This window comes from Suncus etruscus, chromosome 2, assembly GCF_024139225.1.
Source record: "Suncus etruscus isolate mSunEtr1 chromosome 2, mSunEtr1.pri.cur, whole genome shotgun sequence".
Lineage (NCBI taxonomy): Eukaryota > Metazoa > Chordata > Mammalia > Eulipotyphla > Soricidae > Suncus > Suncus etruscus.
In genome coordinates, this window is record NC_064849.1 from 106,310,766 (window position 1) to 106,382,646 (window position 71,881).

Genomic DNA, 71,881 nt, shown 5'->3' on the forward strand with positions numbered 1-71,881 from the left:
GCCAGAAGGCCTGAATCCAGAGCAGGTCTGGGCGTGGGCCATGGACAACTTCCCTGCGCTGTGCCACCACTCTTGCCAGAAGACTGAGCCCTGGACTGCCTGTGTTCCTCACACTGGCTGAGGGGACCTATTGGCGACATTAGTCCCTGACTGGAGCACAGTGGTACCAGAAGTCAAAGTTTGAGCCCTCAGTGGAAGTTCAGTGACTTCTGGAAGAGACCAAGCTTAAACACGAGTCCTGATACAGAGCCCAGAGTGTCCTGAACATTCAGGAAAGGCCAGAGGAGCTGGATAGTCTCACAGCCCATTCTCCCAGACCTCTGGAGAATCCTAGCCCAGAAAGGCAGGGAATTGGGAGAGAAAAGGTGTCTCCTGCAGCAGCCCCACAGCAGGCCCCACCAGTCCACTGTCTTGTCTACTGCCTCCCACTAGTTCAATAGCTCAGAGGCTGGTCTTTGACTAAGTGCTCTGAAGTGTGGGGGTTCTTGAAGCTACCAATGGAATAAAGTATGTTTATTCCACTAAGACTAAGCTCTATCACTGCACTCTATCTCTGCCTCAGAGCAGGCTGAGGATTGGCCCCAGGGAGAGAGGAAAAGGGACACAGCTGCCCTGCTCACTGCTGCCTTGCCCCAGACCCAGCCTGCACACACGCTAGGAATGATAAAGTTCCTATTTGTGCTAATCCATTCCCTGTGGTTGACTCCTTTGAGAAATTGGTTGGGATCGACTGGGCTGGAGTGAGGGTTGGGGTAGTATAGGTGGGGCAGGAGGTAAGAAGAGGGACCGACCCATAGCATAGGGAATCACAACAGGGACACTTGTTTGCTGGCTTCAAGCTCTGCTCATGCTCTCTCTGGAAACCTGGAGTTCTGTTTCCTGTGACCCTGGCCAGGACTGTACCTCCTCAAAGAAAGTGCACTGGGAACTGCCTTCGTAGTCCATGGGAAAGATGCAGGGGTGAGATATTCTGCATAAATGAAAAATCATTTAAAGGAGTATTCTGAGGGTTCTTATGACGATTAAGATGCTTCAAATGACTGGGCTCTCTGTGATTCACATGGCCCAAGGCTCTCATTTGAGTGGCTTCACAGCTAGGTGCCATCTCAGGTCAGAGTAAACCCGCAGCATTGCTGGTTGTGGTGCTAAAACCAAAAAGATTTATCCAGTCAAGAACACCTGAAAGGAAGAAGCGCCCTGTGCCTTTCGCTATCTACAAGACCCAAGTCCAGGCCTGCACACACACATTTGAGACGTGGCTAATTCTGATCCCAGGTCTCGTAGGCATCTCTGTGTTGGTTCTCAGAGGTGACACCAGCCAGAGTATTGCCCTAGCCACTCACCCACACCCAAACCTCTGGGCTGCAGGGGTTCAAAGGAGAGTTATGAAGATTCCCTCTCAACCCCTTCTTGCCCCACACTGGCACAGGCCCACAAATTCAGCAGACCCAAGGATGTGCTGTGACTTTCCCAATTCCCTGTCCTGGTCCATTCCCAACCATCAAAGCAGAACACAGAAACGTTTGCCTTCTTTATTTGTTTGGAGCACTACCTGCTATGCGAAAGCTCAGGCTCCAGAAATTTGCTTGAAAGTTGTGTCATGTCCTGGGCAATAGGAAAGAGTTCACTTCAGCCAGCGCACTGTCCCAGATGCTACATCCTGGAGGTGCCTTGGAGGTCTGGCCAAAAGTGTTAAGTGAGGAAAAGATCACTGCTAAGCCCTGGAAAAGCATGTCATCAGCTGGGACCACACTGGAAGCTTCAGACTGTTTCATGGCTGGACTTGCGAGTGCACTGACTCATAGTGCTCATCAGAGCTGCTGTAGGCTGCCGACAGAGGCACTGGGTGCAGGCTGTCTGAACTGGGGTCTCCCCTGATGTCCTGAGTACAAGGGAAGTACGATGGTAGAGGATCCTGACTAGAGCTGGAGACTCTGTGCCCCGCTTCTTGGTGTCCAAAACTTGCATCCCTGTTGCCTGATGCCCACAGGGGCTGGAAAGCAGTAGCAGGTGAACATCCTGCTTGTCTTTGGTGGCAGGACACAGAGGCTGTGGCAAAGACCCAGACTCTGCTGAGCTAGGCTTAAAAAAGCCTTCCAGGGCCCTTTGGGTTCTGAGGCTCTGGATATAGGTAGCATGGCGCATGAGCAGGCAGTGGATTACTCCATCCATAGAAGCCAGAGGCCGGGTTGGCTGGGATTGTTGGTGGAGTGTTTGTCGGGAATTCTAAAGCCTCACATTTTTAGCTACTTAACCAGAATTTATTGGGTGGGCGGGAATCTCTCTAGGGAGCAAATTGCTGAGAGCACAATGAGAGATTTAGGAGAACACTCACCCTGAACTGTATACAGTTGAGAGAATTGACAAGATCCAAATTTTCCTTGTTGGGGACCTGGGTTGGCCACAGGCAGGGCAAGTCCCCTCCCTACAGTATCTACTATCACTACAATAAACCTCCCCTCATGCCTTTCTAAGTAAATCATGTTCAATAAAAACTCTCTGGTTAAGGCTGGGGCCAGAGATCAGTGGCTAGGGCATTTGCTTTACTCATGGCTGAACTGGATGAGCATCCTCCAGGAGTGATTCCTGAGCATAGTGCCAAGAGTAAACCCTGAGCACCACCTGATGTGGTCCCAATTAAAAAAAAAAAAAAAAACCACGAAGAAACTGCAAACAAAATCCTTCAACCCTTTCTTGCTCCATTGAAAATTAATTAGTTTCCTTGCATGCAAGTCAGGTTCAATCCCCAGCACCACATAGGATCGCCCTGAACACAGCTGTGTGTGACCCAAAAACAGAGGCCATTAAAATGCAGTTAATGAATGTATCAAACATTAAATTCAAAATGTGCCTGTTTTGCATGTGTGCCACGCACATACATGCACCATACACATGCCACATGCATGACCACACACGTGCCATAGGTTTGCCATCGCTGCTAGTATATAATACATCAATACTAATTAATGTCAACATGTAACAATACATATGACAATCATATAACACAGATATAATATATACTCTACTATATAATTACACTGGTCCCAGCACCATGTATTGTTTTGTTTTGTTTTAGGGTCATAATCAGTGGTGCTCATGGGTTACTCCTGGCTCTGTGCATAGAAACTACTCCAAGTAGTCTTGGGATACCATATGGGATGCTGGCTACAGAAGCCAGCCATGTGCAAGGCTCTGTGCTTAAGGATCACTTCTGGCAGAACTTGAGGGACTCTATAAAGTGCTGGATTGAAGCTGGGTTGGGCTGTGTTCAAGTCCTTATCACTGTATTCTCTGGTCCAACATCTCACTCCATTCTGCATTTGTTCAAATTTCACCATCCACTGGCTGTGCAAAAACATTATAAACTAACTCCCCTTTAAGATCTTTTTGCAAGGAGCCGGAGTCAGTACAGCTGATTAAGAGCTTTACCTTGCATGTGGCAGACTTGGGTTCAATCAACAGCACCTCATTTAGTCCCCAGAGCTCACCAGGAATCATTCTTTGTTATTTTGGGGTTTTTGTTTGTTTTTTTGTTTGCTTGTTTTTGGGACACACCTGGTGGCGCTCAGGGGTTACTCCTGGCTCTATGCTCAGAAATCGATCCTGGCAGGCTTGGGGACCATACGGGATGCCAGGATTTGAATCATCGTCCTTCTGCAGGCAAGGCAAACACCCAGCCTCATGCTATGTCTCCGGCCCCCCAGGAATCATTCCTTAACAGAGGCAGAAGTAAGCTCGGAGTTCAGTTGGGTGTGGTCCTAAAACAAACAAAAAATCTTGTAAATCGGCTTCTGCTTGGTACCTTTTAATCCTAACTCTTCATTTACAAAGTCGTTTTCTTTGAATCACTTAATATGATTCCCCCAAATAAATGAGTCTTTATTTATTTATTTGGTTTTTGGGCCAGACCCAGTGACGTTCAGGGGTTACTCCTGGCTATATGCTCAGAAATTACTCCTGGCTTGGGGGGACCAAATGGGACAATGGGGGAATCAAAGCAAAGTTCGTCCTAGGTCAGCCGTGTGAAAGGCAAATGCCCTACGCAGCGCCACTGCTCCGGCTCCTAAAAATAAGTCTTGCATACAGAAGGATGGTGGTTCAAATCCCAGCATCCCATATGGCCCCGAGAGCCTAACAGGAACGATTTCTTTTTTTTTTTTTATTGTAAGAATTTATTCAAGAGACAAAATTGATTAACATAATGAGGTAAGCTAACATAACATAATATAGTGACATAACATATAATATAATTGATATAATAATAATACATTATTATATAATGTAATAATAATAAAATTATAAATAATAAATAAATAAATAAATAAAATAATAAAATAATAAAATAATAAAAATAATAATAATAAGTCAAAGAAAGTTTCTGATTAAAAACATATTTTTTTCCATAACGGCTTACATATCTTTCACAGTAGTGTTAACAGGAACGATTTCTGAGCGTAGAGCCAGGAGTAACTCCTGAGCGCTGCCAGGTGTGACCCAAGAACCAAAAAGAGTATGAGTCCATTGTTTTTCAGGAAAAAAAATGATGTGGTTGGAATTATATCCCCATTAAGGATAAGCACCTGGGCTGGAGCAATAGCACAGCGGTAGTGTGTTTGCCTTACACAAGGCTGACACGGGACAGACCCTGTTTCAATTCCCGGAATCCCATATGGTTTCCCGAGCCTGCCAGGAGCGATTTCTGAGTGCAGAGCCAGGAGTAATTCCAGAGCACTGCTGGGCATAGCCCCCAAAAATCAAACAAAAAGGATAAGCACCAAAATCACCCCCTCTCCTCCTTGCTATAGGTTATAAACATACTTTTCATACAACACAATGGTCACTATGTCTGTTTATACATCATATAATTTTATTTTTTGGGGGGGGGGTCACACCCGGCAGTGCTCAGGGGTTACTTCTGGCTCTAGGGTCAGAAATTTCCCCTGGCAGGCACAGGGGACCATATGGGATGCTGGGATTCGAACCACCATCCGTCTGCATGAAAGGCAAATGCCTTACCTCCATGCTATCTCTCTGGCCCCATAATTTTATTTTGGATTCATATTCACTGTTTGCCTGGTCATTGGAGAAAGGATGAGGGAGCTAAAAAGACTCAGAATAATCTACAAAGAACATCTAATGAAAATGTCAGTGGAAAATTTACACAAAGGGAGTAGTAGTTCCAGGTGGTGAGAGAGGAGCCTTAATCAAAGCCATGTGCTTGAAGTCTCCCTGCTTTCACCTGAGCTTGAGAAACTCTGATTTATTACTACCACCAGGAAGCTGGTCTGGGCGTGGGCAGTGCTTTCTCCTTAACTCTGGCTACCCCATGCAAGGACAAAATATTGATTATCACTTAATAAAATTATGGAAATTTCTTTTGTTTTTTGGGGGGCCAAACCCGGAGGTGCTGAGGGGTTACTCCTGGCTCTGTTCTCAGAAATCACTCCTGGCAGCCTCGGGGGACCATATGGGATGCTGGGAATTGAACTCAGGTCGACTGCATGCAAGACAAATGCCCTACTGCTGTGCTACCATTCTGGCCCAATTATGAAATATTTAAAGGAGTTGTTGGTGATAGTGTCTCTGAAATAAGCAATTGAGAATAAATTGAAACAGTATAAACAAAGAGGTCTTGCAGGGAAATTCTTAAATCTGTACGTAGGGGTTACTCTTAGCTTTGTACTCAACGATATCTCCTGACAGGCTCACGGGACTTTATGAAGTGTAGGGAGAGAACATAGGTCTGATCTACACCCTACCAACTGTACTATCTCTTTAATCCCAACAAAGGGAAGGTCTTGAATCCTGGGGCCGGAGAGATAGCATAGAGGTAGGGCATTTGCCTTGCATGCAGAAGGTTAGTGGTTCAAATCCTGGCATCCCATATGGTCCCCTGAGCCTGCCAGGAGTGATTTCTGAACATAGAGCCAGGAGTAACTCCTGAGCACTGCCGGGTGTGACCCAAAAACCAAATAAAATAAAAAAGAAACTACATCCTGAAGGGATGGAGAGATTGTACAGTTAGTTACATGCCATGTACAACTCTTGGGACACTGCAGAAGTGACTCCTGAGTTACAGAGCCAGAACACAAAAGGGCCTGATTTATCACCAAAACCAAACTAAACAAAAAGAGGAAGGAAACTATGTCTCTAGACATAAAGAGTATTGGAAATAGGTTTGGTTCTAAAAGGAAAAAAGGTCCATCTTTGATTTTTCTGAACATGTGTAAGATGATCCCAATTGCCAGTCATAGCAAAAGTAGTAGAATCACCCAGTGATGCTCAGAGGTTACCCCTGGTTAGGCGCTCAGAAATCACTCCTGGCTTGGGGGACCACATGGGAAGACGGGGAATCGAACCGTGGTCTGTCCTAGGTTAGCACATGCAAGGTAGACGCCCTACTGCTTGTGCCACTACTCCGGCCCCAAGAATAAATTCTTTAGGAAGAAAGAGAAAGTCATCCAAGGTTGGGATGATAGTATTACGGGTAAGGTGCCTGCTTTTCATATGACCCAAATTCAATCCCTGAGCACTGCTAGAAATGATTATCGAATAGAGTCAAGTGTAAGTCTTGAGGGGCCGGCAAGGTGGTGCTAGAGGTGAGGTGTTTGCCTTGCAAGCGCTAGCCAAGGAAAGGACCGCGGTTTGATCCCCTGGCGTCCCATATGGTCCCCCCAAGCCAGGAGCAATTTCTGAGCGCTTAGCCTGGAGTAACCCCTGAGCATCAAACAGGTGTAGCCCAAAAAACCAAAAAAATAAAATAAAAAGTGTAAGTCTTGAGTATCATCAGGTGTGGCCAAAAACACCAAAATAGAGGAGAAAAAGAGAAAGATATCTTAAATCTCACATTATTTTGAAAACCGTTTCCCAAAGACTGGGGTGAGACAGCAGAGGAGTTAAGGCATTTGCTTTATAGTGACCCTGATTTGATCCCCTACACCTGGGCATGCACTGTCAGGAAAGAAGTCATGAGAACCATTGGGCTGGACCTAAAAGGGATTACTCCTGGCTATGAGCTCAGAAATCACTCCTAGCACTCCTTGCTCTGGGGGATCATAAGGGGTGCCGAGGATTGAACCCAAGTCTGTCCTGGGTTAGTGGCATGCAAGGCAAATGGCCTATTTCTGTGCTATTGCTCGCCCCTTAAATTTTATTTTATTTTTTAGTTTTTAGTTTTTTTGGGTCACATCCGGCAGCGCTCAGGGCTTACTCCTGGCTCTATGCTCAGAAATTGCCCCCAGCAGGCATGGGGGACCATATGGGATGCCGGGATTCAAACCACCGTCCTTCTGCATGAAAGGCAAAATGCCTTACCTCCATGCTATCTCTCCAGTCCCTTATTTTATTTTTTTTAGTTTAATTTTTATTTTTATTTTGTTTTTTGGGTCACAACTGGCGGCACTTAGGGATTACTTCTGGCTCTTTGCTCAGAAGTCGATCCTGGCAGGCTCTGGGGACCATATAGGATGCCGGGAATTGAACCGGGGTCTGTCCTGTGTTGGCTGCGTGCAAGGCAAGCGCCCTACCGCTGTGCTATTGCTCCAGCCCCAAATTTAATTTTATTTTTTAATTAGGCAAAGGAGAAGATAAAACCACCTGGGCTGGAGAGATAGTACAGGAGGTAAAGTGCTTGCCTTACATGTTGCAAACAAGGGGCTGGAGAGATAGCATGGAGGTAAGGCGTTTGCCTTGCATGCAGAAGGTCGGTGGTTCAAATCCTGGCATCCCATATGGTCCCCTGAGCCTGCCAGGAGCGATTTCTGAGTATAGAGCCAAGAGTAACCCCTGAGCACTGCTGGGTGTAACCCAAAAACAAACAAGCAAGCAAAAAAGCACGTGGCAAACCAGGCTCAAAACCCTGGCCCTATATGTGACCCTCTGATGTGTCTGAAGAGATAGTATAGCTGGTAGTTTGCTTGCTTTGCAAGTGGCTGACCCAGAGTTCACTGACCTGAAGTTTGATCCTGTTATACTATATGCTCCCTCAAGCACTGCCAAGGAGCTCTTGAGTGCAGAGCCAGGGGAAACCCCTGAGCATCACTGGGTATGGTCCAAAAACAAAACATTGAAAAACAGAAAAAAGAAAAAGAAAATTAGATGGAGAAAATTAATAAACTGAAAGAAGAAAATATCCTGGGGTTGGGATCTATAGTACAATGGGTAGGAGACTTGCCTTGCATGCAAGGTTCATGTAGATTACTAACAGACTCTCAAGTGGTGTATTTGTCTTGTTTTGCCCATTTTCCAGATTTATCTTTTTGTTGTTGTTTGTGGATCACACCCAGTGGTGCTAAGGTTACTCCTGGCTCTGTGCTCAGAAATCACTCCTGGCAGGCTTGGGGGACTTTATGGGATGCTGATTATTGAACCCAGGTCCATCCTGGGTCAGCTGCATGCAAGGCAAATGCCCTACTGCTGTGCTACTGCTCCGCCCCCCTAAATATATCTTTTTACTTTTGCTATTTTGTCTAATTTGTGGGCCACACCCAAAAGTGCTCCAGGATCACTCCTACTGTTTTGGGGAGGGGGAAAGGATCAGATGAGATGTCTGGTGCTGGGAAGGCTGCTATGTAGGGCAAACTCTCTAATCCCTGTACTATTTCTTCAGTCTCTAGGCTTATTTTATTAAATCTTGAACCAGGGATATAATATGTAAATTCCCTTTGAAGCGCTGAGGAAGGGAAAAAATGAATCCGAGTTTTAACACCTTTAGCAGCAACCTTTAAGGTTTCCCTTTTAGATTATATGAAAATCTAATTTAATCCTATTGAGAAGGAGTTTATGGATGAGTCTGCCCTAGATTCTTTTTGTTTGCTTGTTTGTTTTTTGTTGTTTTTGGCTACATCCAGTGGTGCTCAGGGGTTACTTCTGGCAGGCCCTGAGACCAAAAAGGATGCTGGGGATCGAACCAGCTCTGTCACGGGTCAGCAGCATACAAGGCAAACATCTTATCGCTGTGCTATCACTCTGGGCCCAATCCCTAGAAATTTTCATTTCTGTACAGTTTGGTGTTTCTGCATGTTCTGTATACTAAGCCAGGAACAGAGATTTCATGACGCTTTTTTTATATAGGTCACTGACTTTTCCTGGTCAGTGATTACTTTGTTCTTCATATCTTGTAACAATCGTCAGCACCCACGTAACTGTTGAAAATATGTATCTACTCCTTAAGAGGGAAAGAGATCACATAGACTTGTTCACCGGTATATTTCCCCATTGCTTCAACGAGACAGTGTTGGCTTTCAAATACGTATTGAGAGGATTACACTCATCTCTCGGCTCTGTGTGCAGGAATGCTGGCAAGTGAATTCGGGTCGGCCTAGTTGCAAGGCAGGCATCCTACCTGCTGTACTAGGGCTGTCTTCAGCGCTCTTTGGGGAGAGAAAAGGAGAAGTCAATCTCAGCGATCCCATCATCCTTAAAACATGATCATTTGGGCGCAAATAGTACAGCAGGGAGGCGCTTGCCTTGCACAGGCCGATCCGGTTGGATTATCCGTAGCTGAGCCAAGAGTAAGCCCTGAGCACCGGTAGATAGGTGTGTGTGTGTGTGTGTGTGTGTGTGTGTGTGTGTGTGTGTGTGTGTGTGTGTGTGAGAGAGAGAGAGAGAGAGAGAGAGAGAGAGAGAGAGAGAGAGAGAGAGACAGAGACAGAGAGAGAGAGAGAGAGACAGAGAGAGACAGAGACAGAGGCAGAGACAGAGAATCTGTCCTCGATGCTTGGGTGGCCAACTAACTGTACCTGAGGCTGATAGGCCTGAGCACTGGTAGAAGTGGCCCTCAAAAAGTGTGTGTGTGGGCCCGGAGAGATAGCACAGCGGCGTTTGCCTTGCAAGCAGCCGATCCAGGACCAAAGGTGGTTGGTTCGAATCCCGGTGTCCCATATGGTCCCCCGTGCCTGCCAGGAGCTATTTCTGAGCAGACAGCCAGGAGTAACCCCTGAGCATCGCCGGATGTGGCCCAAAAACAAGCAAAAAAAAAAGTGTGTGTGTGTCCCTCTCTGTCCTTCCGATGACTGGGTGGCCAATGGACTACCTGAGGTCGATTCTACAGATCATCATCCTATCCTGGCCGGAGATGTGGCCCTCCAAAAGTGTGTGTGCTGTGTGTATGCAGGTTGTGTGGCCCTCAAAAAGTGTGTAAGAGGGGCCAGAGATAGCATGGAGGTAAGGCGCTTGCCTTGCATGCAGAAGGACAGTGGTTCGAATCCCGGCATCCCATCTGGTCCCCCGAGCCAAGAGCAACCCCTGAGCGCTGCCGGGTGTGACCCCCCAAAAAAAACAACAAAAAGTGTGTGTGCGCGCGCGTGTCCGTCCCGCTGACCGAGCGGCCAACCAACTACCTGCGGCCCGCTCTGCACATCATCACCCTCTCCCGGCCGGACCGGGAAGCTCCGAGGAGCGTCAGACGCCAGAGCCGCGGGAGCCCGGAGCCCGGAGCCGAGCCGAGCCGAGCGATCGGCGGACACGTGCTCGCCCAGGGCCGCGCGGCCGGAACGTGATCGCTCGCGCCCGTGGCCGCCGGGGTCTCGTCTTGGTCCCGCAGCGAGCCCGGCCCGAGCGGAGAGATGGAGGCGCGGCCCGCCTCAGGAGCAGGAGGAAGCAGCGAGGGGCGGCGGATTGGGATTCGGATTCCGCCGAGGAAAGACGAGCGGGAGCGGCCAGGACCGGAGGGGAGGGCCGGCGAGCGGAGAGGCGGGTGGGCGGGCGGACGCGCGAGCTAGGCGGGGAAGGCAGGTGGACGGCAGGGCCGGGCCGGGGCGGGGCGGGGCGGGGCCCGAGAGCTCTGAGCACTTCCGCCCTTAAAGGGGCCGACCCTTCCGCGGGCCGATTTCCTCCTCCCCTTGCGCAGAAGAGCCTTGGGCTCTTCCCGAGCGCCCCCGCCCTTCCCCATGCGCGCCAAGCCCCGCCCCCAGGGCGGGCGAGGGGGCGTGGCCCACGCGTGGTTCCGGGCCTAGCCGCTCCGAGGAGGAGCAGAAGGAGGCGGCGCCCGCCTCTCACGTCGCGCGACGTGCTGACGCAAGACGTCGACGTAAGCGCCGCGCCGGCCCGGGCCGCTCCTCCTTCCGCCGGAGTGAGTGAGTGAGTGAGAGAGTGAGCGCCGGCCGGGTCGGGCGGGGGCGCGGAGGGAGGGAAGGCGGGCGGGCGGGCGGGGGAAGGGAGAGGCGACCCGGTGGGTCGTCGTTGCGGGGCCGGAGCGGCCTCCCCGGGGCCCCGGCGGGCCGGGCTGGCGTAGGCGCAACTAGGCGAGGGCTCGGCGGGGCCGTTAGCGGCCCGGCCGGCTTGGACCCCTTGCCTCCCGCGGGGCTGGACCTGCGCGCCCGCGGCCCCCGCGGCCCCCACTCCGCTCCCGGAGTCCCATTAGGTCAGGCTCGGAGTCTCCGGGGCCGCCCCCCAAAAAAAAGCGAAGCGCGTGGGGCCCCCCAACACCCGGCTCGCCTATTCTTTCCTTGCCTGCCTGCTCTTCATTCTCCTCTTGCTTCCTTCCCCCTTCCTTTCCAGGTTGCTGAGGTTTGGGGGGGCTGGTTTGTTTCCTTTTCTTTTTTCTTTTTTAACTGGCGGTGCTTTGCAGCTTGAGGGGTGTTGTTCCTCGGCCCCAGATCCTGGGTTTGTTTCCATGACCATGCTCCTCTTTTTTTTTTTTTTTTTGTAGCGCACCCCCTTGGGCCATGGAGGCCGAAGAGACGATGGAAGGCCTCCAAGAGTTCCCCGAACACCACAAAATGATCCTGGACCGATTGAATGAGCAGCGGGAGCAAGACCGCTTCACGGACATCACCCTGATCGTGGACGGTGGGTGCAGGCCGCCCCGAGATCGCCTCGCCGCCGCCTCCAGTTCCGGGGAGCCCCGGGCGCTTGTCAGTGGCCGCGCCGCCGCCGGCGAGTTCCACTAAAACTTAACTCCCTTTGCACTTCTGGCCGCCCCAACGCTCGAGAAAGTTTCCCTCTGTGAGGACATAGGGGGGTATAGAGGGGGGGATCCCCGAGAAGGTGATCGATCCCCAAGCACTGAGCCGACCCGACCCTCTTTGAGACTGCCCAGGCTGGACTGGCTTGCCTTTGGTCGCTTGAGAGGGGTGCATGGTGGTGGCGCACCTCTTCCCCCAAATGATCTTGCTGGAAGAAGGGTGCAGACTTCTTTGCGATCATTTACTTTGGGAGTCTCCCCTCCCCTTCCCTCCCCTCCCCAATGCGGTAATGGAACTCCTTAAGAGTCAATGGGAGGCCACCGCAGCTTGGGAGAATCCAAGCTCTTAAAAAAAAATTTTTTTTTTAATTTTTTTTCTCTTAGAAGTTTCTTAAAGTTTCTTAGACGACCCCTGTCGAAAGTCTAGCTTTCAATAGTCTAAGCCTATTGATGCTTCTTTCTAGAGCAGAATCATCAAGCTTGGTGTTTATTCTATGATCTCCTCCCAGCCCCCAAGCTAGCTGCAAATCTTTTTTGCTGTTGTATTTATCCTGGAGAACTTTTTAATTGAATAGGATACACCTTGTGTTATACCTTAAGTGGGGGCGGGGTCCTCCTTAGCTCCTGAAGTGTTGTAAAGTGACCTGGACACAAAGTAAGATGACTTATTTTTTTTGTCAGAGGTGATGGCTGGCTTCTTGGCTAATTGAGAAGATGAAGATCTTTGGGGATAGTTGCCAAGAGTATGCTGACTAGTAATTTTTATTTTGTTATGAAGAAAAAAGGTTTTATTTTATAGCCTAACATTAGATTATTTTGGTGTAGTTTATGTATGGTTTTATTTTCCTTTTTTTTTTTTTTTTTTTCATCTAGGACATCATTTTAAGGCCCATAAAGCTGTTTTGGCTGCTTGCAGCAAGTTCTTCTACAAATTCTTTCAGGAATTTACTCAGGAACCTTTGGTGGAGATAGAAGGTAAATGCTTGTTTCAATACGATACATAGTATAAACATAGTGAAAGTTTTAGAAAGTTAATTTAGCTAGACACCCTAGGAAAGAGGCATCAGTGTTTCCTATTACGTGACAGGATACATTGTTCTTTTGACACCTGAGAACTCTTACTTTCTGTAAAGTGCTTGGTAAAACGATCTGCCAGGAAAAACTCAAGTTAGTTGGAAGATGGCCTTTCTCTTAAGGGATTTTTTTTTCTGTCTGGTTTTTTTGTTTGTTTGTTTGTTTTTGGTTTTTGGGCCACACCCGGCGGTGCTCAGGGATTACACCTGGCTGTCTGCTCAGAAATAGCTCCTGGCAGGCACGGGGGATCATATGGGACACTGGATTCAAACCAACCACCTTAGGTCCTGGAAAGGCTGCTTGCAAGGCAAACACCGCTGTGCTATCTCTCCGGGCCCTTCTGTCTGTTTTCACTGTCTTTTTTGAAAACATTTAAAAGTGAATTCTTATCTTTGGTGGATCCAGATGGGACATGGAGGGATGCTTTAGATTACATGGGCAGCCTCTGTGTTAACAGAAATACAGATGATGGAACAGTGTGTGGCGAGATGCCATAATAAAAGATGAAGAAAGAGGAACTGATGAAGGTAGTCAGAGGAAGTTCTAGTGCTTGTAATGAATGTCAAAGGTATGCGCATCTATTAATTGCCTTAAAATAGAGAGTGCTTTGGAACTCATTTACTTTTTTGTAGTATTAGTCTCCCAGTTTCCAGGTAATGTGACTTTTCTGAGTTTCTTAGTACTTCTTTGAATTATTTTTTTCTAATTTACTATTAGGGAGTAGATTCCAAAGATTACAAATAGAGTACAAAGATGATTTAACTGATGTGGAGATTGTAGCATTTTCCATTTATGTCCTTACTTATCATGCTTTTTGTCATCAGTACCTCCCCACCTTCAGAATCCTAAACTGTAGGAAATGGCAGCTCTTTTCTTTTTAAATACTTTGAACATCTTTTAGGTTTTTGAATTTTAGTTTTGTATTTCTGTGTCTGTGTACTTTGTTTTGAATGAATGTGTTGCCTAGAAACACTATTCCCTTGGGACAGTTTGGTGCCTAGGGGACTAAAGAAAATGTAAAGAGTTAAAAAGAATATTCTATTTTGACACATGCTAATTATCTAACATTCTTTCTGATGTAGATTATTAGATTATATGTGACAGAACACAGGTGTGGTGAAAGTCTAGAAAGCTTACCATGGGGGGGGAAATCTATTGTGTTCAATTATCAGACAAAGATTTTTTACCTATTCACTAAAGGAAGTACTGTGGGATACAGAGTTCACTTCAATTGCTTTTATTTATTTTTATTTATTTATTTATTTTTGGTCATCTCCAGAATGTGGGTGATTAAGGCTTGTGATTATTTTTCTCTTTGGGTGGCAATAATCATTGACTTCTGTCTGGTTCTCCACTCAGGAATTACTCCTGGCAGATTTGGGGAACCATATCGCATGCAAAAATAATGGGTCAGTCTCCGGCAAAGTGCATTGTTAGAGCTTCATAAATTGGGGCTGTTTATCCCTTTGCGTGCCTACTACCTATTGTTTACCTTGCTAAACCCAGGTAATAAAAGGGTTGACGAGAGACCTTAAAGAGGTTGTAAGTTTAATCACAAATAAGAAACGAGTAAAGAAAGGCATATGCAGCAAGTGCTGGTGATATACTTTTTTTTTTTTTTTTTTTTTTTGGTTTTGGTTTTTGGGTCACACCCAGCAGTGCTCAGGGGTTACTCCTGGCTCTACACTCAGAAACTTATCCTGGCAAGTTTGGGGGACCATATGGGACATCAGGATTCAAACCACTGTCCTTCTGCATGCAAGGCAAACACCCTACCTCCATGCTATATCTCCGCCCCCTGGTGATTTACTTCTAGATAATGTTACTGGGGAGGGAGAATGAGTGATTTAATTTACCTTAAAGAATGATTTCAAAAACTTTTGAGTACTCTATAAAAGATTCAAAAATTGGGGCTGGGGAAATAGTACAATGTATAGATAGGGTATTTGATTTGCATGCGGCCAACCTGGTTTTGATCCTCGGCATCCCAGGTGGTCTCCTAAGCACTGCTAGGAGTAACTCCTGAGTCTGGTAGAGCCAGGAATAACTTCTGAGCATTGCTAGATATGACCCCCACCTCATCAAAAATTAAATGACTAATTTCTGATGGATTGAGGAATATTAATTACCAGAAGAAGGGTGGTTCTTTTTCTGAAGGATGAACATTTTGTAATTATCTCTTATAGCTCTCAATACTTTTAAACCTGCTGAAGTCTGTTATAGTTAAGCACACAAGTCCATGCTGTTGAAACTATGGAAAGAAAAGAAAATGAAAAATGAAGGAGCTATTTTCTGCTCTTATTTTTCATATTTAGAGTCCATTTGACTTTAGTATCTTAAATTTTATTCTTTATAAATCTTGGGGCCACCCTTGGCATTGTTCAACTGCTGCTCAAACAGCACCTCTGAGGACATGGATAGAAGTAGCAAAAGGACAGTGGTGGAGAGTGCTAGGCACTTTGCTGGTGAAGTTTGGTGACTGTATATCAAAACCAAAAACATTAGCACTATTGTAAATATGGCTTAAGGAATATAAAAACAAGCCAAAAAAATGTACTGCTGCTGTTGAACTCTCTTTGACCCTAATGTCACCTAAAGTCCTTAACTTGAGGGTTGTGGAGGAAACCATGAGTTGTAATTAGAAAAGCTGAGGTATACCCCGAATTTGATTGTTTGCTAGTTCCATAACTTTGGACTTTTTTGACCCTCCCTGCCCCTCTTTAAAATAAGTAAAATATAATGAGTAATTTTGGATTATGTTATGGACATTTTGACACTCTGGAAATTCTCTGAGGAATACTTTTGCTAGTACTGGGTTTTATTTTAGCTAGCTGGCATTCAACTCAGTTTTCCATTTTTGTTGTGTTTTTTTGTGCCTTGGGTGGTGGTACTCAGTATGCTGTTTCTAAAGACATTGCTATAATCATCTCAGCTCACAGCAGTTTGTGGCGAACTTGGTGTGAGCTTGGACCCGCAGGCAGATTGAGAGAACTTTTCCAGCTTCCTTTTCTGATTTCCTCTGTACCAAGCACTTGTTTTTATGGTATTCTGACTAGAAAATGGCCGTTTTTAGTTTCTATGTGCTGTAAGCTTTTTCCTGAAAAAGAATCTTCTGGAGAACGTGATGAGAGAGGAGAAAAATGTGACTTCTCATAGCCGTAGAATAGAACAGCATATTCTTCATATCATGTTCTATGTAAGAGGGCCTCAAACTTTCCTTGCTGAATTTTCTGGAAAGTTTTTAAAGTTCCTAATCTTTCTAATAGTCGTTATAATGGTTGAGACCACAGCCATGACAATTGCATTAGAATTGTCTTTAAGGGCAGGGCCTAGACTTCAGTATTGAAGTCTGTTAACTTTGAAAATCACTGATGTTTCCTAGTGTGTTAAAATGGCTTTTAGCCACAGGTGTGTAGCATCAGAACTGGTGCTTGCCTAGAGGCAGTGCTATCAGGAAAGAATAAAAAAATAAGATCCTGATCTATGCACATTGCTTAGACCAGGAAGTTTTTCTATTTCAGATTTTGTTTTTTATTTTGTTCAGTTTGTCTTTTTTGGGGGGGGGTGGGGGTGCCATATAGGATGCCAGGGATCAAACCATTAGGTCGCTGTGCTATGCTCCAGTCCTGTCCAATATTTTTATAACTTACTGAGCAAGGCTGGTTGTAGTGTACTTTATATTAGATAGTGCTGAATTTTCATCTGTAAAGCATGAGCAATAGTCCATAATGATGATTCTTGGCTTTAGCTGCACCTTGAACATTTCAGACAAATATTTGCAAGTGCCCTGCCTCTACTTTCAGATTGGTTAGCTGTTTTGAGGGATGTGATCTTTTTTGTTTTGTTTTTTTGTTTTTGGGCCACACCCGGTGACTCTCAGGGGTTACTCCTGGCTTGGGGGACCATATGGGACGCCAGGGTCCAGGGTCCATCCTAGGCTAGCGCAGGCAAGGCAGGCACCTTACCTCTAGCGCCACCGCCCGAGGGATGTGATCTTATCTCTATATTTAAGGATTTTCTAGGTCCTTGTTATTTAACATGTGGTCACAGGTCCATTGATACTTAAACAATATGAGAACTCGTTAGAAATGTAGACTCAAAGGCTCTATCCCAGGCCTGCAGAATCAGCAAGATCAGTCCCATTTGATGGTGTAGCACAATTAGTTGAGCACTGCTGTAGGATGACACCTGTGCACAGCCAACTTTGAGAATTGCTGCCATTGTTTTCTTGGTTTGGGGACCATATCTGTCAGTGTTCAAGGATCACTCTTGGCAGACTCAGAAGACTATAAAGGGTGCAAGGAATTGAATCTGGAATGGCAAGTGTCCTACTTAACTATCTGAGAATTGCTATTATTGGGCTTTATAAAAGCAAACAACATTTTAAAGCAGCTCACTATGCTCATAAGTATAAGCTATTATAGGTACAAACTGAGCTCATTTCTCTGCCTGTTTTCTGGTTCCTGAAATTAGTACCATTGAATAGAATATAGAATCATGAGTTCCTCATAGACTTGAAATCAGAATCCTCCTTGAAGTCATTTGCATCCATTTTCAGCCCTGTTTCTTAGATTTATACCATATAAAGTCTTTACTTGGAGGTGAGAAGGCTTGGCCGCACCAGGTGCTAGTTGAGGATCATTTCTGACTTTGTTCAGGAGTGACTGCTGGCCATGCTCATGATACCATTTAGTGTACCAGGGATTGAATTGGGTCAATGACCTACCAGGCAGGCTCCTTACTTTTATTAGGAACTGGAGATGTGATTCAGTGGCAGACCATGTATTTGAACTGGAGGTCCTGAATTTAATCCCCCTCTTCCATCATTGTATCTTTCATCCACTAAAAAGAAAAAGAAAAAAAAAATTTTTTTTTTTTTGGTTTTTGGGCCATACTCAGCTCTTTGCTCTTAGCTCAGAAATCACTCCTGGCAGGCTTCAGGGACCATATGGGATGCTGGGAATTGAACCTCAGTCTGTTTTAGGTCAGCTGCGTGCAAGGCAAACACCCTGCCACTGCTATCTCTTCAGCCCCTAAAAAGAAAAGTTTTTGTTTGGTTATTTGTTTTTGGATCACACTCTTCAGCACTCAGGGGTTACTCTTAACTCTACACTCAGAAATTACTCCAGGCAGGTTCGGGGGACCATATGGGAATGCCAGGATTCGAACCACCACCGTCTTTCTGCATGTAAGGCAAATGCCCTACCTCCATGCTATCTCTCCGGCCCCTAAAAGAAAAGATTTAAACTAAACACTTATTCCCCGCTTTAAATCAGACAGCCTTCTCACCTGAAATTCTGTCTTCTTTTTTTGTTTGTTTGTTTGTTTTGTTTTTTTGGTTTTTGGGCCACACCCGGCAGTGCTCAGGGGTTACTCCTGGCTATCTGCTCAGAAATAGCTTCTGGCAGGCATGGGGGACCATATGGGACACCGGGATTCGAACCAACCACCTTAGGTCCTACTGCTGTGCTATCTTTCTGGCCCCAATTTCTTTTCTTTTCTTTTTTTTTTTTTTTTGGCCCCAATTTCTAACTTTCTAAGTCAACTTTTTTTTTTTTTTTTTTTTTTTTTTTTTGTGGTTTTTGGGTCACACCCGGCAGTGCTCAGGGATTATTCCTGGCTCCAGGCTCAGAAATTGTTCCTGGCAGGCACGGGGGACCATATGGGACGCCGGGATTCGAACCGATGACCTCCTGCATGAAAGGCAAACGCCTTACCTCCCATGCTATCTCTCCGGCCCCTAAGTCAACTTTTCTGATACCACAGATCCAAAGTACCTGATAAAAACTGATAATAATTCTACATTCATGTCCAAAATATTAGCCTCTATATCAGAGATAAAATATCCAAGTACATATCAGAAGAGGGGACAGCAGGTAGGGCTCTTGCCTGGCACACAGCTGACCTGGTTTCAATCCTCAGTTTCCCATGTGGTCAGTCACGTGAGCACTGCCAGCAGTCACCTCTGAACAACACTGGGCGCAACCTAAAGACAAATTTAAAAAACGTGTAAGCTCAAACATCTTTTGAGTAGTGTTTTGTTTTGTTTTGGGGCAACATCCACTGATGCTCAGGGTTTACTCCTGGCTCTCCACTCAGGAAATAGTCCTGGTGGGCTGGGGAGCCATAGAGATGCAGGAATCAAACTGGTATCAGGAATTCTTTAAATACGTTTTTTAATTGAACCATCTGAGATAAAAGAAAGTTGTTTGTGATTGAGTTTCAGTCAAAACACGTTCAACACCCTTTTCATCGGTGCACATTTTCCCCCTGCCCTACTTGCCTGCCTCTATCGCGGACATTTTTTCCTCTCTTCACCAGAGAAGTTTTAGCATTTACTTAAGAAAAAATTAGGTGTGGGGTATATTAATATTTTTAGGTACTGTTTAGGTAAATCTTTTTTTTTGTTTTTATTTTTTATTTGGGGGGGGGGGGGGCGTCACACCCGGCAGTGCTCAGGGGTTACTCCTGGCTCTATGCTCAGAAATCACTCCTGGCAGACCATATGGGTACCGGGTTTCGAACCCATGACCTTCTGCATGAAAGGCAAACAACTTAGCTCCATGCTATCTCTCCAGCCCCGTTTAGGTAAATCTTATCTTCCTGAATACCCTAGTGTAAAAGGTGATGCAAGGGCCTGGTGAGAAAATGAACTGAGATTAGAAAGTCACCATGTTAGTTTGGTAGAGAATCAAATTTTTGTTTTTTTTTTTTTTTGTTTTGTTTTGTTTTTGGGCCACACCCGGTGGTGCTCAGGGGTTACTCCTGGCTGTCTGCTCAGAAATAGCTCCTGGCAGGCACCGGGGACCATATGGGACACCAGGATTCGAACCAACCACCTTTGGTCCTGGATCGGCTGCTTGCAAGGCAAACGCCGCTGTGCTATCTCTCCGGGCGCCAAATTTTTGTTTGTTTCTGTTTGGGGTCATACCCAGCGGTTCTCAGGGGTTACTCCTGGTTCTGCGTTCAGAAATCACTCCTGGCAGGTTCGGGGACCATGTGGGATGCCGGGGATTGAACCCATGACCGTCTCATGGGTCATGTGCAAGGCAGACACCCCACTGCTGTGCCATCACTCTGGCTCCAAGAATAAAATTTTTTACTGGTACTTTACTTTTTTTGGGGGGGGGGCACACCCAGTGACACTCGGGTTACTCCTGGCTATGGGCTCAGAAATCGCTCCTGGCTTGGGGGACCATATGGGACGTGGTGGGGTGGCGGGGATCGAATTGTGGTCCTTCCTAAGTTAGCATGCGCAAGGCAAATGTCTTACGCTCTGTGTCACCACTCCGGTCCTGGAACTTTACTTTTCTGGACAGGTGATTTGAGTCTGGGTCCTGTTAGCTAATTGGCTCATTAGTTTATTCCTAATATCAATGTTGGACAGACTATATAAGAAGCACCTGGGATTCTTTTTTTTTTTTTTTTTTGGTTTTGGGTTTTGGGCCACACCCAGCAGCGCTCAGGGGTTACTCCTGGCTCTATGCTCAGAAATCGCTCCTGGCAGGCTGGGGGACCATATGGGGTGCCAGGTCTTGAAGTCTTGAACCACCGACCTGCATGAAAGGCAAACGCCTTACCTCCGTGCTACCTCTTTGGCACTGCACCTGGGACTCTTTTTATATATAATTATCTTTATTTAAACACCGTGATTACAAATATGATTATAGTTGTATGATTACAGTCATGTAAAGAACACCCCCCTTCACCAGTGCAACATTCTCACCACCAATTTCCCAGATCTCCCTCTTCCCCACCCCCCCACACCTGTACTCGAGACAGGCTTTCTACTTCCCTCATTCATTCACATTGTTATGATAGTTTTCAGTGTAGTCATCTCTCCAACTGCACTCATCACTCTATGTGATGAGCTTCATGTCATGAGCTGTACCTACCAGCCCTCATCTCTCTTGTCTCTGAGATACTGTTAAAAATGTCTTTCATTTTTCTTAAAACCCATAGATGAGTGAAACGATTCTGCGTCTTTCTCTCTCCCTCTGACTTACTTCACTCAACATAATAGATTCCATGTACATCCATGTATAGGAAAATTTCATGACTTCATCTCTCCTGACTGCAGCATAGTATTCCATTGTGTATATGTACCACAGTTTCTTTAGCCACTCATCTGTTGAAGGGCATCTTGGTTGTTTCCAGAGTCTGGCTATTGCAAATAGCGCTGCAATGAATATAGGTGTAAGGAAAGAATTTTTGTATTGTATTTTTGTGTTCCTCAGGTATATTCCTAGGAGTGGTATAGCTGGATTCTATGGAAGCTCAATTTCCAGTTTGTTGAAGCAATCTCCATATTGCTTTCCATAAAGGTTGTACTAGACGGCATTCCCACCAGCAGTGAAAAAGAGTTCCTTTCTCTCCACATCCCCGCCAGCATGCTTGTTTTCCTTTTTTGTGATGTGTGCATCTCCCTGACAATTAGTGATGTTGAGCATCTTTTCATGTGCCTTTTGGCCATTTGCCTTTTTTCTTTTTCAGTGTCTGTTCATTTCTTCTCCCCATTTTTTGATGGGGTTAGATTTTTTTTCTTGTATAGTTCTGTCAGTACCTTGTAAATTTTGAATATTAGTCTTTTATCTGATGAGTATTGGGTGAATAATTTCTCCCACTCAGTGGGTGGCCTTTGTATTCTGGGGCATCTGGGATTCTTAACAGGAAGCTTTCGTTGCTGCTTTGATTCTGGAGATTAGGGGCCCATGATTTTTAAAACTTAAGTTGATCTTTAATGAACCAAGTTTGGGGACTAAGTTCATAGTTCTTTATTAAGTCCTTAGAGGCCAGTTGTATTCTGTTTTCTTCCCACCACACCAGTTACATTCTTTGAGATTATAAATCTTTAACATAATTTTGTTACTCTAAAGATAATTCAGTTAAATGATATTCCCAATAGGATCTATGACCACGTCTCATAACCAAATACTTCAGCAGCCATAGCATACAAATATTTGCCCTCAAGTTAGATAAAGACTAAAGACTATAAATAGTCCTATGCTCATTCAGATCAAGTTTACGGTCAAATTTACGGTAACATCTTGCAGGACTTTGGAATTGTAAACAAAAGATAGTGGATTTGTCGTGAATGGGACGATGGGTAGTCAGAGTATCCCATCTTACTTAAAAATTTTCGACATGGACTTTGGAGTTTGCATTCTAGGTCTGATCCTCGTTTTAGCTCTTAGTAACTGTGACTTTGACAGGTTAACTTCTGTTTCCATTTCCTCATCTGTAAAATGGGTATGTCCTATAATAGTGGTTAATAAGATTAGTGAAATTGATTATAATATAAAGTGTTTAGTTATGCTATAATATGGCATTATATATGTATTTGATTAAAATTTAAATTCAGGAAACAATTACACATTGGTTTTCGGAAGAAATGTACTTTTAAACTTTTTGGACTTCTAAAAAAGCAGTAAAACCTACACCATTAGATTAATCTCATGGTAAAGTGTAAGTACCATGGTCAAAAGACAAGGAAGAAATTTGGGGCCCAAATAAGCATCAGTAGACCCAGTTGTTTTTACTTTGTTCACTTGATAACATAAAATATATCTTATGGCATTTCTCAATATTCAGATTTTATTTATATTGAAAATGAGTCTACTAAGACTCAGAAATTCTGATTTGTCCCAACTGTTTGAGGTCCTGGAAACTAGAACTATAAAACTTGGAAATTCTGACTCCTTGAATACCCAACATTATATGAATAGAGAATCATGGATCTTCTTCCAGTGTCTTTACTATTATCCTGAAAACCACACTTGGGTCTTCAAAATTCATGGAAATAACCTAAAAAAATACTTCATATTTTAGAGTTAGATTTAGGCATTTTTGTTATATCCTAGGGGTTGAACCAAGAGCCTCATACATATAAAGGAGGTTGTGTTAACAGTACGCTATCCCTGAATCCTGCTTAGGCTTTTCTGAACATAAAAATGTATGCTAAAATTATTTTCATCTTTAGCTTTTTGTAATCTTTAACATACTGAAACAATAATGGGAGCATATGGAGCAATAATACTCAGTAGGACATTTGCTTTGCATGCATCTGATTAGTATTCAGTCCCTGGTACCCCTAGAAGTGATCCTCAAACTTTTTAAACATGGCACCAGTTCACTGTCCCTCAGACCATTGGAGGGCTGGACTATAAGTAAAACAAAAATTATGAACAAATTCCTATGCACACTGCATATATCTTATTTTGAAGTGAAGAAACAACAGAAACAAATACAATATGTGGTCCAAGGGTGTAGTTTGAGGACCACTGCATGGTTACCTGAGCCTCCAAGGAGTAATTCCTGAGTGCAGAGCCAGGAGTAACCCCTGAGCACTGCCAGGTGTGTCTCCAAACCACCCCACCCAAAAAAAATAAATAAATAAAGGGAAATGAAACAATAGGACAAAAAGGTTTTTGGGGCGCTAAAATTTAAAAATCTCACAAGATGTAAATTTGGAGTAATCATCTTAATTTTGACAGTGACTAGTATTGTGAAATGAATCTACAATGATACAATTATTTTCAAGTATTTTGCAGTCAAGAGATGATGCCCTTGAGTTATGTTGGCCAAAACAAGTAGAGTTCAGCCTGGGGGAAGTCTTCAAGAGCCAGTCATTAAAGTTATGGGCATTAGAATTGAGTCTTTGAGATTGGTGGGTGGTAGGATATGTATGATCACATTAAATTTATTAAACATTTCAGAGGAATGTGTGGAAATGAAGGTAGGAAAACTGTTGTTCTGAGACCACATGATCCCCCATGCATCTTTAACTGTGACCTCCTTTCTTTCCCCCCCCCCCACCAAAAGAGAAGGGTTGGTTTGAGGATTATAGTGTCTATTAATTTAAAACTTAGAAAGGAAATGAGTGGTAAATAGAAATGTTATGTGAGGACCTTGAGATGCAGAGTGGGCAGAGTGGTACTGGACTTCATTTGTTCTGCTTTAGAAACCTATTGAAGATTTAAGAGCTGAGTTGCTGCAGTCCTCCCAGGCAGGAAAATGTGTATATCTAACAAGGATTAGCCAGCTTAATGTGTTTGGTTTGGGGGTCATATTCGAAGGTGCTTAGGGGCTCTGAGCTCAGGAATCACGCATAGTGGGCTTGGGAGACGATATGGGATGCCTGGGATTGAACCTGGGTTGTCTGTTTACAAGCAAGCACCCTAGCCGCTGTACTATTGCTCTGGCCCAGCAACTTATGTATTTGACATATTTTATTGTTCTGTAAGGTATGTTGGGATTATTTTAGGAAAGACCTTTAAAATAGCTTGATAGATATCCTGGAAATTGACTACAAAATTACTGTAATTTTAGTGAGTATTCTACCAGGAAATTATCTTCAATTTTGTGTATGTGGACTAGTTTTATTTAGGAATTATGGGAGAAAAGTGGGGAGTGTCCCATAAATGAAAGGGAACTTATGCCAGAGGTGGATGTGGATGACATCAGAATGGGGTGCACCAGGAGGTAAATGCTTTAAGTGACAAATAAAGGGTGCCAGAGAGCTCAATGAACTCTGCACATGAGTGTCAGGTTTAACACTCTGGCACTGCATGGTTCCCTGAGCACCATGAGCAATGATCCAAGCACCATGGGCTGTAGCCTCAAAACAATCAAGCACCGAACACTGGTTTTTGTTTTTAAAATAAATGTTGAAGATTTAGTCAGTGTGATTACTAATAAAGCCCTTTTTTCTTTTAATCACAGGTGTCAGTAAAATGGCATTTCGTCATTTAATTGAGTTTACATATACAGCAAAGTTAATGATACAAGGTGAAGAAGAAGCCAATGATGTATGGAAAGCAGCAGAGTTCCTACAAATGCTAGAAGCTATCAAAGCCCTTGAAGTCAGGTAATTACCATTATTTGTTTTATTTCCTTTTGTTTTTAAAAGGGGTGTGTCCAAATCAGGCAGTGCTGAGAGCTTACTTCTGGCTTTTAATTAAGTTTTTATTTACTTTTTTGGTTTTTTTTTTGGGGGGGGGGTCACATCCGGCAGCGCTCAGGGGTTACTCCTGGCTCTACGCTCAGAAATCGCTCCTGACAGGCTCAGGGGACCACATGGGATGCTGAGATGCGGTCCTTCTGCATGCAAGGCAAACACCCTACCTCCATGCTATCTCTCTGGCCCCCTAATTCAGTTTAAGATTCAGAATTTAATTTTTTTATTATTCATTTTTTAATGTGTGATTTACAGCTATTAACAAATGAACCATTTTAAAATGAGAAAATTGAAGATAAAATTTGCCAACTGGGGTGATAATCAGTATATTTAGAAATCCACTGTGGCCCAGATGTATGCCTTTTAGATTGTAAATGATTCAGATGGGCTAAGATCTAGCAGCTCTGAGATTTAAAGCACCTGAAAATGAAAGGGAAAAATTTCCATTGTGTTACTTGTGGCTATGAGAGCAATTACTTTGTCGATTTTCCTCATATTAAAATATTTTGTAGAAAAAGTTAAATGATAGAAAAAAATTTAACATGCTTAATAATATTGTCAATGAAGAGCTCACTTAGACTCCCTGTGGCCATTTGTTGGTGCTACACAGTGTCCTTTTCTGTTGCTGGCCTATGCACATGGTGCTGTAGCATGTCACCTGCAACTCTTCCTGAGATGTGGACTTTCCTACTTTGGTGCAGGGTTATTTATGAGGCCTCTCTCTGCCTTTGGAGAAGTGCATCTCATCCTCTCCTTCCCTTCTTCAGAATTTCCAAATAAAACCTGTCTTTAAAAAAAAATAAGATGTTGATAATGAAGTGACTAAAAATGGGAACTCTAGACTCAGGCTGCCTGGGTATCATCCTAGTCTACACTCTGTGGCCTTGATAAATTTTCTCAACAAGTTTCCTTGTTAATTCAATTGACAAAATAGTGATTCTTTTTGTTGATTTGTTTTGGGGTCACAGCTGGGGGTGCTCAGGCTTTATTCCTGGTTCTGCATTCAGGTCATTTCTGGCGGTGCTTGGGGGACCATATGGGATGTCGGTGATCAAACCCAGGTCTGCCAAGTTCAAAGTAAACTCCCTATTCACTGTGTTATCTCTCCAGCCCCATAAGTAATGATACTTTCTGCCTAGATTTTTTGTTGATGATTAAGTAGAGGTATGTAAAGTGCTTAGGGTGGTATTTTTGGGTCATACCTAGCAGTGCTCAGAACTTACTCCTAGGTCTGTGCTCAGGGATCACTCCTAGTAGACTCAGGGAACAACATGAGATGCCAGGGATTGAACCTAGGTTGACTGCATGCAAGGCAAGTACCCTACTCACTATAATATAGCTCTGACAAGTTTTATGCTTGTCTTCATTTTGGGACCACACCCAGTAGTTTTCATGGGTTACTCCTGGCTCTGCGTTCAGAAATTGCTCCTGGTAGGCTTGTAAGGCAAGTTGCATGCCAGGCAAATGCTCTACCTTCTTTACTATCTCTCTAGCCTTTTTCCTTATTTTTTTTATCTGTGTATACATATATATTTTTTCTATGGTGACAGGGTATTTTTATAAAACTTAGATATATTGTGTGTTTTTAGATTTACAAACCATTGTAAATGTACTTGGTAAGGAATTAATCCAGAAGTATAAATTCTGGGATTTGGAGAAGCTTGTGTTAGGATTGTTGGGCTCAAAGTTAGAAAACGTCACAGCATGATGAACCTTTTCCAGACCGTTCTATCAGTTGGAACTTCACTACAAAATGTTGATTTGCAAATGTTCACAAGATAATGCTTGATGAGTAAGTCCTAGAATTTTGTTAGGCTTTGTCAACATCTGCAAGTTGAAGTGTGATAGAACTGCAGTCAGGACCTCTGAGACAGGATATCTTCAATATAGTGTAAACTTGTCACCATAAGAAAGAAACTTGTGCCAAATCTTGACTCAGATAATGGTCAGGTTGAGGGTTTTTCTGGTAGCTCTTCTTTGTAGCTAGCTCCTTCCAAATCTGAATGGTGAAGCATCAGTGCTTTTTGACATCAACAGGACATAAAATTGTCCTCACCCAAAAGATGGATATCGTTTATTCCTTATCGATTTAATATAAGTGCTTTTTCCTATAAAACCAGGTGGAATGGCGAAAAGTGTCTGAATTAAATAGTGGTGAAATTGGAGTTTCTCTCATTTCTGAGTTCCTTCCATATGCTTTGATGGGCTGAAGTAATAGTTAAAGACCTTTTTTGTTTGTTTGTTTTCTTGGGGGGCCACACCTGGCAGTGCTCAGGGGTTACTCCTGGCAGGCTCAAGGGACCGTATGGGATGTTGGGGATTGACCAGGTTGAAGGCATGCAAGGCAAATGTCCTCCGTGCTGTGGTCTGGCCCCTAGTATAGACCTTTTTAAAGAAAAAAGATTCTTTGCGCCACCTAAGCAATGTTTTTGGGCCCATGAACCACACTAGTGACACTGAGCCAGCTGAGCTGGATAGATCAGTTCTGGGTCCCTGTGTGCTTGGGAATTACCAGGGTACATTCATCGTTGGAGAAGCAATGGTAGGGAACAAACCCAGAACCACCCACATGCCTCCTAGCCCTCTTTACTGACTGGGCAAAGGGTTTTAATTTTACGAAAATCATTTAGCCAGGTTTTTGTTACTTCTGCTGATTTTATCCCTAAGTTCTCTTGTAATTTGTTTATTTTGAAGCTTTAAATCTTCTTGTCTGGAGGTTTTCTGTATTTCATCTTCAGGTTCACTGATTCAGTCCTCAGCAACTGTTATTCTGCTGGTGAGGCCTTCCAGTGAATTTTTCATTTTGCCTACCAAATTTTTCAATTCTGCTCTTATATCCTGTGTTTTATTGGCATTGTTTCTCTAGCTTTTTGAACTTCCTAAGGATATCCACTCTGAACTCCTTTTCAGAGAGGTTATTTATGTAGGGGATTACTAATGATTGAGTCTGTAGAATTGCAGTCTTCGACTACAAGGCATGGTGGGGTTTTGTGCCACTTTACTGAGGTTACTCTGGTAGACTCAAGGTGCTTCTTTCTTTTGGGGGGGGCCACACCCGTTTGATACTCAGGGGTTACTCCTGGCTAAGGGCTCAGAAATTGCCCCTGGCTTGGAGGGACCATATGGGATGCTGGGGATCAAACCGCGGTCCTTCCTTGGCTAGCGCTTGCAAGGAGACACCTTACCTCTAGCGTCACCTCACCGGCCCCAAGGTGCTTCTTTCTTATATCACTGTAGTCTTCCCCATTGCAAGGGAGGTCTTGGGAAATTTTATGTGTGTGTAAGAGATGATCTAGTGGCTGCTCACTTGGGCAGACCCCCATCTGCTGTTAAATCTTTGCCATTTAGGAGCTGGGGAGACTTCAAAAGGATAATGCAGAAGGCCTGGTTTGATCCCTGGTACCACATGGTACCCAGAGCACCACTGCAGAGAGCAGGTCCCAAGCACTGCTAGGCTGAGACCCAAAACACAAAGGACAAAAATCAAAATACCAGTGGCCAGCACTATAGCACAGCAGGTAGGGCATTTACCTTGCACATGACCCACCCGGATTCCATCCCCAAGATCCCATATAGTCCCCTGATCCTGCCAGGAGTAATTTCTGAGTGCAGAGCAGGGTTAATTCCTGAGCATTGACAGATATCACCCAACTCTCAGTCCCTGCCCCTTATAAGAGTAAATATCCTCATTATCCCAGTAGTACAAAGATTTTCTTTGAGAATTTTAGTTATTTTAGATCTTGTATTTAAATGCATGATTCATTTGAATTTTTCTAGGGCAAGGGTCAGTTCATGTTTCCCAATTGGATACCATGTGTTTCAGCTGCATCTCTTTTCACTTGGGATGTGGTTCAGTGATAGAGCATTTGCTTTGCATCGGTGAAGTCCTGGGTTCTCTCCCTGACACCCTTCCCCAAATAATAATAACTAATAGTAATAATGTCTTTCCTCACTAAATTAAGTCTTAAGATTGCATACTACTGCCTTCTAATCTTGTTTTCTGTCTTAACTATGAATTTTATTACCAGGTTACCCATTTCCCAAAAAACATGCTAGGACGTCTAAAGATTTTTGAATCTATACCTTCTGAATTTCAGGAACAAAGAAAACTCAGCTCCACTAGAGGAAAATACCACAGGAAAAAGTGAAGCAAAAAAAAGAAAGATTGCAGAAACATCAAATGTTATCACTGAGTCCTTGCCATCTGCAGAATCAGAACCTGTTGAAATTGAAGTGGAGATTACTGAAGGTACAATAGAAGTGGAAGATGAAGGCATCGAAACATTAGAGGAGATGGCTTCTGCCAAACAGTCCATAAAGTACATTCAGAGCACAGGCTCCTCTGATGATTCGGCTCTAGCGCTTTTGGCAGATATTACCAGCAAGTACCGCCAGGGTGATAGGAAAGGACAGATAAGCGAAGACGATGGCTGTGCATCTGACCCAGCAAGCAAACAGGTAGAAGGTATTGAAATTGTGGAACTTCAGCTGTCACATGTGAAGGACTTATTCCATTGTGAGAAATGTAACCGTTCATTTAAATTGTTTTACCATTTTAAGGAACACATGAAATCACACTCCACTGAGAGTTTCAAGTGTGAAATATGCAATAAAAGGTACCTTCGGGAAAGTGCATGGAAACAGCATCTCAGTTGTTACCACCTTGAAGAAGGTGGAGTAAGTAAGAAGCAGAGAACTGGGAAAAAAATTCACATATGTCAGTACTGTGATAAACAGTTTGACCATTTTGGACATTTTAAAGAGCATCTTCGAAAACATACAGGTAATTAGCAAATACTCTATTAAAAGCTTTTTTTTTTCCATAGTCACTGTAGGTTTTATGTTTCTAAATCCCTTTTAAAAAAGTTAACGTCACAGAAACTAGAATTCCCCTCCCAGTATTTTCAAATATGCAAAATACGCATTGCTTTTAAGAGTATTATTTGCGGACCAGAGAGGTAGTATATAGGATAAGTCATTTAACCTTGCATCTACTGCGCCAACCCAGCTTTGATCATCAGCACCCCATATGAGCGTTGAGCCTGCCAGGAGTGATCCCTGAATATAGAGCCAGGAGGGTTTATTTGGTCATACCTACACCAGGGCTAAAGGGCTACTCCTGCCTTTACACTCAGGAATTACTACTGATGGTGTTCAGGGGCCCATATAGAGTGCTGGGGATTGAATCCAAGCCAGCCATTTGCAGCACAAGTACTATCACTCCACTCTCCCTGCTGTCCCCATTTTTAAAAGCTGTGCTTTCTGGGCCTTGCTCTGTATTTTAATTTTGTATTATATGTAACGCTTAAGTTTCTGCATTAAAAAGCAAAAGATTATAATAATGTATATAAATCACCTGAATAGACAAAACATTCACTATAAAGTAAATGTTAATCCATTATTTAAAATGTATAAAAATCCATGATATATATATATGTTTTATTATATATAAGTGCTCCTATCTTAGCAGATAGGAATAAAGACCTTCCTTAACCTTATAAGGAAAACCAAAAACCCTTATCTTTAAGGAGGCTCTTTTAATGCTTAAAAAACTGATTCCAATACTATAAATTTCCAAAGCTGTTCTCTCTTCAAGAAGCTCTGTATTTTTCCTTCTAATCTCAATGTTAACTTAGGTAGAATATTCTTGGTGAGATGTTGATTTCATGGTTTTTACTAAATCCCACCATTTGCTTTTGGTTTGTAGCAGCACATTTGATGGATCTGTTGTGACTACTTTCCTCCTTAGATATTGCAGGTTTCAATATTCAATTAGGCTTTTGTTATTCTGATTATAATGTCTTGGAGTTTTCCTATTTGAGTCTGTGTTCTCTGTGGGACTTTTTGGCCTCTTGAATCTTGTGCCTCACCCCTCACCCCTCAGGGAAATTCTTAGCTGTAATTTCTTTAGTGGTTCATTATCAATTCTGCCTTCCTATGCTTCAGGGACTCCAATGATTCTTAGATTGTTCTCTTTAACTCATCCCGTCTCTTGAACTTTTTGTTGTTGTTGTTGTTTTTGTTTTTTGGGTTTTTTTGTGCCACACTCGGCGATGCTCAGGGGTTACTCCTGGCTGTCTGCTCAGAAATAGCTCCTGGCAGGCACGGGGGACCATATGGGACACCGGGATTCGAACCAACCACCTTTGGTCCTGGATCAGCTGCTTGCAAGGCAAACGCAGATGTGCTATCTCTCTGGGCCCTTCTTTTCTTTTATTTTTTTCAGACTTAAAAAAAATCTATTTGTTTTCTAGAAGGTTTTTTTTTTTTTTTGCATCTCATAGTTAATTGATCTTTTCCTTAGGCCTTCCATATCACCTACCATATTTATTCTTCGTTTTTTTTACTTCTAATTTTAGTTTTCTCATTTGGCTATTATGTTTTCATGGGGTTTGCTGACTACCTGTCCTGTGCCGTAGATTCTTTGAAATCATTTAAATGTTCACAAAATGATGTCATTGTCATTTTCTGAGTATTTGCAGAGCTAGTTAACATTGGATGAGCCTTCTGTGCTAGCCTTTTCATTGGTTGAGTTTGGTGGGATCCTATGCATTGTCCCCATTGTGTTTGTTATGCTGCTACTATGTTTAGAGCGAATCTTTGTATTTAGCACTCCTGGGAATCTCTGGGGGATTATTTAAGTTGGATGTTGCTCCTTTTCTTTAATAACATGAGATATTTGGTTGAGCTGTGATGAGACAAGTTGTCATTCTGTGGTTCAAGATATGTGGAGTTGGGTCTGCAAGGATGGTGAAGGTCATTTGGGAGGCTGCTGGAACCCAATTTTCAAAAGGCCCCAGAAACGTCAGTGGATGTTAACCTACCCTGGAAGATTGGGTGAGCAAGCAGAGGGTCTGAGAGGTTTATTTTTGATGCCTCTTGGAGGAATGTCAGCTAAGAGCATTTTGGGCAAAAGAAGAGTACCACAACACACAGACATTGAAAAATGACTCCTGGAGCACTACTCAAAGTTTTATGGCTACTTGATATATGGCTGGCAAATAGAATTTGGGTGTTATACTCATTCTGCTGATTAGGAAACTCTTGGAGCAATAAAAACAAGAATGAGGAAAGAGTTGGAGATAAGACACTAGGTACATGGAATCTGAAGGATTTAGTGATTTGTGAGATGGAGGATAAGGAGAGGTGACACCCAGCTCTCAATGAATCGATAATCTAAAAAGGTGAATCTCTTTTTTTTAGTAGATCTTCTCAGAAATAGCTGTTCTTCACTGTTCCAGATTACATTCTCCCATCAATTTTTGGGCCACACTGGTGCGCAGGGCTTATTTATCACTCTTGGCTCTGTGCTCAGGGCAGACTCAGGTATTGGGGAATCAAACCTGAATCAGCCACATGAAAGACAAACACCTTACCTGCTGTACTAGCCCTCCAGCCCTTTCCTTACATTTGTAAATACACACAGATTAACAAGCTTTTGAAAAAAACAGAAGCATATAAATACGGTTTTTTAACATTTAAATATCTTGAGCTCTTTTAGGTTTGATTTTAGTTTGGGAACCATACCATTAGTCTTCAGGCTTTTTCCTGGCCCATTTGGGTACACAGCAGTTAGATATCCTACCATCCTGCCTGCTATACTATGATACCAGCCGCAGTCTTTCTTTCTTTTTTTGGTTTTTGGTTTTTGGGCCATACCCAGTGACACTCAGGGGTTACTCCGGGTTACTCCTGACTCTGCTCAGAAATCGCTCCTGGCTTGAGGGACCAGATGGGACGCTAGGAGATTGAGACACAGTCAGTGCTAGGTCAGCTGCATGCAATGCAAACTCTGTACTGCTGTGCCACCTCTCTGGCCCCAGCCCCAGTCTTGAGTGTTCTTTAGACTATACTAATCATTTTTGAATCTTGATTTTTCACCTCTACTGTGACTGGTATTCCGTGTGTGAGAATACTATAGTTTATAATATCTCCCAACTTTTTTTGTGTTGTAAAGAGATGTGTACCAATGCTAATTCCAAATAATTAGACCTTAAATTTTCTCAATCATGTATAATTCTATGTAAATAATAGTTTATAATTGTTCTACAGGGGTTTGGGGGGGTGTATGATTGTGTCGTATGATTGTGTCTGTTTTGCTTGGCTCTCATCTTTATTACTACTCCTCCAACTCTAAAAGTTCAGTCCTGTGTCTAAAATATTAGTTTCTTGAATTATCTCATTCTTTTCCTTACTTGAACTATCTCATTTAACTTTCTAGCACTTTCATATTCTCACATAGTTTATTGCCCTTTTTCTTTCTGACTTTTCATATTTCTTGTACAACTTGAGTTGCTTTGAATATTTTGTTGTTTTTTGTTTTGGGGCCACACCTGGCAGTGCACAGGGCTTATTCTTTTTTTTTTTTTTTTTTTTTTTTTTGGGTCACACCCAGCGTTGCTCAGGGGTTACTCCTGGCTGTCTGCTCAGAAATAGCAGGCACAGGGGACCATATGGGACACCGGGATTTGAACCAACCACCTTTGGTCCTGGATCTGCTGCTTGCAAGGCAAACGCCGCTGTGCTATCTCTCCAGGCTCAGGGCTTATTCTTGACTCTGGATTCAGTTATGGAATCTGGGCCAGTCTTCTACAAAAGCAAGAGTCCTACCTGCTATACTATTCCAGTGACCACTCACTTTTTTTTTCTAAAAAGCATGTTTTCTTGCCTCTTGAGCCCTTTTTTTTTTTTTTTTTGGTTTGTCTTTTTAAACAGGCAAACAAATCTCCTTCCTCACATTTTTTTAAGTGTTTATTCCTACTCCTGATTTGTTTTGTTTTGTTGGAATATACCTGGCAGTGCTTGGGTTACTTCCTGGCTCAAGAATTACTTCTGGTGGGCTCCTGAGACCATATGCGATGCAGTGATTGAACCTGGGTTAGACACGTACAAGTCAAGCACCCTACCTACTACACTACCACTACAGCCCTTTTCCCCTATTATGAACAAAAACCATGTCTCATCTAATGTGCGAAAGCGTTTTTGTATGTGATACATGTCTTTTTCAACACAGTGCTTAACTCCCCTGCCCTCGGCCCACACTTGCAGATAATGTACCTGTCTTCCTGCCATCTTGGGTGAGCATTCATTGTGTTTTCTCCTTTGACACAAGACGAGATTTTCCTTTCTTACTATTATAATCATATCTTGATGTTTTCAAGATTCTTTTCCTGTTCTGTCATTTTACTCTGCCTCTTTCTCCATTAACTTATTCTCCTTCTGCAAATAATTACTCTAAAGAAACATCTTGAGTGACATCCCTTTTGACCTCCATCACCACCACCTCACCTGACACCTCTCCTTTTGTTTTAACATGCTTTTTTGAAAGAATTTTTTGATTGACCTTTCACTGACTTGCTCCCCTCACTCCCTGTCACCCCCACCATAGGGGTTGATTTATCTGTACAACTATGTACCCGCCTCTCTTTCTGCTTTGCTCAAGAACTTTAAACTCAACAAGACACAAAATTAAATTCATAAATTTTTTCCAGTACTCCTCACTTCAAATTTACATAGATATTTTTAAATTTTTTGCTGGATGATACTTTCAGCCAACTGGAAGTTGTTGCTACTATTCTCCCCTCACCCACCAATCTGTTTTAACCCTTACCACCTCTGCCTAGAATAAACTGTTCTCTCATTGAGTTCTCAGCAGAATAAACCACTTTTCTTTTTCTTTTTTTCTTCTTCTTCTTTTTTTTTTTTTTTTTTTTTTTTTGCTTCTGTAGTGTTATTTCCCATTACTTGCTTCTGCTACAGGTCTTCTACAATGCATTACATTTATTTTCATTATTTCTCCTTCATGAAATACCTTAACCTGTTACAAAAAGTTTTCAGAAATACTTTAGAACAGTTTGTCTTAATCTAATACACGGTCTGGCACTTAGTAAGTGCTCAGAAATTGTGAAATGAATAGAATGATATGTTTTCTGAAACAAATTCACTTTTTTTAAAGGGAAGTTTTTTAAAGGGAAGATTTAGTTTCTTTTACAAAATGCAAAAACAGGGACCGGAGAAATACCATGGAAGTAGGGCATTTGTCTTGCATGCAGAAGGACAGTAATTCGAATCTTGGCATCCCATATAGTGCCCCAAGCCTGCCAGGAGCGATTTCTAAGCGTAGAGCCAGGAGAAACTCCTGAGTACTACCGGTATGACACAAAAATAACAACAATAACAACAAAAAAAATGGGGCAAAAACAAGAAACCACCTTATTAGTGAAAGTACAAATAAAATTACTGAACATTTGTTTCTGGTTCTAAAGAAGTCTTTTTGAATATAGAAGTGTTTGAATCATAAACATTGATCCAGAGATGCCTTACATCAGGGGTCTCAAACTCAATTTACCTGGGGGTCACAGGAGGCAAAGTTGGGGTGAAGCAAGACCGCATAAGGGATTTTGCTTACCGAATATTCGCAATAAAAATCGCATTGGTGGGGCCGGGCGGTGGCGCTCGAGGTAAGGTGCCTGCCTTACCTGCGCTAGCCTAGGAGACGGACCGCGGTTCGATCCCCCGGCGTCCCATATGGTCCCCCAAGCCAGGAGCGACTTCTGAGCGCATAGCCAGGAGTAACCCCTGAGCGTCACCGGGTGTGGCCCAAAAACCAAAAAAAAAAAAAAAATCGCATTGGTAAGAAAAAAAAAATCGCATTAAACATTCGCATACCCCGAACGGAACTGCTCGGGGTATGCGAATGTTTAATGCGATTTTTTTTTCTTACTAATGCGATTTTTATTGCGATTATTCAGTAAGCGAATAATCGCTAATAACTGTGATATTTGAAGGCTGGCCACGGGCCACAAAATGTTGTACAGAGGGCTGCAAGCGGCCCGTGGGCCGAGAGTTTGAGACCCCTGCCTTACATACAGTTCACTTTGTTTCAGTCCCTGGCACCACATATAGTTCCTGCACACCTCTAGGAGTAACCCTTTAGCATAGAACCAGGAGTAGCTCCTGAGCATCACCAGAAGTGGGCCAAACCCTCCATCCCCACCCCACCCCCAAGGTATAGTTAGAAAAAAACTAGAAAAATTTTGCTTTATGAGTTTTTTCAATGTATATTTTTTTTCCTATTTTAATAGGTGAAAAACCGTTTGAATGTCCAAATTGCCATGAACGGTTTGCTAGAAATAGCACCCTCAAATGTCACCTGACGGCATGCCAAACTGGAGTGGGGGCTAAAAAGGGAAGAAAGAAGCTTTATGAATGTCAGGTATGTTATAGGTATCTTTTGTCCTTAGCAAAGGAGGCTATCAGTAAAATTACGAATTACATAGCTAGTTTGATACCTGTGGTTATACTTTACTGTAGATCATTAAGATTCAGGCTCTTGTCATTTTGCAGGAAGTGGCTGATCAACTGCAGTTGAATTCTCTTTCATAATTAGTATTTTTTTATTCCCCCAAAATGTGTTGATTCTAAATAGTGGTTACAATTACTTGATATTCATAGAGTTTCTTCTTTTTTTCCATTTTTGGTCCACAGTTTGTGAGTTTATGGCTTATTCTTGACTCTCTGCTTAGGGATCTCTCCTGGTGGGGCTCAAGTGACCATTTGTGGTGCTCCACCCATTCTACTCATCACTTTAGCCCCAAATCTATTTCATTAATGAGGTACTAAAGTTTTAAGTTGTTCCAAAAATATTTATTATAAACTTGATCAGCTAAAAGACTAAGAGGGGTGGAGATATTTACAGCAGGCAGGGTGTTTGCCTTGCAAGTGGCCGGGCCAGATTCAATCCTTGGCACTGCATATGGTTCCCTTATGTTCTGCCAGGAGTGATCCCTAAGAACTGCCTGGTGTGGCCCAAAAAAAGAAACAAAAAAGACTTAAGAATTATGAAATGACTTGAACCAGGTTTTCTAAAGACATTATAAATTTTATACTTGAGTTTTTCTTAGGAAAAATATCTGTTACCTTCCTCTTGGAAATGTTACTCCTTCTGTTTATTTCAGGTCTGTAACAGTGTGTTCAACAGCTGGGACCAGTTCAAAGATCACTTGGTGATACACACTGGAGATAAACCCAACCATTGTACTTTATGTGACTTGTGGTTTATGCAAGGAAACGAATTAAGTAGGCATCTCAGTGATGCTCATAATATTTCAGAGCGTCTAGTCACAGATGAAATTCTTTCTGTAGAAACCCATGTGCAAACTGAACCTGTGACGTCAATGACTATAATAGAACAAGTCGGGAAGGTACATGTGTTGCCACTGCTTCAGGTACAAGTGGACTCAGCACAAGTGACTGTAGAACAGGTCCATCCAGATCTGCTGCAGGATGGCCAAGTGCATGATTCACACATGGGTGAGCTTCCAGAGCAGGTTCAGGTGAGTTACCTGGAAGTAGGTCGAATTCAGACGGAAGAAGGAACTGAAGTCCATGTAGAGGAGCTCCATGTTGAACGGGTAAATCAGATGCCAATGGAAATACAAACTGAACTTCTAGAAGCAGACTTGGATCAAATGGCCCCAGAAATCATGAACCAGGAAGAGGAGAGAGAAACTAGCCAAACAGATGCTGCTGAAATTGCCAGGGAAGATCACGAAGATGCAGATGGTGTAGCGACCGAATCACCAGTGGATTCCCATGCTGAAAAGGCAGGGAATGAAAACAGAACACCTGTACCAGTTTTGGACTGAAATGACACATGAATATATTTTTACATTATATGTTGGGTTTTTGAACTGATGGGCAGTGTGACTGTCCTTAAGCTAACAGACAAGTGGACCAAAGTTAAATTCTTCTCCTGTTGTGCTGAACTGTTTCTGTTGGAGTAAACTGATTCTTACCTTACCCCCGTTAATGCCACAGAGGAGGGATTTTTTTCCCCCTATAAGTGAAGAGGGACGTTTTGAGAGGTTTATTTCTGGAAACTTAAATGAATTATATTCATAATATATAGTTGGGTACGAACACCTATTTTCATTATGATAAGGGTTCGCCCTTCTCTTTTACCCCCAGGTCATGCCCTCCTAATTCTTTTTCCATATTGTAAAATCGAACAAATCATTAGAATACAATCCTATGTATTCTAATGCATGTTAGAAAATTGAATATATAGGAAACACAAGGTTGCATGAAGAAGTGCATTGTTACTGTGCAGTTCAAGTTTTGGCTTCTGGCTTTCTTTAGTTTGAATTATCTTCTTGTCTACCTTAATAGTCACAGACTTCATCTCTATACCTGAAACAGAATGGTGATGGCAAATTTCTAGAATGTCAAAAAAAAAAAAAATCCACACTCATGTGCCTTTTCAAAACCAACTAAACTACTATGAAGCATCTCTGGTTCTTTCAAAGTTTGTGTTCTAGGGAGTGATGTAGATGATACTATAGTACTTCTAAGGAACAATGTAGATGTTGCTAGTACTTTATATTTTTGCTTATTTCACTTGTTGGGAATTTCATTTTATGGCAGCTGAAAGGCCAGTTTCAATTGGAAAAATTCATTTATATCTGTGGTAAATTTTATTTTGATGAAAAGTTGCACTAGTATTTTTATCACCAGATGAAAGAAAAGCATCACTTAAAAATTAATGTATTTAAAAATACAGAAAAAATGTATATAATCTATCAGGCTTTGTTTTGACAGAATCCCTCCCCCCTCCAATCCTTAATGTAAAGATCTTGTGCTATAACTTTTAAAGCCATACAAATAAGAGTGCTAAACTGTGGACTTAAAAGTAGATGTGTAAATATTTTTAATCAGTATTACTTGGGAAATAAAATATAACCACAAAATGATCCAATATGCTATTTTCTTTACCTGTTAAATTTTGGGAGATATTTACATTTTTAAAGTAAACTTTAAAATAATGTGTCCTTGACTCTTTTTTAAAAATTTTTCTTAATCAGAATTTGTGATTAGACCCCTTTTTATTCTCATGTGTCTTTATGAATCTATGCTGTTAACATGACTGATAAAGAATTGAGACAGAGGGGCCCAGAGTGATAGCACAATGGTAGGACATTTGCTTGCACACAGTAAACCTCGGTTCAATTCCATATCGTAAACCCGAGCCTGCCAGGGGTGATTTCTGAGCTGAGCCAGGAGTACCCCTGAGCACCACCAGGAATGGGGCCCCCACCAAAAAAAAAAAAAAAAAAAAAAAAGAATTGAAACAGAAAAACTCAGTATGTGCCTCCCATGCCCAGAAATTGATGACGAAGGAGACTGATACTTCTTACATCAGGAGTCCTCAAACTGGCCCATTGAAGACATTTATCTGGCCCACTGGGTGTTTTGCAGCTGCTGCTGACCCAGCTTTGCAGCCTACTTGTCTCTGGCTGCAGTGCACATGTGTGTGATATGTGCTACATACTCCCAACTCCCCTCCTCTCTGACTCCTCGGTCTCCGGCAGGGGTTCTTAAATTACGGCCCACCAAAAGCAGGCCCGTAGTTTCCATTAAAATAAGTTTATTGACTTAACTTTAATTGTTCTTCATTTTAAATACTGTCCACATTTTGTTTTTGTTTTTTACTTCAAAATAAGATATGTGCAGTGGTCAGAGGTGTCACTGCACGTAACATGGCTGTCTCCACTATAAGGAAAAGCATACTCCAGGTGTGTCTTTTGGCTTTCCTGGTGAAGTGCCTAATTTTCCCCAAGAAATAATTCAGCCAGAAGGCCCATTGGTGGAAGTCAATCATAACCCCTGCGTGGATTACTGGCCATATTTCTGACATGGCTGTGACATAATATCTCTTTACTTTTACTTATTTGACTTTGCCTCCCTTGCTATACTACAGATATTCGGCCTCAGTTATCCTGCAATCTTATAGAAATTTTCAGCACCAAGACTGCTAAATTCCCCGCTGGCTAGTATATTTGCAACTCAAAGGTTGAGCCAAGTCAGTTCCCAGCAACTTGCTTTTTCCTGCTCTCAGCTTCATGGTGCTATACAATAGCTTCTGTCTTTCTTGAATTCTACTTTCCGGAGGCTGCGAACTTCTTGCAAACCAAAACACCTCCGTGTCATGTTTTGCCTTACCTCTAGCAGGGCTCTTTTTCATCTACATCCAGCAGTTATTTGATAATGTAGATTCTAGGGTCCGGTACCATTGTGTTCTCCCTCCTAATGATCCTCTGCCCTTTGTTTCCCTGAAAATACCGTGCATACCAGAGTTGTTCTTAAAATGTCATCAGCTGAAAAGTAAAGTTTGTCTCTCGTCTCATAGACGTGGGTCCCCATACAATGCATTTTGTGTGGTCTCAATTATTTCATATTCGTCTGCTCGTGTACCCGTTTTCCTCTCGTGAAAGTACTTTGACCCACAAGAATTGCTGAAATGCAACACATCTACAGCACAGAGGAATTTGTTTATAATTATTACTATAGTCCAGCCTTCCAACGAATTGAGGAACAGTGAACTGGCCCCATTTAAAAAGTTTGAGGATCCCTGTTTTACATGAAGAGTTCAAGCCAGTAGGAATTGTTTCAGTAGATCCTATATTTTTAAGGGTTTCTCTATTAACATGTTAAATGTGAAAAATGAAGCTCAGGCCAGGGAGGCATGCAGTTCAGTTGTAGAGACATTCACTGTAGATCTGAAGTCCTGAGTTTCATTCACCACCACCCTCAACAAAAGATCATTCAAACACCCCTTTGGTAATCCTAATGATAAAAGCTACAACCACATTTATGAACTAAACTATAAATATAATTGAAGAAAAATGGCTTACTACATCCGAAGACAGATGGTGATAACCCAGGAGGGCAAGGGAGGCCACACCTGGCAGTGCTCAGGAAACTCTGATGCTGGGGATACAAAGCAAGTGCCTTAACCCCCACCCCCATTTTAGTCTCATGGGCTGTCCTTATTGCTGTGTTACAAGTTTTGTTTTAAAGCCCTGTCAGTGGCTTTAAGTGTAAATTAGTATGTATTGAACTTTGATGAAATTGCTCAAGCTGTGCAATCTTAAGCCAAAATATGAAACAACGTTTATTTTAATTTTCCAAGAGTCCTAAATAACTTCAAGGAAAGGAAGGATTGGAAGCAAAGGCACTTGGTATCATTAAGTTATTTGAGGGTTTGTGGTTTTTTGGATATGACTAGCCTGTCAAGACAGACTTGAAGGGTAAAATACAGTTGGTTTGACTTCCCAAATGGTATAAAGGCTTAGATCAGTGTGTTCTGAATGTCAGTAAATTTGCAGGAGGGGAAAGCAACTCACTTTGATAAACCTATTGACTGGTACTTAGTGGTTTGCATAACATTTACATGAAACATAAAACAACTGTTGGGGGCCAGAAATAGTACAGGGGATAAGGTACAGTGGACCCTGATTCAGTATTACATGTGGTCCTGTGTGCAGAGCCAGGAGTGGTTTCACTGAGCACTTCTGGGTGTGGACTCAACCAATCCCCAAAAGAAAAAAGCTATTAAATACTGTGATGGTGTTTCAAGTACTCAACTGGATATTTTCTCTCAACTACTTTTAACTACTATAATGTTAACAGCAGAACAGTGTCGACATTAGTTATCACCAGAATCCCAAGTGTACTAAGAAGGATGGAACAGCCTCTTGTATTTCTCCTGTACCATCATTCGAACAGCAGTTTAATTCTCCTGACATCCCGAAGTACCAAGTAGTACCACTTGGATAATATCTGGACTTCATAAATGGTCAGTACCAGTACCAGACACATAATGAATGTCATCTTCAAAATAGATCCTCAGCATACATGATCACCATGACCAGCTACAAATTACTTAGATTTGAAAATGCATTTGAACAATTCAGGAAAGCATTGATCTAAGGATACAGCCCAGAATCATTCAGGAAATTTCAAGGATTTTAGAAAATACACCAGGAATCAAGAACAAAATAAAAAAAAAAATAAAAAAAAACACTTTTTTTTTTTTTTTTGCTTTTGGGCCATACCTGGTAGTGCTAAAGACTCGTTCCTTGTTGTATCCTCATGAATCACTCCTGGCAGTGCTCAAGGGACCATATTGGGTGCCAGGGATTGAACCCTGGTCAGCATGTACAAGACATGTCCAACTCCCTGTACTATAACTCTGGCCCAAATAAAATACATTTTTATTATAATTAACACCAATAGAGATTCAAAGGAAAGGCAAGCTTAAAATTCCAATGTTAGTAGAAGATCTAGAAATCTTAAAATACATACAAAAAAATAAGACTTTCTTGGTCTTAGTATAAATAAGTTGCATCCTCACAGAAGTGTTTGTGGAAAGTGCTTCTGCATTCAATTTGGAGTTAAATGGTTTTGTTTTAGAATGATGTAAGTTTAGAGGAATACCCTTTTTCTCTTTTGGTGGCGCAGTGTGGGAGAGTATTGCTTTTGGACCATACCTAGTGGTGCTCGGCTTATTCTTGGTTCTGTTCAGGAATAACGCTTAATGGTACACAGTGGAGCATATGGGATTGAGGGATAGAGCTAGCTACTTTGGGTTGACCATATGCAAGGTAAGCCCTTAGCCCTTGCATTATCTCTCCAACCCCTTTCTTCATTTTATATTTTGAATAAGATAGTCGTGTTGTTGAAAGGGTTCAGACATGTAGGTAGTCTCCACTAGACACTAGGATTTTAAGGTGCATCTTTAACAGATTGATTCAGATGATCAGATGGTTATTTTTATTTCTTGGTTTTTGTGCCTCACTTGCTGGTGCTCATGGCTTACCTATGGCTTTGCACTAAGGGACCACTCCTGACAGTATTCAGGGGATCAAATCTGTCAGCTGCATGATGGATAGCGTCCTGCCTTCTGTAGGTGGGCAAACCCCATGAATAGCTGAGGTTCAGTAGGGATGCAACCAGGTAACATAAAACCAGTGAGAGTGAGAGGAGCAGTAGTGATAGTACAGAGGGCTGGGTGCTTACCTTGCATGTGCTTTTGGTCCCTGGCAAACCTCTATGGCCACCTTGAACCCTACCAGCAGTGGTCCCTGAACACAACAGTGTGGCCCAAACAAAATCAATGAGCAGAATAAGTCAAACAGTAAAATATGAAATGAGCCCTCAGAACTACAGTAATATTTTCCCACTTATTAATAGGATTTATTAGAGAAGTTTCTGACTATGTTTGGGTTCCTATTTTAACTGTTGCAGTGGAAGAGCCTCCTGCCACTCATTCCTAGGACCACGTACGAGGCATGCACTCACCTGAGCTATAGCCTAGTACCCTGAAACTACACTGTCTTCATAGGTCTTATACTTGTCATCAATTATTTTAGAAAACAATATCTTCTGACATAAAGTACTATTTTGGAGCTGGAATAATAGTACAGTGAGTGGGTAGGATATTTGCCTTGCACACGGCCAACCTGTGTTCGATCCCCAGCATCACATACGGTCCCCGTAGCTTGCCAGGAGTGACTTCTAAGCATTGCCATGTGTGACCCACAAACAAGTAATTCTAATATTGCCATTGTAGAATATTCAAAGGGCACTAAAAAGTCTTTGGATCATTTAAATCACCTCCTGCTTTCACCATATTATTCAAACATTTGTAATATTTGGAGGGGTCTTTCATTCCAATGATAAATATTACAAAAGTCTTTGCAACTTTTCTTTTTCACTTGGTATGTCAGAATGGCTCCCAAACTTTTCAGAACTTTTCAGAATTTTACCCCCTAAATTTTATTCCACTCTAAGTGACATGTTGAGTGACCCTTTCTAGGAGGGAAACAGTTGCAGTGAAAATGAAGATGGTCCTCTAAGGCTAAGGCCCCACCACTGCTGTGAGAAGGGAGGCACGAGGATTTGAAAAGGACCAGACCCAGCAGTCTAACTGCAAGAGAAATAGAGGTGAGGTTAGTTGTGTACCTCGAGTGGAACGTGGCCAATGGACTTTAGGAGTGGTTTTCAATGCTGTTTGAAATATCTCTTTTTGATGATAGTTCAATGACTTTGTTACATTTAAAGTAATTAAAATATAGCATTAGCATTCTTTATAAAGTTCTTTGGGTCTGATGGGAGGGAATTTAGGAATTTGAAAAGTTTGGGTTCCTGGCAGTTTCCTTATGAATTTTTTTGTTTTGAACCACACCAGGTGATACTTGGGACTGACATCTAGTTCTCTGCTCAGATATCACTCTTGCCAATGCTCAGGGGATCATATGTGATGTCTGGTCTTAAATCAGCACTGGCCCACATGCAAGGCAGGCACCCTATCTGCTGTACTATTTCTCTTGGCCTTCTATAAAATTTTGTGCTATGTATCATCATGTTAGAGGATCCAAGGAGCATTTTATATTTTTTAATGCCATACACAGTTTTTGGGCCAGAGAGAGATAGCACAGTGGTAGGGCATTTGGCTTGCATGCTGCCAACCCAGGATGGAGCTGGGTTCAATTTCTGGCATCCCATATGGTCCCCCGAGCCTGCCAGGAGCGATTTCTGAGCACAGAGCCAGGAGTAACCCCTGAGTGCCTCTGGGTGTGGCCCCAAACCCAAAAGAACAAACAAAAAACATGCACAGTATTATATTTATGTTTTTTTTTTGTTTTTTTTTTTTTTTTTTTGTGGTTTTTGGGTCACATCCGGCAGTGCTCAGAGATTATTCCTGGCTCCAGGCTCAGAAATTGTTCCTGGCAGGCACGGGGGACCATATGGGATGCCGGGATTCGAACCGATGACCTCCTGCATGAAAGGCAAACGCCTTACCTCCATGCTATCTCTCCGGCCCCTATGTTTTATTTTTATAATCGTTTATTTTTGGTCCTTTGGCCACATGAATTAGGTATTAAGAGCTTACTTGTGGCTCTCTGTGGTCAGATATAATTCTTGGCAGTATTCAAGGGATCCCACGTGCTATACTGGGCATTTAACCAGGTTTACTGGTGCAAGGCAAATGCCTTAAACCCTGTACTATTTCTCGTTTTTTGGTTTTGTGTGTGTGTGTGTGTGTGTGTGTGTGTGTGTGTGTGTGTGTGTGGTTTTTTGGGTCACACCCAGCAGTGCTCAGGGGTTATTCATGGCTCCAGGCTCAGAAATTGCTCCTGGCAGGCACGGGGGACCATATGGGACGCTGGGATTTGAACCGATGACCTCCTGCATGAAAGGCAAATGCCTTACCTCCATGCTATCTCTCCGGTCCCCTATTTCTCGTTTTTGTATTTATTACGTTAGAGAAAAGCAGATCTATAGCATGAAAAAAATTTTTTTCTCCACCTTCTCCCTCTCATTCTTCACTATTTTTTTAAATTGTTTTTGTTTGTTTGTTTGTTTTTGGGTGACTCCCAGCAGTGCCCATGCCTTGCTCATAGCACTGTGTTCAAGGCTCATTTTTGGCAGAGCTTGGGGGACCATATGTGGTGCTGGGGCTCACTCTAGCTTCTTAGTTGTTTTGTTTTGTTTTGTTGGGTCACACCTGGCGGCGGTGCTCGGGGTTACTCTTGGCTCTATGCTCAGAAATCCTCCTGGCAGGCTCAGGAGACCATACGGGATGCTGGGATATGAACCACTGTCCTTCTGCATGCAAGGCAAGTGCCTTAACTCGATGCTACCTCTCCACTCCCTAGTCTCTTAATTATTTATTAGATTTACTTTAGAAGCCGGAGAGATAGTACAGCAAATAGTGTAATTTCTTTACATGCAGCCAACCCAGGTTTCATCCCTGGCATCCCAGATAGTCTCCTTGGGCACCACCAGAAGTAATTCTTGAATGCAGAATCTGGAGCAAACCATGAGCATTGCCAGGTTTACATCCCACTCCTACTCCCTTTCCAAGAAAAAAAAAACAAACAAACAAAAACAAAATTTACTTCGGGTACTATTGATTACAATACTGTTAATGATAGGGTTTCATGGTCATCACAGTCCCTCAATATATCATTGCCAAGAATGTCTTCACTCCTCCATTTTCCTAGTACCCTCCCATTCTAATTTTTCTCCCCACCCCAAACTCAGTGTCTCTTGCCTTTGGGTATTTACTATTATAGTATGTTTCTTTATGTCCCACATGAAAGAGATCTTCTAGGTCCATTAAATTAAGCAAAAGATTGCCTATTTTGGTTTCATCTTTTCTCATAGCTGTGTATATGTACCATAGTTTCTGTTTTGTTTGGGGGACACTTGGCAATGCTAAGAGGTTGGTCCTGGCTTTGCATTCAGGAGGAATTCCTTTTGGAGGTGCTCAGGGACCATATAGGATGTCAGGGATGGAACCCAGGTTGGCTGTGCAAGCCAAGCACCCTGCCTACTGTACCATCAGTCAGCCCTGTAAGTTTCTTTTATGCAGCTATCTGTTCTTGGGGACAACTTGGGTGGTTTTCAGATTTGGGCTATTGTGAACAGTGCTTCAGTGGTTTATTGAATACAGGAATGCAAATAAATGTCTTTTGGAATAAATTTGGGGGCTATGTGCTATTAAAGAGTAATCTTTTATATATAAAATTGCTTTATTAAAGTACCATGGTTACAAAATTGTTCATAATTGAGTTTGTCATAGAATGTACACCAACCTTCATCAGTGCATATTTCCCACCACCAATGGCCCAGTTTCCCTCCCATCTAACCTCCCCGCCTGCCTCTGGGGCAGGCATTTTACTTCTCTCTCTTTTTTTTTTTTTTTTTTTGGTTTTTGGGTCACACCTGGCAGTGCTCAGGGGTTATTCCTGGCTCCAGGCTCAGAAATTGCTCCTGGCAGGCACAGGGGACCATATGGGGCGCCGGGATTTGAACCGATGACCTCCTGCATGAAAGGCAAACGCCTTACCTCCATGCTATCTCTCCGGCCCCTACTTCTCTCTCTTTATCCTTCACTCAGTATGTGTATGTATATATGTATGTATGTATATATGTATGTATGTATGTCTCTCACACACACTCTTCTTTATTGACACTGACACTCTTCTTTATCTCACACTTCTAATGAAGGTGGTTCCATGCATATCACTTTATCCCTTTTCAGCACCCAGTTGTCCAGAGTGATCAGTTCCAACTATCAATGGCACAGTGGATCATCTACTACCCAATTAAAGAGTACTCTCATTTTTAAAAAAGATCCTTTTGTTTTTAAGTAGCACTTTTGATTTATTTGGGTTATCTAGATAACTAGATAGCTACAATAGTGTACATGTTTATGTATTGAGGCACATAGTCATTGCACCCCATCACTACCAAAGGGCAGGGCTTCCCTTTTAGAGATCAACTTTCTCCCAAAGAACCTTGATTCTATTATTGAAACCACAGAAGGAGTTAGTTGTTGAAGGTATTTTTATGGCTTTTTTGCTGAATCTATGGTCTGTTGTTGGAGCTGTCCAAGGTTTTCTATGTGGTTTTTTGTTTGTTTGTTTCCTGTGCAAAAAGGCAGTAGAGGGGCCAGAGATATAAGGTAGTAAGGTGCTTCCAACCTTGCCCAGCATAGCACAGCATATGGCCCCCAGAGCCCACTACGAGTGATCCAAATAGAATTAAGTAAGCACTGAACACCATTGGGTGTTGCTCAAAAAGCCAAACAAACAAACAATAGGTGGGCAGCAGAGCACTGCAAGAAAGAACAGTATTGACTCCAGATTTCAATCCCTTTAGCTCTGGAACCATAGAAACATCTGGGCCTATTTTCTCATCTGACAAAAAGAGAATAGCCACAAGAAGCTAGGTAACTTATAAGGATGTTGTATTTGTCTTTTTAGGGCACACCCAGAGGTACTCAAGAGTAACTCCTGATTCAGCGCTTAGTGATCGCTCCTGGCAGGCTTGAGGGACTATAAGGGGAGTTGGGGATCACACTCGAGTCTGCCTCTTGCAAGGCAAGTCACTACCAGCTGTACTCCCTGGTCCCAAGGATATTGTATTTGATCAGTTCTTTGCAAAAGTGTACTTGCCTGGAAATAGAAGGTGGGCTGGGAGGAGTGTAGAGAAGAATCGTTGAGCTTCTCACTTATACCATAAAAGGATTTCAACCTGAGGTTATTTTTCTCCGCGGCACTTCTATTCTTGTAAATATTGTGTCACCAACAGTCTCCAGAGTTGTTGCAAAGTGTCGTCCCAGGCAGGGCCTGCAACTCCGGGCTCCAGGCGTGGCTGTAGGGGACGGGCTGTGTACAGTCTCTCGCTCAGTTAACGGAGTCCTCTGACCTTGACTTCTCTGTTCAGAGCACCTACCAGTCGCCCCGTTTCACACTTCGCTCAGAGACCCGGTGTCCTAGTTTCCAGGACACTATAGTCCAGGAGACTATTTGGCACCTACTAAATGAACTCCAGGTCGTAGCCGAGGAACAGACAGAAGAGGAAGGGGCTCCCTGCCCTGCCTCCCGAAGGAACAACGGTGGCACGAGTGGCCAAAGGGGGTGACAGCGAGCGAGACTTCCTAGCCGCCGTCCCAGCGGATTGCTAGAAACCCCACCTTATTGGGAGGATTACCGTGGGAGTGGAGGTGGGGGAGTCTCCTATAATTAAAAGCCAGAGCGGCTCGGTGCGGAGCTGGGGGTGGGGTGGGGGGGCTTCCCGTTCGCGCTCGGGTCCGCAGGGGTGTCCCCAAGCCGCGCGCCCGCTTCCTCGCGTCCCTCTTTGCTGGCTGCCATAGAAACCGGGCTACGAGTTCTAGGCCAGGTGCCCGCCGGGCCTTCGGGGCTCCCCTCCCTCGGGCCAGCCCCCCGCTCCCGATTGGTCCTTCGGGAAACGCTCGGGGGGCCAGGCTGCGAGCAGGGACCGCGGTGGGTCAAGTAGGCCAGTCCCGGGCTGTTGCGGGGACCTCCGCGCCAAGCCCGAGCGCAGGTCCACGGCCAAGGTAAGGCGGCCCGCGTGCGGGCACTCGGGGCACCCCCAGGCGGGGCACCCTTCTTTCTCCGGGCTGAGGTCTGAGGGTGGCAGAGGAGTGGCGCCTCTCCGGGTGGCTGAGGGAGCAAGGCGGCCCGAGGATGGCAGAGTCGGGGGTGGTGAAGGGATCAGGAGAAGGGAAGGCGCTCCAAAGGGCGACGCCGGCGGGAGGGCTTCGGGGACGGGGACGCGCGCGTCAGTGCAGCCGGTTTCTGCGCGCGAGTCTGCCCGAGCGCCCCAATGTGAGCCCGTTCCGCGCCCCGCGTGTGTGCAACCCGGGGCGGGCGGTTCCGGGGACTGTCACAGCGACCCGCAGGGCCCAGGAGGGTTGGTGATTCCCGGCCCTGCCTCCTCGCCTCCTAACCCCGCAACGCTCCCCAAAAAGGAAGGGAACGTGCGGCTTTGGGAAGAAAGAGGGGTCGACCCATCTCTGCTAACGGACGGACTCCCCCGGGGACTGGACGAGCTCGAGGACTCGGGGAGCCTTTCAAATGTCACTTCTGATCCGCTCCCATGCGCCCGACGCGCCCCCCGGGCCAGGGCCAAGGCCAACACGGTTCGGGGGAGCCCTACATAAGAGCCCTAAGGAAGGTGGGGCCGTCTGCACTTCACGGTCAACTCTCCCGCGCCCTTCGGTCGGCCTGTCGAGGTGTCTCTCCCCTCCGTCTCGCCAAGCACCTCCCATCAGCCGTTTTCCCTTCCGGAGTTGGGGCGGCGGGCTCCCCCTTAGCCTCTCTGTCCCCCACCCTCCTCGGGGTGCAGATGGGGGAGAAGCAAATGAGCCTCTTTCTTCAGCTCTTCCCGGAGCGGTTCGGGTCAAGCTGGCAAATGAAGCAAATCGCCTTCGCACTGGAGGCCTTGAGAATCCAGGAGGAGAAACAAAAACCAGACCCCCAACTGCATTCCAAGTGATCTCAGAATTCCAGAGGATAATCTAAAACAAGTCATTGGTTTTCATGGCAGATCTAACACCACCACCACCACCCCGCCCCAAATGTTTGGCATGGGGGTCATGTTTGAGAAATATGTATCAATCAAGGCTTGCATCATCAGTATTCAATGTGGTTCACAGAAGCGCTTGAAAAGATGGTTTTCTGTTCGGGTTGCAAAAGCCTTTGGAATTTGGGTTGCCCTTAGTAACTAAAGAAGTCGCCTTGCACTAGGGAGAAGCCGCCCGGGCTGGACTCAGAAACTTTCTTGAAAAGGAATTTCCTCCTGTCCCCTTGAGTCACCTGGTAATCGCAAGTGACTTTCTCAGATACTTGTTTCTTTTCCTTCAAGGGCCAACAGCCCAAGGCAAGTCGTCGTTTTACTTTCCGCATTTCAATCTTGGCAATTTGGGGAACCAATCTACCCTCTCGCCCCCCTCTTCCCCGACAGCTGGGAGTCGAAGCTGCTCCCCGCGGCCCATCTGTACTGCTGGCCCCGGGCTCCCAGCGAGGAGGAGGAGGTGTTGGTGTCAGGGGGATCCTGGCCGGGAACAGCTCTCCCCCCTGTTTAGCATTTAAACTTGGACTCCTAATGAGTTTTCTCATTAGGGGTAGGGGAGGGGAGAGCACGGGTAAAGGGGTTCCAGAAAGAAGTTGAAGGAGGGCGGGGGGAGCTCAGCTCAGCCCTCCCAGCACTGGGGTTTTGTGTGCCGTTCAATTTGCCTTAGTAAAGCCTTATGGGGTTATTTTTGGCTTGACCACTGTTAAGTGGTAAGCTTGGAAAAGCCTTCAGAGAGGCCTCCTTCTGTGTTAGGGAAAAACATGAGCTGGCTGTTTGGTTTGAGCTGTGAGCTTTTTTTCTAATAACGAAGCTGCATGTAGAATAAAGACAGATTTGTATAAAGTTGAAATTTCCTGATGATAGCTAGAGACACGAGACAGACAGACAGACAGACAGAGACAGAGACAGAAACAGAGAGACAGAGACAGAGACAGAGTCCTTTTAGACTCCTGGTTGCAACCGTAGGTAAATGTTGAAGTTTAAATTTGTGGAAGTAACACTGCCATTCAAAGACCTTTTCTTTTCTTTCTTTTTTTTTGGGGGGGGGGGTGGGTCACACCCGGCAGTGCTCAGGGATTACTCCTGGCTCTACGCTCAGAAATCGCCTCCCCTCCCCCCCCCCCGCAGGCTCAGCAAACACCCTACCGCTGTGCTATCTCTTTGGCCCCTCAAAACTTTTTTCATTAGTGAAGGTTGTTTCTTTAAAGACCTGTAATTCTTTGAGCTTCTATAATTCCTGAATTTTGAATTCTGTCAATCAAGTTTACATAGAGATGACATCTGATTAGAATATTTGAGAGCCCTTATTTTACTGTTTTATTTTGACTTTAAGCATCATGATGTGTTATACTGTTTTGGGGTGGGTTTTCTATGGGTACAATGTTTGTACACCACCCTCCCTACTTCCTTCCTTTACCACTGTCTCAGTTTCCTTCCTCATCCTACCTGCCCCGCAAGTTCAGTTCTGTAGACCAGTTTTCAAGTTTTGTTGTTTGGAGGCATGTGCTATTTCTTTACTATGTGTCTTTTAAATCTCACATATGCGAGAGGTCATTCTATATCTGTCCCCTTCCTGTGTGACTTCACTCAGCATGGCGCTCACTCTCCAGTCATGCTTGTGGCAGTAGACTGCAGGGTTTTGGCTTTTCTTCAAACTGAGTAGAATTCCACTATGTACTTACATTATTTTTTTATTGAATCATTTGTTCTTGGTCATGGGATTGTTTCCAAATTTTGGCTACTGTGAATAGTGCTGCAGCAAACAGGTGTACAGCTGTTCTCTGAATTGTTCTCTGAATTGGTGCCCTAGGAGTGGCACCAAGAAGTAGAATTACTGGGTGATATGGGGATGGAGGTTTGTTTTGCTTGTTTTTTCCCCCAGAAATGTTGTTTTCCAGAGAGGCTGTACAGTCCCACCAGTAGTGAATGGGTGTTCCTTCTTGTCCACATCTTCTTTAGCACTGGTTGATTTTGTTCTTTGTGAGGTGTTTGTCTCACTAGTGTGATGTAATATCTCATTGTTGTTTTAATTTGCATAAAATACAGAGTATTTTTATATGCTATTGGTCATCTCTTTGTTTTCTTATTTATTTATTTGTTTTGATTCTTATTATTTTTTGTTTGTTTTTGTTTTTTGGGTCACACCCGGCAGTGCTTAGGGGTTACCCCTGCTCTATGCTCAGAAATCGCTCCTGGCAGGCTTGGGGGACCATATGGGATGCTGGGATTTGAACCGCCAACCTTCTGAATGCAAGGCAACACCCTACCTCCATGCTATCTCTCTGGCTCCTTTGATTATTTCTTAACCCATTTTTTGATGGGAGAAGGGCTCTGTTTTAAAATTTAACATTTTAGTACACTCAGTGAAGGTACTCGGAGGATCATATGGTAAGAGGGAACAGATGTATGCAAGGAAAACAACTTGACCTCTGCACTATCTCTCTCCAGATTCTTAAAAATTACATTGTGAAAGAAGAAAAGATTTTATCTTAGTGATTTAATGTTCCCAACAGAACAGATAGTTTCATTTGAAGAAATGTAAAATAATTAAAATATGTTAACTCATTCTTTGAATTTGATACAGTCTTTCTCAAGGAATTAAAGAGCCTTAATTTGTTGGCTTGTTTTCTTTCAGCTGTTGAAAGAACAAACTGTGTATTCAATTAGTCTCATTTTATGGTTGTCATTTCCTATTGTTATTCTAGAAAAATTCTCTAGGACTGAAACTAAAAATTTGAAGAGAACTAAGTACTCAAATTATTTCAGAAGACAGAAGTCTACAATTTGAATTAGCAGATCACAGTTCTTAAATTATGTTATATCAAGTACTTCAAAGATGGTTTAATAATTATCCTACAGCATCCTACAGTGTTACAGATGGGTGCATTATATTCAAAAGACAAGTTGTTTTGGCTAAACATTTGGAAAATTAGAGAAATTAAAATCAAAGTTACTGTGGGTCAGAGAAATAATACAGGGGTTGTCACTTGCTTTTCATGTAGTTGATTTTTGGTTCCAGCATTATATATAGTTCCCCAAGCAATACCAAGAGTGATCCCTTGAGCACAGAGCAAGGACTAAATACTAAGACACACCACTGGGTGTGGCCCCCCCCCAAAAAAAACAAATTAAAATCACTGTTGGGGTCAGGAAGATAGTACAAGAACTTGCCTTGTGGTGTTAGAGAAATAACACAGCAGTAGGGAGTTTGCCTTGCATGCAGCCAACCCAGGATGAACCCAGGTTCGATTCTCAGCATATAATAAGGTCCCCAGAGCCTGCCAGGGGCAATTTCTGAGTGCAGAAAAAGCACCACTGGATGTGGCCAAAACAAAAACAAAACAAACAAACAACAAATTAAGGCTCTTTAATCCCTTGAGAAAGACTGTAATCAGATTTAAAAAAATTGCATGTGGCTAATCCTAGAGCTGTATCTTAATACCAATTTCTTTGAACATAATTATCAGCCAGTAAAATAGTAACTGGGAACTAAGAACTAGTATAGCAGGGCAGGGTTCTTACCTTGCATAGGCCCATCCAGAAAAAAATAAAATAAAATAAAACAGATTTCATCCCTGGTACACTGTGGTCCTGTTATTCACCAGGAGTGAGTGATCCCTGAAGGGGAAGGGAGGGAGGGAGAGAGGGAGGGAGGGAAGGAGGGAGAGAGGAAGGAAGGGAGGGAGGGAAGGAAATGAAACATGGGAGTAAGGAATTCAAGATTGACAGAAAGATGGAAGATAGAGAAAAATAATCTAAATGAGGAAAAACACACTAACGAAAAAAGAATAAGAGTTGAAGTCAAGTGTAAAAAGGAATTACACAGAAAAACAAACAAAAAAACCCAAGTTGGGAAAAGAGCAAGAAAGAATCCTGCTTTTCATCTTCTATGGAGAACAAAATATATATGTTCCCAAATTCATGATTTTTTTTTTTTTTTTTTTTTTTTTTTTTTTTTTTTTTTTGTTTTTTGGGCCACACCCGGTAACGCTCAGGGGTTACTCCTGGCTATGCGCTCAGAAGTCGCTCCTGGCTTGGGGGACCATATGGGACGCTGGGGGATCGAACCGCGGTCCGTCCAAGGCTAGCGCAGGCAAGGCAGGCACCTTACCTCTTTGCGCCACCGCCCGGCCCCAAATTCATGATTTTTTAACTTTATTGTGAAAGCCCTTTACTAAGTCATCATTTTGAGTTTATTTTTGTTTTGGTTTTGTTTTGATCAGTGCCCTAGTGTGAAGCAGAGTGGCTGGCTGGTTTTTCTCCAATCCTCACACTATGGAAAACACCCTGGTTCTGAGGAATGAGCACTGAACTAAAATTAACTATTGGCTGATCGGGAGCTATGGAAACAGGGTCTTCAATTTCTCTTGAGCTGGAGAATATATGGTAAAGTCAAATGTGGAAGAGAGTTAACAGAAACAAAACATAAAATACCAATTTGGGAGAATAGGAAGCAAGTTTGGATTAGGGGTGGCTACAGAGAAGCAATTTTGACAAGGTATTTTAATTTATAATGAATTATTGATAGGTAAACTAATTTTAAGATGCAGGTCTGCTCTTGATTCTTCTCCAGAGTTCCACATAACATCTCTTTAGCACAGATCTCTAACTCAGTCACTACAGCCACTTTGTAGAAATGCACCCTGACTCACTGTCTCCTTTTCCTGTGGGGTAGACTGACACCCTTCCTCTTCCTTCCTTCCTTCCTTCCTCCCTCCTTCCTTCCTTCCTCCCTCTCTTCCTTCCTTCCTTTCTTCCTTCCTTCCTTTCCTTTTTTCCCCCTCCCTCTCTCCCTTCCTTTCTTCCTTCCTCCCTTTCTCTCTCCCTCCCTTCCTTCCTTCCCTCCCTTCTTCCTTCCTTCCTCCCTCTCTTCCTTCCTTCCTTCCTCTCTTTCTCCCTCCCTTCCTCCTTCCTTCCTCCTTCCTTCTTCCTTCCTTCTCTTCCTTCTTCCTTCCTTCCTTCCTCCTTCCTTCCTTCCTTCCTTTTCCTCCTCTTCCTTCCTTTCTTCCTTCCCTTTCTCTCTCTCCTTCCCCTTCCTCCCTTCTTCTTTCTTCCTCCCTCTCTTCCTTCCTTCCTTCTTCCTTCCTTCCTTCCTCCCTCTTTTTCCTCCCTTCCTCCCTTCCTTCCCTTCCTCCTTCCTTCCCTTCCTCTCTCCTTCTCTCCCCTCCCTTCTTCCTTCCTTCCCTCCCTCTCTTTCTTCCTTCCTTTTCCTTCCTTCTTCCTCCCTTCTTCCTTCTTTCCTTCCTCCTCCCTCTCCTTCCTTCCTTCTTCCTGCCACCCTGACTTCTCATTTATCATCTCTCTAATCCTTCAACCACCACCAGGAAAGCCTCTGGTAGTTCCATTAGTTGGGATCATTTATAGGCACACCAATTTTGATGTTATTGTGGTTTTTTAAGTTTTTACTTTAAGAAATATTTAAATGCCTCTTTCTAATGTTAAGAATTATAACATTTGGGGCCAGAGAGATAGCATGGAAGTAAGGCGTTTGCCTTGAATCCTGGCATCCCATATGGTCCCCTGAGCCTGCCAGGGGCGATTTCTGAGCATAAAGTCAGGAGTAACCCCTGAGCGCTGCCGGGTGTGACCCCCCCCAGAAAAAAAAATTATAACATTTAAAATATTCTGACAAAATTTGCATCTTTGAATGTGATAACTCACTGTTGTTAACTGTTATAATCTCTTACGTCTCCTTTTCCCAATAATTAACTTAGCTGGTTCTTTAAAATCAGTTTATTTTCTATCACCATGAGGGTAATATAGTACTTTCTTACTCTCTCACCTACCCCCCTTCCAATTCCATAACTCTGTTTTGCAACATAGATTGAGGGCAGAAATCATCCAGGGTATGTATCATTCTCATTACACTTGAGGGAAATGCTCAACCACTGGCCAACTCCACAACCATCCAAGTTATTAATTTTCCTTATTATTCTGTATGAGATATTGTGTTAAGCCTAACAAAGTCTCATTAAGTAAGGAAACCAATTTTTCTTTATGTACCCAATAGGCTTGGGATAGATTCTATCACTTGAGAATTTGAGGTACCTCCCCTAATCTCAGACAGGACTGATCTATTATGTTACAATAAAAAGCACCCTGAAAAATTATTCCTGGTAAGTGTGGCATGCAACAGGATGGAAGCAGGGGTTACTTGTCAGAAGAAGGGCAGAAAGACCTTGAAGATATGTAACCCAGAGGTCTGCCAAAGCTTAGCATGGTGCATTTCTCAGTGCATATGAAGTCCCAGTGGAATGGAGTGTGGGAATAGGATATGGGACTAGGTACAGATGAGATGGAAAAAAGTTCTCTAGGGGGAGTAGACAGTTTCTGAAAGGGAGTGGGAGAGGGCTTTAATATCCCCAGTTGCTTCCTAAGAAATTGGACTCTTATTTGGCTCTTCCACATCCATGACCACCACCAGTCTGTTCATCCATATGGGACATGTGTGCTCAGAGCCAGCCAATCAATTGTTTTTAGTGTTGGAAATCCAGCCCTGAGCAGCCACAATAAGGAAGGGACACAGTTAGTGGGCATCAGTGTCAGTGTGATAGGCTCTGTCCTGTGTATGTACAGAGTTCTCTCTCCCAGAACAAAGCATGTCAAGTGAAATCTCCCACCCCAGCAGCACCAGAAAAAAACATGTACAGATGCAGAATATGAGTCCTATTCTTGGCTAATAAAACACACTATGAAAATTAAAAGAAAATCTTTGCATTTTTCTAAACCTTTCATTGAGACAAATTGCCCTCATTACACTGGCCAGCACCCATTCTTGAGCTCCTGTAAAGGCTGCAACAAACACATACTTTACAGTGGCCCAGACTCAATGACAAAAGCTCAACAATCTCCTGTTTCACTCTGTTTTTACTGACCCGCATTTCCTAATTTTACTGTTTGCTCAGCAGCCTGGACTCATTCTGCTTCAGGAAGTGCTTTCTGATTCTGCTGTTCTTACTCTCTCACCTATCCTATTCTCACCTATGACCAAGGTGTTCCTGTCCCCTTACTACATGCACATCAGAAATCTGTGCTTTGGTGCTGTAGTGTATTTCAGCTTCTTGCTTGTGGGTCAAGATTGTGTGATTGGCTGATCATTTAGTCATCTCCATGACACTTAAGGAGCACTTTGTATCACTGGCCAAAACCAGGCAACCATTTAAAGTATTTCTTGACTTTCAGAGAGAACAGTACAAGCACACACTTTCCTTACTTGTGGCCTCTCCTGCTACTGGTGTGTGACCCCTAAAAAAAGTCTCCTGGCAGTAGCCTGCTGTGGCTTGTGTTTTCCACAGTGGAGGGAGAAACTAGCAGTAGCACACGGCTTAGGACAGTGGGTGAGAATGAAACCGAAGATAATCCAGAGATGTCCTCTCGCTCCTTCTCCTTTCTAAGAATTCTTGTCCTGTGACACACAGTTAATAAGCCCTGGTGAGAGGCCGCATCGACTGTACAGGAAAAAGGCTGTGATGTTATACAGGGGGCTGTAAACCAGATCCTGATGTCTACTGCCTATGACTGTGAACAAGTTGCCAAGTCCTTCCAAAAACTAGTTTTCATCTATAAAATGAAGATAATCACAAAAAACTGTTCTGGGCCATTTATTGTAAGAATTAAAGAAAAAATGTAAATTCACTATTGAAACAACAACAAGCAATTGTCAGCAAAGATCAGTTCAAATGCCAGATCAATTCCGTACAAACTGGCTTATATAACAAAAATTAATTTTCTCACAATTCTGGAGGCTGGACATTAGTACAAGTCAATTCCTACAGAGCTGGAGGGCTCTCTTACCGGCTCTAGATTAGCATTTTTTGTGCCATACCATACAGAATGCTCTCAGAGCACTAATCCCATCATGAGGTTCCCTGGGCATGAAAGCCTGTTTGCTGACAGGGCAGGAAAAACTTTAGGAATAAATCACATACTCAACTCAGACCTCAGAACTTCTCTGCAGAACCAGATATGTAAGTCTGGAATCCCTGCTAATTTGTGCTTTTGACTCGCCTGGTGAAGTGCAAACATAATGGGAGCAAGGGGCTGGGAGAAGGGCAAAGCAAATGCCTGGCTGTGTGTTTGCAGAACTGTTTGAAGGGAATCAAAAACTGCTGAGGTTTTCAAAATAGAGATTTTTAGACTTTAAAGCAGCACATTTGGATTTTGGAGATAGGTCAAATAGGCAGTGTGCAGACAATGCATACAGGATGCCTGGGTTCAATCCCTCCCTAGCACTGCACGCTCTGCCTAGAGCCTTCGAGTAACACAGGCACACACAGACACACACATAAACACATGCACACATACACACACAGGGTTTAATCTCCAGTACTTCTAACTAACACACTCACCCACCCTTCATTTCTGTCAGAATCTCCTATCACAGCATACCCTGAAAATAAAGAGAATGGTGCTTTATCACCCCACTCTTACTGGGACTATTTATTATTATTATTATTATTATTATTATTATTATTATTATTATTATTATGTGTGGGTTTGGGTTTGGGCTATACCTAGCAGTGCTTGGTGCTACTCCTGACTCTGCACTCAGCAGTTACTTGCAGGGCTGAGGTTTGAACTTGGGTCTGCAGACTCAAGGCAAGCAATGTTTCACCTGTGTGTTCTCTTGGGCGCTTCCCATAGAATGCTAGTGATCTTTTTTTACCTGGTTTATTAGCTTTCCAAGGAGAACCCATAATCAGGTTATTTTTATGTCTGTGGGCTGGAGCAAGCACAGAGCAGTAAACAAACGTTCTGATGCTTCCACCTCAAGTAGGCTCCTGGGGCATGTCTGTGGCAGAGTGGAGATTTCCTGGAACCGCACCATGATACTGGATGGAAAGCAGAGGGGCAGATGGTCAAAGCCACATTTCAGAATTTCAAGCCAAGGTGTTCTGTTCAGGGGCATGGGGAACAAACCTGCCTTGTTTCAGGAAAGGACAGTTGAAAGAGTCCTTTTCTGTTTGTTTGCTGTGAAAATGTTTGCTTACTGCCACAGAGAACAGTCGTGTCTACTATATTTTTTGTTCACCTAGAGAGAATGTTTATGAGCAGAACACACACCTTTGTATCTTCTGAGAATGACCTTTAAAGATGTTTGTGGAACTCAGTGATGCCAGTGTCTTTGGACTTTCCTTGGGTAGTGGGTGTCCCAACCCTGAAGTTAAAGAGCCTAAACACCTGGAGTCTGGGAAATAGTGTAGTGGCCAAAAAAGTCTGCCTTTCAAGAGTAAGACTATGAGTAATTCGGGGCCAGAGAGATGGCATGGAGGTAAGGAGTTTGCCTTACTTGCAGAAGGTCAGTGGTTGGAATCCCGGCATCCCATATGGTCCCCTGAGCCTGCCAGGAGCGATTTCTGAGCATAGAGTTAGGAGTAACCCCTGAGTGCTGCTGGGTGTGACTCAAAAGCCAAAAAAAAAAAAAAAAGAGTATGAGTGATTCTTGGTGCCACCCAACCTGTACCCAATCTGATTCCAGTGGCACTGGTGTTTGTGAACTGTTACTTAACAATAGATTGAACAGGGGCCAGAGAGTTAGTGTATGGGTAGGATGCTTGCCTTGCAATATGCCTTGCATATGGCTGACCTGGGTTCAATCTTGGATATCCATATGGTCCCATGAGTAACACCAGGAGTGATCCCTTGAAACAGAGACACAAGTAAGGTCTGAGCACCACTGGCTATAGCCTCTAAACAGAAACAAAACAAAGCAAAAATGTGTAAACATTCAGGTGTGAGACCCATGGCAATTGAGCCTCACAGCAAGGACCAGGACCAGAATATTTGTGAAGACACAGTTAAAGGAGAGCATCTAAGCCTCACATGTGTGACCTGCATTCATCAAAGTGAGGGCCCCTAAGGAAGTGGGCTGGAGAATTTTTTTTAAATATTGAAGACCTACTCCATAGAAAGCCATATCCAAGAGGAGAGAATGTGTAAACATGTGACTCAAATACTAGAAAGAATTTTAAGATATTGAAAGAAGATGAGTGAATGGGGAAATGCCAGAGGACAAAGTGAATTCTGCTTAGAGTATCATGAGAATAGAAGAAAATAGAACACAGAATTTGACTGGAACTGGAGGGTTAGCAAAGGAGTAAAGCTCTTTCCTTTTATGCAGCTTGTTACAGTTTGAATCCCTGAGCACAGAGCCAGGTAGCCTGAAGCACCGCTAGGAGTTGAGATGGAGGGAGAGTGGGGGTACAAAACAAAAACAGCAATTTGATACAATTTTAACCACTAGATAATTGAACTAAGAAAAGTAATGGTGCCCAAAGACAATGGACATGAGGACCAGGAGGACTGTTCCGTGGTAGGAAGCTTTGCCACAAAAAACAGCAACAACAAAAACAACAACAAAAAACAAAACAGGGAAGTGGGGCCAGAGCAATAGCACAGAGGGTAGGATGTTTGAAACAGGAGTGCAGTTAGGGCAGAGAAGGGACCACTATGACAATGGTAGTTGGAAATGATCAACAGGTAAAGTGATATGTATGTTATTTCTTTAATAACAGTATTGCAAACAACAGTGCCTAAAAGGAGAAAAAGTAGAGAGAAAGATAGATAGATAGATAGATAGATAGATAGATAGATAGACAGACAGACAGACAGACAGACAGACAGACAGACAGACAGACAGATATGTAGATAGACAGAAAGAGAGAGATGTCTTTCATGTGGAGTCTGGTGGGGTAGGCAGGAGGGAAACTGAGGTCATTGGTGGCTGGAAATGTCCACTAATGAAGGGATGGATGTTGGAACATTATATGACTGAAGCTCAGTCACAAACAACTTTGTAACTACTCACGGTAGTTATTTTATTAATGAGGGCCGGAGAGATAGCATGGAATAAGGTGTTTACCTTGCATGAAGAAGGTCAGTGGTTCAAATCCCGGCATCTGATATGGTCCCCTGGGTCTGCCAGGAGCGATTTCTGAGCATAGAGCCAGTAGTAACCCCTGAGCTGGAGAAATAGCACAGTGGTAGGGCATTTGCCTTAGACGCAGAAGGACGGTGGTTCGAATCCCAGCATCCCACATAGTCCCCCGAGCCTGCCAGGAGTGATTTCTGAGAGTAGAGCCAGAAGTAAACCCCGAGAGCTGCTGGATGTGATCCAAAAACAAAACAAAAAAGATTATTAATGAAAACAAAATGAATGAAATAAATCTCTTACAAAACTGCAAGTGTATTTGTACCAATCAGAGTAGCCTGTTGGTACTGATTCATTGATTCCTCAGTTCCTCACATGTGTGGGTAGCTGACATGTGTGGGGCACTGTCTGGAGACAGAACTGAAAGGCCACCCTTCCTCCTGTGCAGACAGGGAGATGACTACCAATAGCCAATGGTCTACAGATTGTCAGGACTTGTGCCAGGGTTGCCTCCTAGTGGTGCTCAGGGATCATGCTGCTCCTCATCTTCTGGCCCATGCAATGCAAAATTTATTCTTTGGTTTACTTATTTTTATAGACACTTATTTATTTAACAGCTTTAAGAGGGTAGTTTTGGATATCCTCCCAGTCTGCAATTCAAACAAAATTCAAATGTAATCAAATCAAGTTCAGATTTTTAAACTGATAATTGTTCAAATGATTTGTTGTTGTTTTTGATTTTTGCATCACACCCAGCGGCGCTCAGTGGTTACTCCTGGCTCTGTGCTCAGAAATTGCTCCTGGTTGGCACAGGGGACCATATGGGATGCCGGAATTCGAACCACCGTTCGTCCTGGATCGACTGTGTGCAAGGCAAATGCCCTATCTCTGTGCTATTTCCCCAGCCCATTGTTCAAATGATTTAAAAGATGTCAAATATCGTGCTCACTTCATCAGCATGTATACTAAAATTGGAACAACACAGAGAAGATTAGCATGGCCTCTATGCAAGGATGACATGCAAATTTGTGAAGTGTTTCATATTTTTATTTATAACCTCTAGATGGACTCTGCCTGGTTTTTGTTTTTTGTTTTTCTTTGTTTCTTTTTCCAAACAGAATCACATAACTTGAATCATCTTGTTCTGCCTCAGAACAAGGGGGTGGGGGATGAATGGTACCAGGACCAAACAGTCGTATGAACATTGAGTAGAAATAAAAAATGATCAGACTTAAACACCAAACCCAAAGTCATGGACAACAGAATCAATACCCAATCTACAACACAGAGGGGAGCAGTTACACTAGCAGTCAGGGGGGCAAATGAGAGAGATATGAGGTGCATGCTGGGAACAGGGGTGGAGAGAGGACAACGCTGGTGGTGGGAATGGCACTGATTCATTCTCACTATGTACCTTAAATATTACCGCAAAAGATTTGTAATTCACTTTGGTCACAATAAAAATTAAGAAAAATAAAAGATGTCAAATATAAAAAAAAAGTGGAAGAGAGGTCTGTAGGCTGGGGCACAGGCTTTTTGTGCAAGAGGTCTGGGTTTGATCCTTGCATCATGTGGTCCCCAACACAGCCAGGGGGGACACCTGGTTGTTCATATCTCAGTGTGGCACCAAAACAAAACAAAAGTAATACACCAACATCGAACATTTATTGCCTCCTCTCTTTGGTGCCCTTGGTCTGCTGGTGCCCTAGTTTATGTGTGTCTGTCCACAACCAAGAGAAGCTTGGATAAAAGGAACAGGCAAAAGGTTTGGGGTGGAGTGTCAGGACCTGGTGAAGGGAGGATGTTGCCTAGCATATTGCCTAGATTTTTATGACTGAGTGATGGGATAGTGGCCATGCACTGTTTCCAGATCACCCTTGAGCACCCTGCAGTGAATCCTTTTATAGGCAGGCTCTCCTCTAGCATGTGCCTCCCTCCCCTACAGTCCGTCTGTCCCTGGCTTTGGGCCATGCTCCAATGGGTATCTCAGAATGCTTTCATCTGAAGGCCTGAAATAAATCCCTTGCCGACTTTGAACTACTCCAGACCAGATTTAGCCTCTGACATAAGCACAGCTTCGGCACCTCCTGTCATGAGGTGCCCTGCAAGGAGCCACTCCAGAAGGGCTCAATGGAGTCTGCCGCCTCTTGTCCCCTTGCCAAGGTAACCTGGTCCTTCTTTGCCAGGACAAGCATTTTCAGTCACCAAAGGAGATTAGCTTGTGGAACCAGGGCTTTTGCTTCAGCAATCAAGCCCAACTTGGAGCAAGGCCCTCCAGCAGCAGATAAATGTATCTTGGAGTGTTTTCCTGAATATCCTGATGCAGTAAGACCTAAGCTGGAAGAAAATTTCTCTCCAAGAGTTTTCACTGTTCTCTTTGGCTTCCCGATCAATGCTTACATTTCAAGGAAACTAAAAGAAACCAGGGAGGGCTGTTTTAGAGCACTAGCTGTGTTTCCCCATTCTTCCTGGCTCAGGATAGGAACTGAGTGCACCTACAGTGTCATTTGTTGCTTTTCCTACAGCAGTATTTGACTAGCCACTTCTTAGCTCCTGACAATGCATTCTATAGGCAGTGGGTATTTATGTCATCATCTTATTGTATTGTTGTGGGACAACACACAGTGGTTGGGGCACCATATATGGTGTTGGGGATCAAACCTGAGCCACACCAGCTTGCAAAGCATGTGATCTGGTTCTTCAAGCTGCCTTAGGCCCATAATCTGTACTTTACATATGAATCTAGATATCATGAATTCATTTTTGGGAGTGGGAGAGAAAGGGGAATCACATCAGGCTAATCTCAGGGCTTACACCTGACTCTGCTCGGCGGCCTTGACTCGGAAGACATGTGGTGCCACAGACTGGACCTGGTCTGGCTGCACGCAATGCAAGTGCCTTATCTGCTGTACAATCAGTCTGGTCTCTAAACTTCTTCATTATTTGTTTTTTTGTTTTGGGGCCATACTTGGCATTCAGGAGCTACTCCTGGCTCTGCCTTCAGCAGTCACTCCCACAGTGCTCTGAAAACTATATGGGATGCCAGCCCCTGAAAAAATTTTGTCCCTCTTCTCACTGTCAACAGCTTGGCCCTGAGCCATCCTACCCCAAACTGCAGTTGCCATTCCTTCTCCATACACCAAAATCAGGTAAGTTACTAGTTGTCACGAAGCTCTCAGAACTGGACTTCTCGCCCTTGCACACCTCTTTGCACTTACAACCTGAAAGAATTCCCCAAAAGAGAAAAACTTTTCTTCAGGGGATACGGAGTAGTGCCCTTGACTTGGAGCCTTTCAAGTATCTTCCCAGATCTTCCTGGGCTTCTCCAGAGCCCGAGCAAGGCCTGCGGGAGATGGGACAGCTTCATTATCTGCTTTCACTGGCGCTGCCCGGGGACACCTTTTTTCCTCCCCATCCAGAAATATCCGGGGCAATTAGCACGCTCAAGAAAGCAGAGTGGAGGTTCTAAGAACCAGCTCCCGCTCACTGTCAGAGGTACCCCGGACCCCACAGCGCCCCGCTCTGGGGAGGGATTCGACACTGATGACACTTGCCCTTTATGGCGCGCATCGCCAGGGCCCCTGCGTGTCAACCCACTGGCCCAGCAGGGAGGGAGAAACTGCTCAGCTGTGCCCAGCTAGGTGTCCCCCCAGCCCCAGCTGTGGCCTCCACTTTCCCCCAAGGGGACTGAAATCCCTTCTGATGAATTTTCTCTTCTTGTAAAGCCCCCAAAGAACTGCTAGTCCCGGCACTGTTTTATTAGATTTACAACCCACCAGGGGGTTTTATTTGATTATAAAAAAGTAGCTTTGGGGAGGGGGTTATTGAAGTCACAGCAGGAAGTGCTCCGGGTTACTCCTGCTCCTGTGCTCAGGATCACTCCTGGTGTGGCTCCAAGGACCTGGTTGGCCAGTCTCAAAGCAAGTATCTTACCCGCTGTACTATCTATCGCCCAGGACCCCAGCTGCCTCTTTAGTCCTGGTGGGACCTCAGATGGACAACCGGACAGAAATGTAACGATACTTGTCACCCTTTCTCTTTTAATGTGGTGCTGTGTGTGGAATGGACGTCACTATCCCTTTTAGAAGACCTCAGACCTGGTTCTCCAGGTGGGAAGTTGCCCTGGATAGAACCCAAGCACGGCTTGGTGTGTTCCTGGTGGATCCTAAACCAGGGGTTCTCTGAATTTTTGGTAGTGGTGGTGGCAAGAGGGGGAAGCCTCCCACAGCTGACACAGCAGATAGTATGCTGGACAGGAGATAAGAGTTGCTTTTCCCCTTCTGGGTGGCCCAAGATTTGAATTTCTTTGTGGACAGTGTCTTCAGATCAAGGGAATGGATACCATTGACCTGGCCATGGTATCACAAAGACATGTGGGTAAGTGAGTGAAGGCATTTTGGAGGGAGGAGGAGAGCAGAGCAAAGTACCATGGACTCTCTGCGACTGGGAGCTTTTGTCCTTCCCCGTACTTCTCATTTGCCTGACCACGATGCCCTCTGATTTTGTTTTCTTCCCATCGGCACCCCTTCCCCTAGCCCCTCCCCCTGGTTCTTACTGGTTGGCTTCTTAGTCTTGGGCCATGAATGCCCATTTCTGTGGGTTTCACCTTTGCCCCCCCATTAGAATATCATGGAGGGGCCGGGTAGGTGGCGCTGGAGGTAAGGTGTCTGCCTTGCAAGCGCTAGCCAAGGAAGGACCGCGGTTCGATCCCCTGGCGTCCCATATGGTCCCCCCAAGCCAGGGGCGATTTCTGAGCACATAGCCAGGAGTAACCCCTGAGCGTCAAACGGGTGTGGCCCAAAAACCAAAAAAAAAAAAAAAAAAGAATATCATGGGGGGCCCATGTAGTGCTGGGGGTGGGGAGCTACTCAGCTTCTCTGTTTAAGGGGTGCTCTGGCAAAGACCATGGGAGTGTTGGTGGCCACATGCAAGGGAAGAGCCTTAATGCCTATTCAGGCTCCTCTCTGTCCCCACTCTGTTTTGTCTGTTGGAGGAGGAGGGAGGGAGCAATACCTGATGGTGCTCAGAGAACCATATGGGGTGTCAAAGCTGTGTGTGAAGTAAGTGTTCTCTTCCTGTTTGCACTGTTGCACCTCTACCTGTCTGCCCCCACCCCAACAATTAAAAAAATATATATTGTTTTATAGCTTGAACTGATAAGTAATTTTTGTTTTGTTTTTGTTTTGGGGGGTCACACCCCACAGCGCTCAGGAGTTAATCCCTGGCTCTATTCTCAGAAATCGCTCCTGGCAGGTTTTGGGGACGATATGGGATGCCCGGGATTTGAACCACCATCCTTCTTCATGCAGGGCAAATGCTCTACCCTCCATGCTATCTCTCTGTATATATGTTATATGTAATTTTATTCTTTTTTTTTTTTTCTTTTTGGTTTTTGGGCCACACCCGGCGTTGCTCAGGGGTTACTCCTGGCTGTCTGCTCAGAAATAGCTCCTGGCAGGCCAGGGGGACCATATGGGACACCGGGATTCGAACCAACCACCTTTGGTCCTGGATCGGCTGCTTGCAAGGCAAATGCCGCTGTGCTATCTCTCCGGGCCCGTAATTTTATTCTTATATATATTTGTTTTATCCTGTTTAAATGATCACAGTGGCAAAGAGCTTGTTTTCTGCTTTTGAACATAGGCTCCAGGATTTACCAGAACAGAGAGGAGCTTTCTGGATGTCTAATCCTGAGGGTAGGAAAGCAGCTTTTTCTTCCAGATTAGATTGGGAATTGAATGTTTTCCTTACTGAGATCCCAAAATCTGTGATGGATCATGGGTTTAGGAATAAAAAAGCACTTAAGTTGAAGCTTTACATTAGTAAAGGTATATGATTCCAAATAATACCTAAAGACTCGGTTTGGTCACTTTTTTTCATGTAAAAGAATATTCTCTTAGAGCTGGGAGAAATAATACAGGGGTTAGGTACTTGTTTTGCATGTACCCAACCTGGGTTAGATCCCTGGTGCTTTTTATGGCCCATTGAGCTCACCAGGAGTGGCTCAATGAAGAGCCAGGAGTAAGCCCAGAGCACCACTGGATATAGCCCCAAAGCCAAAAACAATCTTGAAAGTTTTCAACTGGGGTTAATGGTTAATGTGCTTACTTTGCATGTGGCAGACCCTGTAAGACATTGAGCACTTTTAGGGTGACTCTGAGTCCAGAGCCTTGAGCAGCCCCCATGAACACTTCTGGATACGGTCCAAATCTTCCCCTCAATCTCTCAAAAAAGAAGGATTTCTTTATTTTGAAGTCTTAACAATCCTTTAGGGCCAGATGTGTCTTGGTGGTAAAGCATTTGCCATGAATGTGTGAGGCTTTGAAATTTAGTTTTCTGCACTCCATGGTTTCCCAAGCACTTCATCTAAGAGCACTGAACTGGGAGTAAGCCACTGAACATTTTGGTGTTACCTTTTATCATTACATGTAAGGACTTCTCCTTTCCTGGACCCCCCGCCTCCCGCAACCAAAGTATTTCATAAGCCTCTTGTATTGCTGGGATTCTCAAAGCAGAACTCACCAAACAACTGAGATTTGCCTTTTTGTAGAACGTCAGGCCCTTTCTGGTCAATCATCTTAGTAGGCACAGAACATATTTCACACATTGAATGCTTGTACCTGATGCGCTTATCTTCTATTTTAAGTCACAAGTACAATATTCCAGGTCATCACATCCTCAAGAAGCATCAACTAATAGCACATAACAGGCCATTAAATGTTAAGATGATAGTTAAGATGATGGTGAACCTCAAAGAAACTAATTATAAATAAGAGTCTCATCAAGATTTTTTTTACTCTGAATGACCTCATGTTGGATATCCATGTCTTTGTTACCATATATCCCTTGCTGTGCCTTTGTTGTTTATGGTGCCAGGAATTGTATCCACTGCCTCATCTTTTAGAGCTGAGCTACATTGTACCCCCACTCAGTTGCAATGTCTTTAAAAGAGTTACAGTTAAAATGATTGGTGGGCCAATGCTACACAGTAGTGAGGTGCTACATTTGATTTCTGTTTTCAAAAATGAAAACAAATGGGTGTCAAGATAGCACAGCAGTAGGGCATTTACCTTGCATGCAGCTGATCCAGGATGGAAGGTGGTTCGAATCCCGGCATCCTATATGGTCCCCTGTGCCTGCCAGGAGTGATTTCTGAGCACAGAGCCAGGAGTAACCCCTGAGCACCACTGAGCGTAACGCCAAAAACCAAACCAAACAAACAATAAAACAAAAACAAACGAAGCCGTGTTTTAGAATCATTAAGAAGGAACCATGGGGCCGGAGAGATAGCATGGAGGTAAGGTGTTTGCCTTTCATGCAGGAGGTCATCAGTTCGAATCCCGGCGTCCCATATGGTCCCCCGTGCCTGCCAGGAGCAATTTCTGAGCGTGAAGCCAGGAATAACCCCTGAGCACTGCCGGGTGTGACCCAAAAACCACAAAAAAAAAAAAAAAAAAAGAAGGAACCTTGGTTGGTACTGGTGCGATAGCACAGTGGGTAGGGCGTTTGTTTTGCATACAGTCAACCTGCGTTCAATTCCCAGCATCCCATATGGTCCCCCACCCTGCCAGGAGTGATTTCTGAGTGCAGAGTCAGAAGTAACCCCTGAATGCCACTGAGTGTGGTCCAAAAACAAACAAACAACCCCCTCCCAGAAAAAAAACAAAGAATGAGCCATAGGGCTCAAGAGATAATATAGGGATATAGGTGTTCAAATGCTTGTGTTGCTGCTGACCAGTTTTATCCCTCGCACTGCATATGGTCTCTAGAGCATGCCAGGACCCCAGCACCCACCACATCATCCCAAACACACACCCACTAACACACGCAGAATGAGCCATGTGTTTTCTTATTTATTTGGGGGGAGCCACACCAGTGGTACTCAGGGACTTATTTTTGACTCTGTGCTGTGAGATCACTTTTTTCTTTGTTTTTGGGCCACACCCTGTGGCACTCAGGAGTTACTCCTGGCAATGCACTCAGAAATCACTTCTGGCAGGCTCGGGGAACCTATAGGATTTTGGGAATTAAACCTGGGTCTGTCCTGGGTCGGCCATGTGCAAGGCAACTGCTCTACCACTGTGCTATTGCTCTGGCCCCTGTGCGATCACTTCTGGAGGTCATTTGCGGACCAAATATGGGGCAGGGATCAAACCAGTGTGACCAAGAACAAGGCAGTCACCTTAATCCCTTTATTATATTTCTGGATGTTTGTCTATGTTTTGAATTGGTTTATTCATATTAATGTTCTCCAGATACTGTATACTTGTGCTTTAATTTTGTTTGAATCTCTGCACTGAAATCTTACTTACTCTTCTGGATTTGCTGGGATGGTCTTTCCTTTTTCCTATTCCATGCAGTTCCTTTTTGCTGCCATCTGTTCAGGATAGAGCTGATTTACAAGGAGAAAAGGCAAAGCGGTGGGATTAAGTAGGGGTCATCGAATACACAAAAGTTGTGGGCCTGTTGGAATAGCCAGGTGGATTGCAGGCTCTCGATTAAGGTCAACATGTTGGAGGAATATATGGAGAGAAATTATAAAGTCTCAAGACAGACTTTGCTGCTGCCCTTTTTCTTTTTTTTTTTTTTTTTTTTTTTTGGTTTTTGGGCCACACCCGGTAACGCTCAGGGGTTACTCCTGGCTATGCGCTCAGAAGTTGCTCCTGGCTTGGGGGACCATATGGGACACTGGGGGATCGAACCGCGGTCCTTCCAAGGCTAGCGCAGGCAAGGCAGGCACACCTTACCTTTAGCGCCACCGCCCGGCCCCCTTTTTCTTTTACACTTACTGAGGTTGTCTTCTCATTCTGCCTTCCAGCCTGGTTTTCTGAATTGTTGGTGTATGGAAAGAAAGCGGAATGATCCAGAATGGCCTTGTAGACATAGGCACATTGCATAATCTCATTCTTGTGAATAACCTAGAGTTCCAAAAGGGGGCAGTGTGACACCTGAACTTCAGGGCATTTTGGTCGAATGTTTTGGAATTCAGCCTTCATTGTTGAAGTCTCTCAAGGTCAGGCCAGACTGATCTGCAGACATGCTAAGGTCTCTATCAGTTTCACCAACTGCTGAGACCCATACTAGGCCATGCTTAAGAGGCATGTTTAAGGCTATGTAGACATGTAGTGGGAAAGCAAAAACTCTAATCCAATTCTGACCTTGTGGTGGTTTGTTTGATTAGAGAAATTTGCCCTCAAAATCACAAAATCTCAAACTTGAGTCATTTACAAATAACATTAACTTTATTAGGCTTTTAGACCACACCTTGCAGTGCTTAGGGCTTATTCATGGCTCTGGTGCTCATGTCATTTCTGACAGTGCTCAGGGAACCATATGCAGTTCTAGGATTGAGTTGGCTATGAGCAAGGAAAGTGTCTAAACCCCTGTACTACTTATGCATCCCACCAATAGCTCTTTTTTTTTTTTTTTTTTTTTTTTGGTTTTTGGGTCACACCTGGCGATGCTCAGGGGTTACTTCTGGCTGTCTGCTCAGAAATAGCTCCTGACAGGCACAGGAGACCATATGGGACACTGGGATTCGAACCAACCACCTTAGGTCCTGGATCGGCTGCTTGCAAGGCAAACACCGCTGTGCTATCTCTCCGGGCCCCACCAATAGCTCTTAAAGGAATAAAAATGTTATAACTCTCTTAATTGGGACTTAAATTACTTCAAAGATAAATTTAAAATGATATTAAAAAGTACAAATATTAAAAATCCATTTATTACTTTTCTTGTTTTCCTTTTTATTTTTAATAATTTTTATTGAAACCATTGTAAATTACAAGTCCTTTATAGTTGGATTTCAAGCACAGTGACAGTGAATTAGGGCCATTCTCACCACCAGTGTCAACTCTTCACCAAAGTTCCCAGCATACATCCTATAACTCCACCCATAGCCCCTGGCCTGTTGGTGCATCAGGCCCATTTTAAGTATAGATTGTTATAGTTTGGATCTCTTGATTCTGTTGTTGGTGACTTTGGCTTGGATATTTAGTTCTGTCATATCATGTAACTGATACCTAAATAAAATTACCAGTAACAATATTTATTTAAATCATATCTGTAACTGCAGCCGTGCACTGTATGCGAGGGTGAAGGAAAAAAAAACCTCAAGAAACCTGGCCTATTTCTCCTGACATCCTGGGTTAAAACATCATGGGAAGACATACCAAAAGAAATGATCATCAAGAGTTTTTTGAAGACAGGCATCAGCAATAAAAATGGATGGCACAGAAGATGACCAGCTGTGGAATTCAGGTTCAGAAGAAAGCGAAGAAACTGGAGAAACAGTTGTCCTGCCAACTGGGACACTGATGAAAAATTAATTTGAGAAGAATGGGAACATCTCTTTAGTGTATTTGATGATGAATCTGACTTGGAAGCATTTTAAATAAATATTGTTATTGGTAATTTTATTTCAGTATTGTGTTTATACCAGTTTACGTTGTCAATAAATGATTTTTTATCATGGCCGCACGTGTTCAACAACGTTTTTTTTTTGTCAATTACAAAGCTTGGTGTGAAACAAAATTTTATACCAATTTTTAATTGAAAATTAGGGGTGTGCGTTATACATGGACGTGTGTTATACTCGAATAAATATGGTAGTAAAGCAGATAAGATGCTTGCCTTGCATGCTGCCAACCTGGGTTCAATCCCTGAACTATGCCAGTAGTGATTCTAGAGAGTAGAGCAAGTCTACAACAAAGCAAAACAAAAGAAGAAGAAGAAGAAGAAGAAGAAGAACAACAACAACAACAACAACAACAACAACAACATTATGATAGAACTTAGCTGTCAATTCATCCTGTTATCACAAAGAGAAAAAAAACAAAACAGCCTTTTTGCCTTTTTTTTTCCAAACCAATGACTATTCTTGCAAACCTAGAAAATGATTGTCTGAGAATCTTGCCTAGAAGTTTTGTGACTTGATCTCAAAGAGAGCAAGGAGAGAGAGAGCGAGGGGGGAGGGAGAGGGAGGAGAGAGGAGAGAGAAGAGAGAGGAGAGAGAGGAGAGAGAGGAGAGAGGAGAGAGAGGAGAGAGAGAGGAGAGAGGGAGAGTGGGAGAGAGGGAGAGTGGGAGAGAGGGAGAGTGGAGAGAGGGGAGAGGGGGCTGAGGGGAAAGGATAGGGGGAGAGGGGAGGGGGGAGGGAGAGAGGAGGGAGAGGGGAGAGGGGGGAGAGGGAGAGAGGGAGAAGGGGAGAGGGGGGGAGGAGGGAGAGGTGGGAGGGAGAGAGGAGGAGAGGGGAAGGGAGAAAGGGGAGGGGGAGGAGAGAGGAGTTAGTTCTTTGGGATATCTCCACAGTGGTTTTCAAGTCAAGAAAAAAATTTATAAGCGGGC

General features: G+C 43.6%; 1 protein-coding gene and 1 non-coding gene across 2 annotated transcripts; both read left to right on the forward strand.

Moving 5' to 3' along the window:
- The first annotated feature begins 11,051 nt into the window (after window positions 1-11,051).
- ZNF131 (zinc finger protein 131) lies at window positions 11,052-38,769 on the forward strand. The gene is made up of 7 exons (XM_049768255.1): window positions 11,052-11,079; window positions 11,651-11,790; window positions 12,779-12,880; window positions 24,701-24,845; window positions 29,033-29,718; window positions 36,020-36,150; window positions 36,893-38,769. The coding sequence occupies exons 2-7, from the start codon at window positions 11,667-11,669 to the stop codon at window positions 37,580-37,582; spliced, it is 1,878 nt and encodes a 625-aa protein (XP_049624212.1). The 5' UTR covers window positions 11,052-11,079; window positions 11,651-11,666; the 3' UTR covers window positions 37,583-38,769.
- A 22,709-nt stretch (window positions 38,770-61,478) lies between these two features.
- Window positions 61,479-61,585, forward strand: LOC126002135 (U6 spliceosomal RNA). The gene has a single exon (XR_007492910.1). It is a non-coding gene; the product is annotated as a U6 spliceosomal RNA (small nuclear RNA).
- The last annotated feature ends 10,296 nt before the right edge of the window (window positions 61,586-71,881 follow it).

What these genes read in the sequence shown, in the direction of transcription:
- ZNF131 (XM_049768255.1), top strand. Translation starts at nt 11,667, where the DNA reads ATGGAGGCCGAAGAGACGATGGAAGGCCTCCAAGAGTTCCCCGAACAC. An exon ending in CATCACCCTGATCGTGGACG is followed by an intron (nt 11,791 to 12,778) that starts GTGGGTGCAGGC and finishes TTTTTCATCTAG; the next exon opens with GACATCATTTTAAGGCCCAT. An exon ending in AGAAGCTTTATGAATGTCAG is followed by an intron (nt 36,151 to 36,892) that starts GTATGTTATAGG and finishes TGTTTATTTCAG; the next exon opens with GTCTGTAACAGTGTGTTCAA.